The following is a 60941-nucleotide window of genomic DNA, read 5'->3' as shown; positions in this document are numbered from 1 at the left end:
TCTCAAGGATACTTCATTCAACTCCTATACACTAAAGTTTTCTTAAGTCTTATTCAAGTATCTTCTTAAAATATTTCTAAGACCTAGGAATCACAAGCTTAACCTTCAAAAGGACTTTACTCGATTCCGAGATATTGCATGATTTATTTCAAAAAAGAAATCTTTTTCACCGGGGTGTCAAATGATTTTTTTATCCTTGCATATTTCTTGACATTATTATTTTTGTGACCCTGTGTTGATCTAAGTGTCTTGTCTTCATTTTGGCTTGCCCCCACGTGTGTCATGTGGACATCCAACTACAAGCAATGCGATCTTTCTCAAACTAAACTCATACCTACTTGGCAGCGGAGTTGCAGTCATTATATTTATGCGTTGATCCTGGCGACTTACTTTTGTTTTGGCTTACCCCCACGTGTGTCATGCGGACATCCAACTACGGGTAAGTGCCCTTCACAACTTAACTCTTATCAACATGGGTCTCCCCATTGCGTTGACAGTGGAGTTTTTATTCTCAAAATTTTCCTCTCTTCTTTTTTTTTTTTTCAAAATAGCAAGGTCGAAGATAAATACTTCACCCTCAAATTTAAAATGCGGCAATGTCCTTATTGCCAAAAGATTGAAAGAAGTCATGTGATGTTCTTAGAAAGCTTCGTAAAGAGAGTTTGAAAGAAACCTAGCAGACCCCTAACTTCTTGAAATATTTCATGAGGTGACTATCTTAAAATTAAGTTGACTCTAGTATATACGAAAGAAATAGAACTAACTCAAATGCAGTGACAACCGAAGATCCGTTGACCTATAGTTCGGAAAAGCCTGAGAAAATGAATCCCGAAGTTGCATCCACCCTCAAACCTCCAAATCTTGAGACAGAAGAAGTCCAGCCACTAGTAGCTTCGCAAAGATTGAAAGAGGAACAAAATGAGGAAGAAAAGAATGCAACAATGGCCACAACGCAAAATGTTATGATCCCACCGAAAATAGGCGACCCAGGAATCTTTACGATACCATGCTCCATCGGAGGGGTCTATAGTGGCCAAGCGATATGAGATCTTGGGGCAAGCATAAACATAATGCCATTATCAATCTTCCAATGATTGAGTATTGGCACACTCACGCCCACAAAAGAAACTCTCCTGCTCGCAGATAGATCTCGAATACATCCTGAAGGGGAGCTAAAAAATGCCACAATCTCAATTGATCGATTCATCTTGCCGGCAGCCTTCCTCATTTTGGATTATAAAGTAGATGAAGATGCGCCCATCATATTGGGATGACCATTCCTTTCGATCGTTCGTGCTCAAATTTATGTATGCAAGAGGGAGATTGTAATGAACATTCATAGGGAAAAACTCCGAATTAAGGCAGTAAAGATTCCAGAGGACAAAGAAAAGAGGGAAAAGCCACCATGGGCGTGAAAAGCCCAGCTTGGAATAAGTGATCCTTGAGTTATTATATGACTCAACATCATCAGGGACACAACTTTTTTTAATATCCTTTTTCTTGCATTAAGACTTCATGAACTTTCAACATCTTAATTTTGTCTATTATCGTATATCTTTTTTTTTCTTTATTCCATTCTGAAAAAAAAAACACTAAGATTGCGGTGAAAGAATTTTGTTTTGTTTAAAATAATTTGACCCTCTCTCTGTTTTTCTTGCAACGATCGAGGCGCTGGATTGCGAAGATGTTACGCGAAGAAGCCACTTATCTCACTCCATCACCGCAATCCAAAGAAGAGAGATTGTCGCAAAGATAGATGCGTCAATACACAATGCGGGCGACAGTGTAAATTTGGGGGTGTACTTTTCCTTATCTCTATTTCAAATTTTGCATTATCGCATCGCTTTTTAGTTTTAGAAGTTTTTATCATCGCCTCCTCTTTGATTACCATAATCATTTGACATGGATAACTTTAGTAAGTTACCGCATGCTATTTCTTTGCCAATTATGATTTCAATGATGAAAAATATGCTTCTATTCCTTTCATATGTACTAAAGTCAACTTAACTTTAAGATAGTCACCTCATAAAATATTTCTAGAAGTTAGAGGGTTACCAACTTTCTTTCAAACTCTCTTTATGAAGCTTTCTAAGAACATCGCATGACTTATTCCAATCTTTTGGCAATGAGGACATTGCCGCATTTTAAATTTAGGGGTGAGGTATTTATTTTCGACCTTTATTTTGAAAAAAAATTGAGAATAACAACTCCTCTGTTGGGAAACCCATGTTGATAAGAGTTAAATTGTGAAGGGCACTTACCCGTAGTTGGATGTCCGCATGACACACGTGGGGGTAGGCCAAAACGAAGGCAAGACACTTAGATCAGCGCAAGGTCAGAAAAAAAAAACAATGTCAAGAAATATGTAAGGATAAAATCATTTGCACCCCGGTAGATTTATAAGTATCCGAGAGCTAAGTTCCATACTTAAACATTTTCCTTCTTCAAACTTATCCTTTATCTTAAAACGCACAAATCTAATCTAACTTAAATATTTAACCCAATCACTTTGCTTAACTCAAACAATAAACATAATTAAAAAGGGAAATAAGGTGCAGGTGTGACATTTCCAATATGGCAGTTGAAAAAAAGAAGACAATTTGTTCCAACAATCTTTGAACTTCCTTTCGTGGTTTTTTTTTTTTATTGTTGCTCTTTCCTTTAGAAAATTCAAGATCTTTGATTTTTAAATATATAGCCTCCCCAGACAGTGGTTCTGGAATTGTAACAAGTTCCTCTTGACTGTTAAACAACTTTTATAGATGATTTCATGCTAGAAATCTTCGATGTCCAAGGTATGCCATTTTCCCCATATTTCAATTTTATAGAAGACGTATTGTCTCCACAAATAGGACACGCTTTACACCCTTTCACACAACATCCACTTAGATTAACATATGCAAGAAAATCGTTGATTGTCCACAACCAAACTGACAGTAAGTTGAATAGTTCTTCTCGATAAGCATCATAACATTCAACACCACTTTCTCACAAAGGTTTTAAATCTTCAATTAGTGGTGCTAAGTATGTGCCAATGTCGTCCCCTAGTTGTTTTGAACCCAAAATCAGCATTGATAGCATCATGTACTTTCTTTTCATACACAACCATGGTGAAAGATTATAAATAACCATCACACCAGGTCAACAACTATATTTAGAACTCATTTTACCATGTGGATTTACTTCATCGGCTGACAATGCTTAATGAAGATTCCTAGGTTCAGAACCGAAGTCTGGCCATTTAGAGTCTACTAACTTCCTAGTCGGAGAGTCTACTGCATGTTGTAACTTACCATCTACAATTCCTTCATCAACGTGCCAAGTCAAGTTTTTAGCATTTCTTTTAAACTTCCAACATCAATCTCTTTTAAACTTCCAACATCAATCTCTTCATACATATGGTGTCAAACTTAGAAGACTCTCCACAAAATGATGAGTGAGGAAGTTTTTCCCCATGCCAAAACCAAATTTTATAACTTTCATCAATTCTATTGACATATAAATGATCTCTAATATCCTTGCTATTATGTTTTTCAGAATTCCCACATTTCAAACAAGGACAACAAATATAGGAGCTATTTGTATTAGAAAATCCAAGTTTTATGAAATTTTCCACACCCAATTCATAATCTTTGGATAATCTACTCTTGTGCATCCATGATTTATCCATGATTGTAATTTTAGTAAGAAAAGATGATAAACAATGATCAACTTCAAAAAATAAGTTGTGGAAAACAAACAAGTTCCCAATGCATACAACTTGTCATTTCTAGCTCTACAACATTCCAACCTCAAGAAACTAAGGCAAATTAGAGAATCTCAAGGCAAGTTAGAGAACAAAGACAAACACATCTAAAAAAATTGAACTCAAGGTGTAATCGAACCTCAAAAAATTGAACCCAAGGTGTGCACATGCTCTAATGTGATAAACATATATTAATTCCACTAACTAAAAATTGAACCGAAGTTTGGCAAAGCATTACTTAGTTCATAAAACCCTAACAAATTAGACACATTGACATATCTAACTTTGGCAAGCATTTAATTAAAGAAAAGTGGTAAGTTCTTGCAAGTTCTCTAAAATTAAAGCCCTAACTTTGGCAAAGCATTGAATTAAAGTGGCAATCCCAACTTTGGCAAGTTCTCTAAAATTCAATCTTATTCAAGAACAATATGAAACAAGAGTTTATTATGAGATTCAAGAATATATATGAGAGGTTAAACCATAACTTTGAAAGTTCAAGCCTCAAACAAAAAGAATCAAGTCCTAATTTTGAAAGTTCATGCCTCAAGCCCTAATTTTTCCATCAAAACCTGTAGCGTTTCAACGCTATTGAGAGCGTTGCAACGTTGCGTGCGTGAGGTGCGCACGTTTTTCATTTTTCCGTCAAAATACGTAGTGTTGCAATGCTACTTTTTAGCGTTGCAACGCTACCCTGTATATTCTACAATTCTTGACGTTTTTAAAATGTCAAGAATCCATTAATTGAACTTGACATTTTTAAACGTCAAGTACTGTTTTTTCCAGGAAAAATGCATCGCTTTTTAAAATCACTTATTTTTTTTCCCATTTTTGCCAGAATTTATCAACAAATAGAAAATATTTTTTCCAACGAAGTAAATCGAATTAGAAGATCTTATAGAAGAAAAGGTTGTAGATCAAGATATGTTCTACAATAATGCAGACGACAATAAATTGAAAAAATTAACGTAAAGGACATTTTTTTGTTGTTTTATGTTTATGGACAACACGAGACGAAAGGAACCAAACGAACAAGAAAAATTCAAATGAAATATAAGAAATGAACAACAATAGAAACATATATCCAATATAGAACCTAAAGCTCTAATATTAAATGATAAGGAAAAACGAGAGAGATAGACGGTCAAACCAAGAAGCAAGACAACTTGAATGGCCAAGCACTATTCACAAGCTCCTTTACTTCAAGGAATAAACACTCCACAAATTTGATGGCCAATCAACCTTGAATATTTCTAGCATGCAAATCCAAAAAACAAGAATTTACAAAAGATAAGAAAAAAGTCTCAAATATGAAATTTCAAGTTTCATTCATAAAATTATGATTCTGATTACAAACGAAAGGATAGAAGATTTTATTTAGTGTAGTAGAGATTCAAATCTCTTCAATACAAATAAACAAAAAAAAAGTCAAAATAAAGCATTAAAGTTCTCTTCTTAACCTCCATCTTCCAATCACCAAATCCAATTCTATTAATTGTCGTCTCCATCTTTTCAACCACCATCTTTAATATATCTATATAATTTTACCAAGACTTAAATTTAACTCTTTAAAGCTAGAAATTAATTAAAGACAACCAATAATTCTAAAATAAAAATACTTGAAATTAATTAAAAACAACTAAAATTTGCTAATGCAACTCATAACTCCGGATCCATATTAGTTTTAGTTGAAAAAAAAAAATCTTACCAAACATTTCATAAGGTTTTCTTTTTCTTTTTTCTTTTCTTTTTTTAAATTTGCAACCCAAAACTAAGAATGGGTCCCACACCCACAAATCTTCTTCTTTTACAATGTAAAAGAATCACACAATTTTTTTTTTTTTTTTGTCGATTTAGTTGGAGGAGAATCCAACAAGAAGAAAGTGCTTCAATCAAATCAAAGCTTGATTTCACTTATCATTGTGAGAGATGGTGGGAGATCACCAAGAGAATTTGAAATTTGGAACTCTCAACAATAAGCACAATGGGAGGGAATTTTTGACTTTTGACCTTTAGTAGGGTCTCAAGAACAAAATTTTGAAAAATGGGTCTATTTTTCAAAATTCTGTAGTTTTACACTCCACTCATACATCCCAATTTCAAACTTTACAGAGCCATTTCAAACTACAGTTTTTTTTTTCCTGGGCCCAGAGATCACCAACTATTAATTCTTTAACTATAAATACATGTCAACCATTTTGCTCTACAATTTTCGATCCAATTTTCCTCCACTGCTTCACTGGCAAGATCACTGCAACGATAATGCCGAAGAAGGTGGAGTTATTGGAGCATTATCAAGAGGATGCAGATGGCCCCAACGCTAAACCATTATCTCGCGATGATTTTCCCCCGAATTTCTTCTTCGGCGTTGCCACTTCCGCTTATCAGGTTCCCTTTTAACTCGTTCCAGAACTACAATGTCAATACTATCTTCTATTTCCTTCAATGGCTGAATCCCGGTTTTTGTGCTATTGAGATCTTGGATTTTGTTTTGTTTGGGTGATTTTTTATTTGTATCAATTAATTGCATGAATCACGCGTTGTCTTCTTTTCGGTATTCGAATATAATTTAGCTTTGTCGATTCGTTTTTGTTCTTCAATTTCTGAGTTTCTTTGCAACTCTTGAGGCATTCTGATTTTCCTGATATTTGATTGTCTGTTTCTTCGTCTTTTAGTTATCCCTAACTCAAATTTGGGGATATAGCTATCTTCGATCGGGTCTTTCTTGCTACCTTTGATTAGTAAAATGTTTCATTAATTATCTAACATGATTTTTTTTTTTTGTTTTTCTTTTTTGTGATTTTCTTTCATAAAGTTAATCTTCCTTTCGAATCGTATCGTTTCTATGTTGGAATTCCTTTATTTCCTTTTCGCTTTTCAGCTAAAGTTCAGATATCCTTGATAGAGAGAGAAAGTTTGATTTCCTCTTTTATCCCTTTTGGTTTCCTTTTCTGTAATTTTTTAAATATTTATTTTCTAATTTTATTAAAATTAAAAATAATTAGAAATATAAATTTTTTCTTTCAACTTACAAATCATTGGTCTTCTTTTAACATATTAATCATTATCTTTCTATAGTGATTTATTAACACAAATTTATGATCTTTTTAGTACAAATTTATGATTATAGCTAAAAAGTTTTCTTTTTGAGCATAGCTTAAAAAACCATTTTTTTGAGTAAAATAATTGGAAGGTGGGGATTGAATTATTGACGTTTGGACTGGTAATGGATGCCTCTATCTACGTCATACTGGCGTATATTCACTAATTTATATGTTTTAAGGCAATTTGCCTTAAAAAATTTTACTACATACTGGCGTATATTCACTAATTTATATGTTTCAACTTTTTCTATATATGTTATGCTTACAATATTTTATTTAAACTAGGCTAGGTATACTGCCTTTTAGCCATCTAATAATTGTTTTAGCTATTTTATTTTATCCATTTTATTGGATGGCTATTTTAATTTAATTTAATTTATTAATTATTGATAAATACAATCGACTTTTAGTGTGTTAATATTTGAATTCATGAAATTAATTTTAGGAAAAACATAAATTTATATGACTAAGGGGTTGTATTAATTAAAATTATGAACTAATAATTGTATGAATTTAAGTCTTGAACTTTCTTTAGTGTATTTTTAACCTATAAATTTTGTTAAAAATATATCGTGACTTATAATTTTTTTCAATAGAACTTCTAAATTATTATAAGCAAATCAATATAGACTTATTGAGATTACTTTTAAAAATAGTCAAAGCATCAATTATTGCACGTATGTAGACTTCTTCAGATGTTGGATTAACACTATGGACAATTAGAATTTAGAATCGATATATGGATAACTTTCAAAAGGAAAATTGTTTCGATCATGAAAGTGTAAAGGTTCAATTGATAAAATTAGAAAAACTATAATCGGTGACAATTCTTTTTAAGATTTTTCAAATATAGCAACTTAAATATGGTTTTGCAAGTCTAGCAAATGATAACTGTTTATTCCCCTCTTGCCCTTGTTTAAAAAAATGTCTACTAGCGATAGATTTCTATCATTGATAGATGACCACAATTAGAAGTCTATCATTAATATAGACCATAAATTTACAAGAAATCTGTTGGTGATAGTTTCTAATACTAAAAGAAGGCTCATGAATAATTTTCTTCACGAAGGTTGTTATAGTGAGAGCTAACTTCATAAATAGAATTTGGTAAGTGATAGAAGTCTATCAACAGACCCGAATGCATAAATAGTTATATCAATAATAACTATTCTTGATGCCCTAAAGTATCACACCCCTCTTGATTGCTTCAAAGAGTCGTACCAAACCACCCGTCTGATTCCTGATGTTCCTCTCCGGGTGTTTGGCTGTGTTGTCTTTGTTCATGCCCACGGTCCTAACTGCACCAAGTTTACCCCTCGTGCTCAGCAATGTGTGTTTGTTGGGTATCCTCTCCATCAATGTGGGTATAAATGTTACCATCCACCTTCTCGAAAATATTTTATTTCAATGGATGTTACCTTTCTTGAGGATCAACCCTTCTTGCCTATTAGTCATCTTCAGGGGGAGAGTTATAGTGAAGAGACTAATTGGTCCACATCACCAATCTCATTAGATTTACCGCTTGAACTTGAGCCTATCTTGAGTATTAACGACACGGTTCTCCCTACCAAACAAGTCCTGTGGATAACATACTATAGGAAGAATCTCAAGAAGGAAATAGTGCTACCTGTTGCATCTCCGGCTCTGGTCCATGAGTCTGATCCAACATCAGCTCCAGGTACTTGTATCCCTACCTCTAATGATATTGGTGCTTGTTCTGAGAATGATATGTGTAGTGTGGATAAAGATGACGAAATTGTTGACGGTTGTGCCAAGGACATCATATGTAATGCTGATGCAGTTAAAAATGATAGTGTTGAGGAAACGGCTCCAGAAAGTGATACTGTTACGAGGAAGGATGAGTGTGTGAAGGATCCCTCAGGAGATAAAACTCTGGAACAGAATACTGAATGTGATGAAGGGTCAGACAAGATAAAAAGTCATGATGCCTCTCTCGATCTTCCAATAGCTCTGAGGAAAGGTACTTGATCTTGCAGAAGTATCCTATGCACAGTTACATGTCTTACAGTAATTTGTCTCCCGAATTCAAGGCTCTTACTACAAGCCTGGATACAGTAACGATACCAAGCAGTATACATGTAGCAATGGAGATTCTTGAATGGAAAGTTGCAGTTATGGAGGAAATGAGGGCCGTTGAGAAGAACAACACTTTGGATCGAGTCTCGCTCTCTGAAGGACACAAGACAATTGGATGCAAGTGGGTGTTCACCATAAAATACAAGTCTGATGGAACGATTGATAGATACAAGACTAAAGTGGTTGGCAAAGGCTTTACCCAGACCTTTGGAATCGACTACTCAGCGACCTTCTCTCCAGTGGCAAAGTTAAATATCGTTTGGGTTCTTTTGTCGATGGTTGTGAACCAAGATTGGCCTTTTCATCAGCTTGATGTAAAAAATGCATTTCTCAATGGTGAGTTAGAAGAAAAAGTCTACATGAGTCCTCCCCCGGGTTTTGAAAGTCAGTTTAATCACCGAGTCTGTAAACTAAGGAAGTCACTGTATGGGTTGAAGCAATCTCCAAAGGCTTGGTTTGACAGATTCACTACTTTCGTGAAGGCTCAAGGGTACAATGAAGGGCACTCAGATCACACTTTATTCACAAAGAGGTCTGTATCAGGAAAGATTGCGGTTCTCATTGTTTATGTGGATGACATTGTCCTGTCTGGTGATGATGCCACAAAAATTATCAAACTCAGAGAAAATGACAGAGGAGTTCGAGATTAAAGACCTTGGAAAATTGAGGTATTTTCTTGGGATGGAAGTTGCTCGGTCAAAAGAAGGTATTTTAGTTTCTCAATGGAAATAGATGCTTGACTTACTTAAAGAGACAGATATGATTGGATGTAAGCCCGTTGACACTCCTGTGGAATTCAATGTGAAATGTAGTAATGTGGATAACAGGGTTTCAATCAATAAAGAAAGATATCAGCGTCTTGTTGGAAAATTAATTTACTTATCCTATACTAGACCCAACATATCCTACGTAGTCAGTATAGTGAGTCAATTCATACAAGCTCCTTACGAAGAACATATGACAACTGTGGAGTGAGATATTTGACTGTAAGGGCCTGATGTTCAGAAAGTCTGACAAATGATGCATTGAAGCTTACACCGATTCTGACTGGGCAGGTTCTGTTGTTGACAAAAAATCGATGTCTGGATATTGTACTTTTGTCTAGGGTAATCTGGTTAATTGGAGGAGTAAAAAACAAGGGGTGGTTGCTAGAAGCAGCACTGAAGCAGAGTATAGGGCCATGAGTCTAGGGATATGTGAAAAGATCTGGCTGAAGAAAGTTTTGTTGGATATCCATCAAGATAGTGATCTCCCGATGAAACTTTTATGTGACAATAAAGCAGCAATAAACATTACAAATAACCCTGTCCAACATGTCAGGACAAAACACGTGGAGATTAGACACTTCATCAAGGAAAGACTAGACAGTGGCAACATTTGCATTTCTTACATTCCTTCAATTAGCAAGTCGCGGATGTCCTCCCAAAAGGGTTGCTCAGACACAACTTTAGTTATTGTGTTAGCAAGTTGGGTCTCATTGATATCTATGCCCCAACTTGAGGGGAGTGTTGAAAATAAGTGTTTTAGCCTTAGGGGCATTTTTGTAATTTAGTCTTGCTCTAGGGTTTTCTACTTGACTATTTATTTGAGCAGTCTTTCTTGTACTCCATCATCAGAAATAATAAAAAACAGCAGTTTAGTATCGTGGTTTTTTCTGTCTGTTCTAGGGTTTTCCACATAAACCATTGTGTTCTTCTTCTTCCTTCTTTTTCATCAGGAACCACAGATAGGAAAACCCTTACTGTATGCTGCAACTGCTTGGGATATTTGGGATGCTGTACAGAAATTGTACTCCAAGAGGCAGAACGCGTCACGTTTGTATACTTTGCGTAAACAAGTTCATGAGTGCAGACAAGGAACCATGGATGTTACTTCTTATTTCAACAAACTATCTTTACTCTGGCAAGAAATGGATCTATATCGGGAGATTTTCTGGGATTGTCTGTGTGGGGGAGTTTAGTATTCAAAAATTGAGGAAGTTGATCGTGTTTACGACTTTCTTGCTGGTTTGAACTCCAAATTTGATACAGTTCGTAGTTGTATACTGGGACAGAGACCAATACCTTCTCTTATAGAAGTTTGTTCAGAGGTTCGTTTAGAGGAAGATAGATCGCGTGCTATGAATAATCCTATTGTCAATACCATTGACTCTGCTGCGTTTGGTGCAAAATCACATGGGTCTGATGGTGACAAGCAGAATGGTAAACACTCATCCTCTGGTTCCATGAATCGGAACTGGCACCAGCTCAAGCTCAAGGTACTCCTATTTCTGATAATACTGATGTGTGTGATGTTTTTGAGAGTGACAAAACTGATGTGATAATTCTAGAAAATGACAAAGTTGAAGATAGTGATGAGTCATCAGGAGAAATACAGGAGGATGAGTGCTTGCCGTAGGTAACTGAGTGTGACCATTGTCCTTTCGCTGAACACCGATCAGGCAAAACAGGGAGTTATGATGCCTCTCTTGACATACCCATTGCTTTGAGAAAGGGGACCAGATCATGTACTAAGTATTCCATGGATAGTTTTCTATCTTACATTAATTTGTCTTCTGAGTTTAGGGCATTCATTACCAACTTGGATACCGTAATGGTACCAAACAATATACATGGCCATGGAAATTCCTGAATGGAAGGTTGTGGTCATAGAAGAGATGAGAGCTCTTGAAAAGAATAATACGTGGGATCGTGTAGCTTTCCCTTAAGGGCATAAAACAATTGGGTGCAAATGGTTGTCACTGTAAAGTATAAGTCTGATGGAACTCTTGATAGGTACAAGGCCAGAGTGGTTGCTTAAGGGTTTACTCAGACATATGGAATAGACTACGCTGAAACTTTCTTTCTCTCCTGTAGCGAAACTAAATACAGTTCGAGTCCTTCTTTCAGTAGCAGTTAACAAAGACTGACCTCTTCATCAACTTGATGTAAAAAATGCGTTCCTGAATGGTGAGTTAGAGGAAGAGGTCTATATGAGTCCACCCCCTGGTTTTGAAACTCAATTTGATCATCTGGTCTGTAAACTCAGGAAATCCCTATATGGTTTGAAGCAGTCTCCAAAAGCTTGGTTTGACAGGTTCACCACTTTTGTTAAGTCCCTAGGTTTTAATCAGGGGCACTCTGATCACACTTTATTCACAAAAAGATCAGTATCAGGGAAAATAATTGTTCTAGTTGTGTACGTAGATGATATTGTTCTATCAGGAGATGATACTACCGAGAATATTAGACTGAAAAAGAAAATAGCTGATGAATTTGAGATTAAGGATCTTGGAAGTTTAAGGTATTTCCTTGGAATGGAGGTAGCAAGATCAAGAGAAGAGATTTTTGTTTCTCAACGAAAATATGTAAAGAGATATGGTTGAAGAAATTTCTGTCTGATCTTCATCAAGACAGTGAGACTCCTATGAAGCTCTATTGTGATAACAAGGCAGCTATAAGTATAGCCAATAATCCTATGCAACATGATAGAACAAAACATGTGGAGATCGATAGACACTTCATCAAAGAAAAACTGGACAGTGGTAGTATTTGTATTCCTTACATCCCTTCTGGTTAACAAGTTGTTGACATTTTTACTAAAGGATTACTGATGCAAAGCTTTGATACTTGTGTTAGCAAGTTGGGTCTAATTGATATCTACGCCCCCAACTTGAGGGAGAGTGTTGAAAATAGAAGGGCTATTATTTTTTAGCCCCAAGGGTTTTTTAGTCTTTTTACTTTGCCCAAATTTTCGTTCTTTTTCTGTATTAAGGTTTCTATAGCCTTTATATATCTTGATTCTGTCTACAAGACATATAATAATAAAAAAGAGCTCTTCTATCGTGGTTTTTTCTCTCTGTTCGAGGGTTTTCCACGTAAATATCGTATTTTCTTCTTCTTACTTTCAATAAAAGGATTCTAAAGTGAACGTGCAAGAGGATTAAACTGTTTTGTTTTTCTTCGAAGTTATGGACTTGAGATTGTTTCTAAAATAAAACAATGTATTAAGACATATAAAATCATTATTTGTGAAATACATATGTTTAGCATCATTGCACTGTTTCAATAAAATTATTAGGATCAAAATTATTCTGTTACTTATTCGTTTATTGATAGTTAGTTTACTAACATTAGACGTTGCAACAGAACCACACTCACTATGTCATTAATAAATTTGATATTTTGCAGGTTGAAGGAGCTGCCAACGAGGGAGGCAGAGGCCCTTGCATCTGGGATGAATTTACACATATTAAGGGTAATCATTGTTCTTTGATTTTGAAGTTCTGTCATCCCCTATAATTTCTCTAACCAGATAGCTAAGCTAATTCCATCGTGGTTTTAAACTTATTTTGCTTCCACCATGTCTGCAGGCAAGATTCTGGATGGTGGCAATGGTGATGTAGCGGTGGACCAATATCACAGATACAAGGTTGGTCAAGTTCATTCTTAAGAGTGTTCATCATTTATTTAATTTCCTCGTATAAAAGAATTTTGGTCTTGATTAGTGTTCATTGTCACCTAATTTTGCAATTCCGGGTTCTTACTTCTTGCCTTATTACAGAGTGTTTCTGCTAGGCAAGCCAAAGATTTAAGTTTAATGCTTTCATCATGAATTCAAATCCAGTATATGAGTAGTCCTTTCCTTCTAAATGTTTATTCAAAAGGAGGTGACTGTTTCTCTGGCGCTTTGATTAAAATATGAGAAGTGCTTAATAAAATTTGACTGTTTTATTTTATATGTACGTTACCACTCTATATCTGTAACCAACTAAAAAGTATTTTGTAGGCATCCTTCACAGTGGTTTGGGTACTCCATGTCCCCCTTCCTACAGTCTATATCTGTTTTAGGATTGTTCCTGATAAAAATAGAAACACATTAACTTGTTTAAATTATATTTTTCCTTTACAGTTATTTTTTTAATCAACACCACCGGCGCCCCCCCCCCCCCAAAATACAAAAATTACATTATTTATTTTCTATTTTAGGAAGATGTTGAACTTATATCAAATTTGGGATTTGATGCTTATCGCTTTTCAATCTCATGGTCCCGCATATTTCCTGGTATGTGCTTTGTAAAATCTTCCCTGCACTTTTGCTGATATGAAAAGAATACTAGATACATGTGATATTGTTAGGATAACACCTAACAAGAACACTAAAAGAATAACATAGAAAACATAAGAACACCCAAATATAGAAATATATGGAAATATGCTATAATATCAATAATATCATAAGAAAAGCAATAAGATTACCTAACCTTCCGAGATGGCTAGTCTCTCCTAAATTCTCCAAATGAAGTTGCACAAAATCCTTCACACCTTGACTGCCAACTCACTCCCTCCATTTGTAACTAAAAGACCTAACAAACTTACTAGCTATTTACTAATATACACCTCCTAATAATCATAATCTTACAGATACACCCTCTATATTGTGATGCCTATTGAGACACCAGAAAGGAAGAGGAGAAAACATACATCAGTGTACAAATCTCACACACTTGTTTAAATTATATTTTTCCTGGAACAAGAAAAATATAGGTGAAATTTGACAAAGTCACAGTAATGTTTTTATTTTCCTTTTTGAAAAGGAAACAAATTTTTTCTATTGATATTGATATTGAACTCCTTTGGCTTGACTATATTGCCCCTCTTTGGTAAATTTCATACATCAATAAAATTTGTTTCTTATAAAAAAAATAAGATATTGATATTGAACTCACGCTAGTATTGTGGTAGCTAGAGCTGGTTAAATCATCGATTAACCTAAAAGTTTAAGTTGAAGGGTAAAAGTAAATTTAATATTATATCTTTTAACACTCCCCTCACTTGAACTTGAAATATGTAGAAGATCTAACCATTGGAAAGTAATAACAACTGGGAAGGAAATATCATGGTTCGACATAGGACCTTATGAACCACCTCTCTGATACTATGTCAAATTGGTAATTTAACAAAAGCCATGATGCTCAAGAAAGGATTAAAACATCTATCGATATATCTATAAATAGGACAATTCGACATCGATACTAAGGATTAATTGATATCTTCAAAAGTTTTTCAAAAAGCCTTTTTCTTAAATCTTTTTATTATTATTTATTATCAATTATTATTAATGTTATTTAGTTTTTTTTTTTTTGAGTAACCAAACTGTCATTGAGGAAAAAAAGAAGAAATACATGGACATAAAAAAACTAAAGCCCACAAAAAACTAAAACTAACTAAAAGAAAGGTCCCCCGTCCCCGGCCCAGTGGGGGAAATTTCCCCCATCTCCGCCCCCGTCCCCGCCACGGAGGCGGGAATTACCCATCGGGGAAACGGTCCCCGCCGGGCCCCATTCCCCGTTTCCCCGTGGGGATTCCCCTACTAATTCCCCGCGGGGATTCTCCATTTTTATTTTTTATTTTTTAAGTTTGGGCTTAAATTTAGAATTTATATATTCAATATTGAGCTCACAACAAGTCTATATAGTATACATTATAAACATATATATAAATAAGTTATTTTATATATTATAAATATATATTTATAAAATATTAAAAATATTACTATATAAAATCGGGGTCGGGGGCGGGGGTGGGGATACCATCCCCGTCCCTGGACGGGGCCCCGAAAAATTCCCCGGTTTGACCCCATCCCCGGTCAAACTGGATCGGGGCGGGGCCCCGACCCCGTGGAGAATTTTGCCAACCCTTAGGTCTCTATTCAAGCAAGATAAAATTAAGCAGATAATTACAGAAAAACTTTTATAAATACCTATAAAACATATGAAAAATCATCTATCAATCCTAATGTGAGTACACATACTAATAACAAGATTTATAAGATATTTTATTGATTTATTCATAGATACATCCGTAAATTGAAATGCTGACATTGGTATTTTAATCCTTGTCCTCAAGTTGGTGACTCAACGGAGAAATGATATATTAGATATGTAATTTAAAATCAATATATCTAGATAATATTAATTCAAAGGTTTAAGAATATTAGTTATAGACGTGCTTGTCAATACAGCAATAAGGAACTCAGGTTTCTTGTTCTTCTTGTTCTCCTTGTTCTTCTTTTCTTTTTGTTTTTTTTTTTCGGTGTGAAACATAATCAGGTTAGTTGAAGGGACAGCAAAACGTCAATGGATATCGTTAATGCTTGTCTTTCTTGGTTTCTGTGAACTCAGTTCAATTTGAATCAATCTTTGAAGAAAGGATAACTACATTTCTTGTAAAAAAAAATATAAAATATGATGAAATAATACTCGTCAGAGTGAATTTTTATCGTTTCATATTAAGATTTCTTTATTTTTCAAATTTCCATCATTTATTGCATTTTACATCTTTCCACTTGTCAGGAACATCTCGTTCATGGAGAATTTTGTTTTACATCCACAATTGGTAACATGATTATGAATCATATTTGCACTATCGTTATAAAACTGTTGAGACGAAGGAATTGGGACTTCAAAACCTGTTTTCCTTTCCACTTCCAAGATCTGGTCCTAGTGGCGAGAACTTATGATGTTTAGAGGTTCTCTCCAGGGTGTCTTGGGTCAAGCCTCCTTAATAGGAAACTCTATAATCGAAAATCCTTATTATCTCTTTGAGGTAGTCTTGGGATAAGCCAAGTCTCATGGTGGAGTGGGTCACGAGCATAATGAGCAAGGAGTGAAGCCCTCCGATACCCTAGTTATTTAAAAGAAAACCATCTTCACTCCTCTTGTTATTGTGCTGTATTTACTTCTATTTCCTCCATTCCTTTTGAATAACTTTTGTAAAATACTATTTATCTATTCTTGGTTATTCCTTCCTGTTTCTTTTCTGGGCTTTGAACCATCAATATTCTGCTATTTTCAATTCTTAGTATCATAACCATTCTGAAGCACGCAGAAATTATTCCCATTTAAAGTATCTTTGTTGTTTTATTGCACTTCCTACTGACGAGCCGTTTCCTCTTTCAGATGGTTTGGGGACCAAAGTCAATGTTGAAGGGATTAATTACTACAATAACCTAATCAATGCACTTCTTGAAAAGGGTAAAAATCTCTACCTGTGAATTTCATTTTAAGCTCAACTAGTGAAAAAATGGTTGAAGGATTTTATTTAATTATTTTTTTTGCAGGCATTCAGCCTTATGTAACATTGTATCATTGGGACCTTCCTTTGCATCTCCAGGAGGCAATTGGAGGGTGGCTAAACAAAGAAATTGTGTAAGTTCTTTGCTTGAGACCTATGTATGTGGTCTAAAAAGCTATGTTATTTTTTAAGTGCATTATCTTCTGTAGGCATTTTTATGAATAGTATACGAAGTTTGGTGTTTAGTTTACAAGTTTGTGTAAAGCTAGGTTCTTTTAGCTTGGAGTAGCAAAGTTCTGACCTTTCTAGCATGTTTCTGTTGGGCAGAGTTGAAGAAAAGGTTTTAAAGTTTGAGTTTTTATAGACTTTGTTAGGAGTACGACTTGAAGAGAGTTTCAATAGGAAGTGTAATTTTAATGATTCAGCTCGTGGAATTTTTTAAATCACCCATTGATCCAAAAGTTTAAGCTTGTGGATGAAGGTAAATTTAATATAATATCTAACACTCTCCCTCACTTGTGGGCTTGAAAATGAAGAAGACCCAACAGGTAGAAATCAATATTAAATGGGGAGGAAACAACATTGCAGGGGCTTGAACCCAGTACAAGCAACCTGCTCTAATACCATCTTAAATTACCAGTTGATCCAAAAGCTTAAACTTGTGGACGACGATAAATTTAATATAATATCTAACAAGATTAACATTGTTGTATTCTAGAATAAAGAATCCTTCATAAGAATCAAATGTAGGCTAGGCTATAGGTGGTAACTAGACTCACATTCTCTTACTGACACCTTCTTGTGTGTGTGCGCGCGCGTGCATGTACTAAATAAAAGTTGGTATCATTTTGTTGTCAGACTTAGTATCATATTTTGGGTTATGATCTTTTGTGTGTACTGGGTCCTTTGAGCTATCATAATCCATAAACAATAATGTCAATGCACGGAAGTGTTGGCCTAACTCTGGTCCTTCATCATGTGCTTCAGTGTGATATGGGCTTAGGTTAGGTACTAATTTTATCACAAAATTAATAATAATCGATTGAAAATTAGGAACCGAATACCAAGCTAAACGGTAACTTGCTTGATCAATAAAGAAATTGAAGTATTGCTTGAGCAATAGGAAGAATACAAAGTTATCTAATTTAATTGAAGTTAAGGAAGTTGCATACAAAATTTCAATAGGAAGAAATGATTTCATTCAATGAACCTGATTCTTTTTTTTTCCCTTTTTTTTTTTTACAATATGTAGAGTGGAGGATCAAACTCCAGACCTCGAGGTTTATAGTATATATTCATGCCAGTCGAGTTATGCTCATATCACTCCTCAATAATATCACTAGTAACCCTATGATGAGTATGTGAGAATCCAAATGTTTGAAAGAAATAATCCCACATTGCGCTCGCAAACGCACAACACTAGAGAATATGGTTCAAGTCTTCCTCCCACACCGTGAGTTTAAGTTAGTTAGGTAGGATGGGTATGTTTTATTTATTATTATTAGTATTTTAGTCCTCAGTGTAGGGATATCTTTTTGGCTAGTTAATTGAGCAAGGAATGTGGAGAAGCAACTCTCATATTCGCCCCTTGCCCTTAAACTCTCTCTGGTTTTCAAGAATAAAAGTGGTTTCTATTGCGTCTAACTGAGTAATCCTTTGTCTTTGATCACACATAAAAAATATTGCCTATCATAGACACAACTCCACCAGAGTTTACTATTTTTTATGACAACTTAAGACAACATCTCCCAATCATGAATATTTATCAGTCATTTTTGTTTTTTTAGTGTTCTGTATGGTGTATAAACATTTAACTCTCATATATTTGTAAAATATTTTGCAAATTCCATATCAACAACCTGTTTTCTAACTTGCTTGGCAAACAAACAGAAATTACTTCGCAACCTATGCAGAAACTTGTTTTTCAAGTTTTGGTGATAGAGTAAAGAACTGGATTACAATTAATGAGCCTCTTCAAACTTCCGTGAATGGACATGGAATTGGTATCTTTGCTCCTGGAAGATGGGAAAATTCATCAGTTGAACAATATTTGACTGCACACCACCAGATCTTGGCACATTCAGCTGCTGTATCCATTTATCGAAAGAAGTATAAGGTAAAACATCCAAACCTGTCCGCACTAAGCACCGCCTAATTTCTTTTTATTTTTTTATCCTCTGATGAGTATATTATTCAAATATTTGATTTTCTTGTCCTTCTTGTCAATATGAACTTCATCATCAATCTAAAAATAGTAAAAAATTTTGTTATAACAAGATACTCGAGTAAGCAGTTAGAATTGTTCTCTGTAATTTTGGAGAATAATAATCGTATTATTTAATCAGGATTTTTTTTAAAATAATATTATTTTAATATTTATTGACAAAAATAGGGTTGTGAAATTGTGGATGGGGTCCACGAGTTTTGAGTCAGCACATAAATCATGGACCCCGTCCACGATTTAAGGCCAGCCAAGCTAATTTTTTTTTTTTTTCACATTTTCTCCCAACTTCTGTCTTTTTCTTATATTTTTTAGCATTTTTGCATCTTCGGAGAATCTTTTACTATGAAATTTAAATTTTCAAAGGCGTAAAATAAAAATTGAATCAAATTTCTAGCCACGAATTAAAGTTAATTTTTTTTTTCACATTTTTCCCCAACTTTTGTCTTCTTCTTATTTTTTTTTAGTGTTTTTTGTATTTTTGGAAAATCTTTTAATGTGAAATTCAAATTTTTAAAGGTCTATAGTAAAATAAAAATTGAATCGAATTTCTAGCCACGAATTAATTCTAAATCTATGTTTTTTCACATTTTTCTCCAACTTCTGTCTCTTTTATTTTTTATTTTTATTTTTTTTTTTTGCATTTTCGGAGAATCTTTTACTGTGAAATTCAAATTTTTAAAGGCCTACGGTAAAATAAAAATTGAATCGAATTTCTAACAATGAATTAAGACTAAATCTATTTTTTTTTCACATTTTCCCCTAACTTCTGTCTCTTTTATTTTTTAGTTTTTTTTTTAATTTTTTTTTAATTTTTTTTTTAATTTTTGGAGAATCTTTTACTGTGAAATTCAAATTTTTAAAGGCCTACGGTAAAATAAAAATTGAATCGAATCTCTAGCAACGAATTAAGGTTAAATATATATATTTTTTTCACATTTTCCCCAACTTCTGTTTTCTTTTATTTTCTAGTGTTTTTTTTTATTTTTTTATTTTTGAAGAATTTTTACTGTGAAATTCAAATTTTTAAAGACCTACTATAAAATAAAAATTGAATCAAATTTCTAGCCACGAATGAAGGCTAAATCTATTTTTTTCGCATAGATTTGTTTTATCGTAGATTTTTTTTTTCATATAGATTTTTTTTTTTTGTTAAATTCAAATAGATTTGTTCCCCTTTGGATCCACTTAAATTCTCATGGACCTGTCCATAGCTGACATAAAAATCGTGTACCGGTACACGATTTTGCTACCCTATTTTTGTCGATACTTTTTCCCTCCACCTTACTTTTGTAATTTCTTTCCTATATACCCTATTTTTGTTATTACTTTTAAAAAATACACTATTTTTGTTATTACTTTTAAAAAATACATTATTCTTGAACTTACCCCTTTAATCAGAGTAAAGATACATATATATAGGCAAGTCAAAAACCCTAATCTAAGGAATGTAAAATTACAATACAGGACAAATATACATAAAAATATAAATATATATTATAACACTTCCCCTCAAACCGAAGCAAATATGTCAATCATGTCCAGCTTGTTGCATAGATAGCTTATTCTTGCTCAATTTACAACTTTGGTAAGGATATCTCCCAAATAAAACTTGCATACTGTGATGATACCAAGCAGTGTGCATAAGGCCATGGAAGTTCTCGAATGGAGAGCTTCGGTTATGGAAGAAATGAGCTTGAAACACATAAAACTTGGGATCTAGTTGTACTTCCTAAAAGCCATAAAACCGTCGGGTGCAAGTAGGTTCACTGTTAAATACAGATCTGATGGGCTCTTGATAGATACAAGACTAGACTGGTTGCAAAAAAGGGTTTACCCAGACATATGGGGTAGATTACTCAGAAACCTTCTCTCCAGTGGTGAAGCTTAAAACGATACGAGTTCCCCTTTCAGTTGTTGTAAATAGAGACTGACCCTTACATCAACTGGATGTAAAGAATGCATTCCTGAATTGTGAGTTAGAAGAAGAGGTCTATATGAACCCGCCTCTAGGTTTTGAAGCACGGTTTGATAATTGAGTGTGTAAACTAAAGAAATCTCTATATGGCTTAAAGTAGTCTCCGAGAGCTTGGTTCGATAGATTCACTACTTTCATTAAGTCCCAAGGGTTTGTCCAAGGGCATTCTGATCATAACTTGTTTACTAAGAGATCGGCATCAGGGAAGGTAGTTTTTCTGATTGTCTACATTGATATCATTTTGTCATCATTTTGTCAGGTGACAATACATCTAAGGTTGTCAAGTTAAAATAGAGGATGACAGATGAATTTGAGATCAAAGACCTTGGCAGTCTGAGGTATTTTCTTGGGATGGAAGTAGCAAGATCAAAAGAAGGAATATCTGTTTCTCAACGGAAGTATACTTTGGACTAGTTGAAAGAAACAGGAATGACTGGGTGTAAACCTGCAGATATGCCTGTGGAAGTTAATAGCAAGCTGGGAGATTCTGTCATATGCAGTCAGTATGGTTAGTCAGTTTATGCAGGCTCCTTATGAGAGACAAATGGAGGTTGTTACCCGGATTATGAGGTATTTGAAGTCTACTCTTGGAAAAGGCTTGGTGTTCAGGAAGCAAGACAAAAGGTGCATTGAGGCCTGCTGACTTAGATTGGGTAGGTTTTGTCACAGATAGAAAGTTCACTTCGGGATACTGTACATTTGTTTGGGGAATATGTGAAGAAAAACTGGACAGTGGCGGTATCTGTATTCCCTATATTCCTTCAAGTCAACATATTGCTGATGTTCTCACCAAAGGATTGCCAAGACAGAATTTTGACATATGTGTTAGCAAGTTGGGTTTTATTGATATCTACGCCCCAACTTGAGGGGGAGTATTGAAAAATGTTGTTTTTTCCCTAAGGGCATTTTTGTCTTTTTACATGGTGTCTACTATTTTAGGGTTTCAGTCTTGGGGTTATGGTTATTTATATCTGAGTCTGGGTGCTTTGTACTGTGTAACAAAATTAATAAAAATTTCTCTATCGTGGTTTTTCTCCTTGGTCTAGGGTTTTCCGCGTTAAATCTTGTCTTGTTTCTTCTTCCCTATTTTTCAATAGCATCCTAATGTTTTCTTCCCTAGAGGTAGGTCTGTTATTTCCCATGTTTTGTTCTTTTCCGAGGCCTTTATTTCTTCTAATACAACTTGCTTCCAATTGATGTCTCTGAGGGCTTCATAGACATTGTTCGGAATGTGTATTTTGGATATTGCTTCACTTCTTCATTCCATTCAATCTCCTTTTCTCTTCTCCATCCCTATTTCTTTTCTCATCTCTTCTCCCTCTTTTTTTTTTTCTTTTAAGTTGGATCTTCGATGGTGTTACTAAAACCGATGGGCGTCTTTATTGTCTCCATAAGTTGCCAGAGCCGATCGATGAAATTGGAGAGTTGGTGGTTGGTGCTAGTTTTTGTCCAAAATCGACTCCACCCGATTGATGATCACTCCTAATATCGAGTACCTAACATATGATAGAAACTCAAAGTTCATTCAAAATACCGTGACAATCAACAATCAGCATAGCAAAGAATCCCATCCATCATGACATAATGAAATACAGAGATAGATTGACATTCCATATCTGAGGTCAACAAAAACATAGTGGAACTAAACTTTATTCCGTCTCGCCATCAAATTGCCGATATTCTCACCAAAGCCTTACCGAGGAGAAATTTTGATGAATTCAATTTCAAGCTTGGATTGCATTCCATATACAATTCAGCTTGAAGGGAAGTGTAGATTTTTATGTATAGTATAGTTACCTCAATTATTATTTTTAGATGTTCTTTCTTTGTATAATTAGTTCCCGTAGAATTTTTCTTGTATTATATTTATCCACTATTGGTCCTTTTCAGAAATAAGGAAAATACAATATTTCTCTAAAAGTAACACATCCTTCCATCAGAAAATGGAAGATCTACTTTCATTTTAATCTCAGTTTCTCCATGGTCTTGTGCTCTGTAATATCTTCTTCTTGGTGCACGGTATCTCAGTCCTTGAAAATTGCCAAAATCTTCTTCAGAAGAATCAGAATCATCCATCAAAAAACCAGGAAATTGTTACCCAATTCACGTCCTTGATTTTGATTTTCCATAATTCAAACAGGGTTGTTTTCACGTTTATTTCTTGTTGGAGGATCTTGATTTTCTTGTTGATCTTGTTGCCGTCCAGGAGGGTTTCTTGCACCATTCAATCTTTGAGGATTTTCTCCCACAGGATGAAGATTCATTTGGGTTAACACTTAAGTGATTTGATTGACAGATTGTTTGAAGATCTGTAAATCCTTTCTGAAGCTTTTCAATTGAAGTCTCCACCAACTGCAAGCATTGGTTTTGGGAAGCTGCCGCGTCCATGGAGTAAAATTTCGAAGATCCAAATTCGAACCACAGTTCTGAGCGAGAATGGAGCTCTGGTACCACTTATTACAGCCAAGCTAGATAATAATTTTCCAAAGGAATTCAAGTGCCTTTTAAAGAAGCTTGAGAGCTGCACAACTAATCTTGGCAACTAGCTAAAACATTACAACTGAATATAGATAAACTAAAACATAAAGGAAAAAGTCCACTAAGACAGAACTGAAAACAAGACGTTTAAAGAACTCAAGAAAGTTCCCAAGAACTAACAAGAACAGAAAAGAATCTCAACAAGAGATGTCCTACATCAATGTAGAACAGAGGACAAAGAAAGAAATTGTGGTGAGTTTTGTTGTGTTAGAACCATAACAGAAGATTTTGATCTATCTGCTAAAGTAACAGTAGTTAGGTATGTAGATGACAAAAGAGTGGACAATGATTTGGAATTACCTATCATATGAGCAGTGTGCTAGAGACTATGACCCATTTAGTAGAGAATGAAAAAAGACCATGATTTATGGTACTAGATCCAACAATGGTTGTATAGTGAAGGCAAGTCTGGATGATGATGAGATGCTTTCAATAGTTTTTGGTATTATTTAAATTAAACAAACTCCTTTATAGACTTAGCTTTAGTTCAGACGTAATCCAATGAAGATTGGAGAAACACAAAATCTACCCTAAGTAAAAAAAAAAAAAAAATCAGAACCAAATGACCGGACGACCTTTGAAAAATCATATCTTAATAAAGGTTGGAATAAAAATCCTCAAGTCGTTCAAAATAGTTTCAAATCCAAGCCGGAATGTGACAAAAATAATCACACAGGCTTGTTAAGAGTACCAAGAAAAAGCAAACCACGGCGGCCAAGAAGATTCTTGCCACGTGTACTCACACACTACTACACTAGTGTGTGGGAGTGGGGGCAACAACTTCTGGCGATGTGTGGGATCCATATGTGGCTACTCTGCTAGCCAAATTTAGGATTTTGCTGATTGGTGGACACGCTTCCTCTTGAGTTAGGTGGGTACAAATAACGAATACTCTAAGGTTCGAAAACCTAGTTGTTCTAGGAAAAGACCCAGTGCTTTGATACTATGTTGATGGGAGACCAAATATGGGAGAACGATTCTTTTCATTCTATACTTTAGAGTTAAATACATACCGGAGTTGTAACACCCCAGGCCCAGGATTCGGAATCCAGATTCGGCCCCTAATGGCCCCAGCATTCCCCTACATCCCTTGCGACCTGGCTATGTCATCCTCCCTTCCTCCCTTGCCTTGAATGCTTTAGAAGTGAAAGTTGTCCCCATAAACCAATACGGGACTTTGGAGTTCTTATGATTGAGTCACTGAAAAGGAAGGTGCACCTTGTTGGTATAGGTAGTAACTTTCAATTCTTTTAAGCCTTTCTTAACCATACTTTCATGTCCTCAGGATCCCTCTCGTTTGGATGTGATATCGGTTCATTCATGTACCCCTCTTGAACTCGGGTCGTTACATGCCCATCAGCTTCCGCTTGGTTCGTCCCCGGACCACATCTTATTGGGAGAGGTTTCACTCTGATACCATCTGTAACGCCCCAGACCCAGGATTCGGAATCTGGATTCGGCCCCTAATGGCCTCGGCATTCCCCTACATCCCCTGCGACTTGGCTATGTCATCCTCCCATCTTCCCTTGCCTTGAATGTTTTAGAAGTGAAAGTTGTCTCCATAAACCAACACGGGTCCTTTCAGCATGCTTTGTCCTCACTCACATGCATCCTAGGAAAATTCCTAGGAGATCACCCAACATAGGATTGCTCCAAACTAAGCACGCTTAACTTTGGAGTTCTTATGATTGAGCCACCGAAAAGAAAGGTGCACCTTGTTGGTATAGGTAGTAACTTTCAATTCTTTTAAGCCTTTCTTAACCATACTTTCATGTCCTCAGGATCCCTCTCGTTCGGATGTGATACCGGTTCATTTATGTACCCCTCTTGAACTCGGGTCGTTACAGGAGTACTTGGACGCCCTAAACAAGTAGTAAAATTAAAATAAAGGACAAAGGACTAATAAGTTCCTATTCATATATATACACACAATGGAAACCGGTATCTAGATGTATTTGTTAGATAAGCTTTCAAGTCTTTTCACCGCACTTTCATTCATGAAAGTTCATATTTTATACAAGTGAAATAAAAAAAATAAAAAAATAATTCCAATTTGCTAATGTAGCAAGTGAAACTTTGAACCTTCATCTTTCAATCTTTTACAACAATCGAAAAACGTCAAAAGTGAAGTACAAACTCCGGGACCCAGCCCTTATTTGTATACAGCTAGTAGGTGCCAATGAATAGGATGCAATTATTACACACCACTCTTTGCTGCAGCTGTGTATTATACTTAATTCTTGAGGACGCAGTCATTAGAAAATGCAATGAGGGTACGGTCTACTGGGGAAGGTGGCCTTATAGTTCTGAAATGCTGAATAACTTAATTCTTTCCAATATTATATTAGTTTAAAATCTTGAATATCTTCATTTTTGTGTATATTGTGATTAAGGTGGCTGGCCATCCTTGTTTGTTTATGTTAGATGATATGATATTTAATTTACCTTCACTCACCAGGTTAAGTTTTTGGGTCAATTGATGATTTAAAACGGTATCAGAACAGATGATCCAAGGAAGTCTTGTATTCAAACTCCTGCAATGTTATTTTCACTTGTTGGGTCTTCTTCATATTTCAATTTACAAGTGAGGGGAGTGTTAGATGATATGATATTAAATTTGCCTTCACCCAACAACTTAAGCTTTTAGGCCAATTGGTGATTCAGTAGTTTACAATCCATCAATTCAAATTTATTCCTGCTTCCGGACTTAATTAGAAGGCACTTGGGTCTAAAATTGACATGTAATGATGAACATATGTTGCCTTGAAATTCTTATTCTTCTGTTGGAGTAAAATTTTAATTCCTACTGCTTCTGCAATCGTATGAACAGTATTTGGTTTTTTTCCACTCTCATCCTTTTCCAGGAACATCAGGGAGGACAAATAGGCCTGTCTGTAGATTGTGAATGGTCAGAACCTAACACAGATACAGTTGAAGACAGGACTGCTGCATCAAGACGCCTAGATTTTCATTTTGGATGGTAATTTCTGGACTCTGATAGTTTCTTGTTATTATTGGGCGATGAGAAATTATACCATTTCGTAATCTCTCTCTCTCTCTCTCTCACTTCCCACATGTATAGGCGTTAACATACATCTCAGTGTGGGTGGTAATTTCTGGACTCTGATAGTTTCTTGCTATTATTGGGCGATGAGAAATTATACCATTTCGTAATCTCTCTCTCTCTCTCACTTCCCACATGTATAGGCGTTAACATACACTCAGTGTGTTAGTGAGTAGTGATATAAGAAATCAAGTACCATAAACACTTTGTTTGGCTTGCTGTTCTGTTTGGGATCTTCAAGTCTGGACTGATTAAGCTCATGTTTAGAGAATAGGTCAAAGACTAGTTTTTGCATGACTTGTTTTGCGATTGTGCAGAGAAATGAGTTTGTTGAATCTAGGTATAATTCGAAGGTGTCGGATTTGAAGTAAAAGACAAGATATATTAATCATTTATTATATATAAGAAAATTAAATATAGATTATATTTGATGAAAATATCAAAATATTTTTCTTAAGAAATGTAAAAGTATTATAAGAATGAATGAAATATTATTACAAGTTGAGCCAAAAATTTTCAGATAATTAATATGTGAAAAAATATTTAATTTTTCGTACAGTTTACTTTTCGTGTATTTACCAAAGTGTAGAAGAATATTATAAATTCTTCTATATGAATTTACTTAATTATAATTGGTAATTGCTATATAGCAGAAACTGCCAACCCAATATGGGTATAAGCTTGTGTTTTTTTTTTTTTTATTTTTTTTATTTTCTTCTTAGAACATGTGTGTTTACATACATACATACATATATATACATACATACATATATATATATATATATACATACATACATACATACATACATACAGATACATACATATACATACATACATACATACATATATGTGAGGTAGAAGAATCGAATCTCATATCTCAAGGTCGATAGTATAGGCTTTATGCTAGTCGAGCTATGTTTATCTTAGCGATTTAGTTTTCTTCATGTTTTGTCTTGTTACATCAACTTTTCAATTTTTTTTAAATTTATATTTTGGGTAGGAGATTCAAACCCATGACCACTTAAAGAAAGTAATAATGTCTTTAGTGTTTCATATTGGCAGTTGACACTAATAGTTTCTTAATGTTGCATGAAATAAACAGCAGATGGAAGGTCGCAAAGAATAATACTTCTCCCAATCTAGATTTCTTTCCCTAGTTATTCCTGGAACGCAATTAATTCTGGTTGGATTCAATCCTTAATAACATTTCTAGTTTTAGTTGGTATCTTGCTGATATTTTACTTGTCTGGATATCCTATTTGTGGGGGTTGTGTATTACGAACACGTACTTATTTTATCAACTCTCGATAAAAAAAAGGTTGTCCATTCTTAGATAAACAAAGATCGACTTTTAGAGTTGCTCAAAGTTTCTCTCTAGCATAATTATTTAGTAGTTTGAGTTATGATTTTTGGAATAGGTACTTGCACCCAATATATTTTGGAGATTATCCTGAAGTTATGCGTGAACAACTTGGAGATAACCTTCCGAAATTCAGTGATGAAGAAAAGGAGTTGATTATGAATAGTGTGGACTTTGTGGGTCTGAATCACTACACATCGAGGTTTATTGCTGATGCAGCAGAGAGTCCTGATGGTGGGGATTTCTACAAATCACAAAAGATGGCAAGACTTGGTAAATCTCTCTCTACTCTTTCCATGTTTCAGAACACGAATTATGTTTAACATTTCTGTTATTATCAGTTCACTGGGAAGACGGTGAGCTTATCGGTGAGAAGGTCTGGCTCTCTTTTTTCTCTCATGAGCATGGAACACATCCACACTTGTTCTTCTTGCAATTGCAATAAAAGCATTTGCAGTAGGCATTTGTGTATCCTGTGAACTTTGATCTTCATTTCGCTGAACAATTTACATGCAGGCGGCATCGGAATGGCTTTATGTTGTTCCTTGGGGATTCAGAAAGGTCCTAAACTACATAAAACAGAAATACAATAATCCAATTATCATCATAACTGAGAACGGTATGTACATTAAAAGCCTACCAATATTGTAGGACTGTTATGAATTTTCCAAGTGGAAGGAAAATTGCAGTTTATTTTTTGGAACCTTAATATAAATGATTGAATCATGAAGCCTACTAACCATGCAATTTTCTTATTTCTGATTTCAGGCATGGATGATGAAGAAAATGAACTTTGCCCACTTCACGAGATGCTTGATGACAAAATGAGAGTTGGTTATTTCAAGAGTTATTTGGCTGAATTATCCAAGGCAATCAGGTGGGCCACATACTTTCCTTCCTTTCAAATGTTGCCTTCTTAATCAATGAATTTAGCATGCTCTCTTATACTCTGCTTTTTTAACACATTAGCATTTACGTGTTTTTCCAAACCGCTTTTGTTCATTTTGGTTCATCTATTTTTTATAATGTCTCTTTTTGTCCGTTCTCTTAGTTTTTATTTATCTTCTGATATTTTTATTACGTTTGTTTTGGTTCCTACACATTTAAAAAGTGACCGATTTGGTCTATTTATTCTTTTCATCTCATTTTTTCGATCATAATTTTTCAACAATCCCCCAATAAAATTTTGTAATACCATTGCACATTTGTGTTGAAACTTGAAAGATTCTTTTTGTTGTATAAACTTAGAATTTTACAAACAAGACCAAAGTGACAAGTCTATCTAAATGATGATGTGGTTTGATGGTAATATGAAATTTTGTGCACAGGGATGGAGTAGATGTTAGGGGTTACTTTGCATGGACGCTATTGGACAACTTTGAGTGGGCTCAAGGCTACACCAAGCGATTTGGATTGGTATATGTGGACTACAAAAATGGCCTAACTCGCCATCCTAAATCTTCTGCATATTGGTTCCGTCGCTTCTTGAAAGGTTCTGATGAGAAAAATGGCAAACAAGAGTGAAACACTCCTTCCTTTTGTAAGTCTTGTCCTTTTTCATTTGCTTTCAACCTTAGATCTACTTTCTTGGTATTGATTTAAAGGCATAATTTAAACTTAACCAATACATTTTACTTGCTTCTTAGAATGAAGATAAAATAATGGGCAGAAAGGATTCTTGCATGGGATGAAATACAAGCCACCCAAGGAGAATCTATTTGCATGTTCCTGTTGGTCGACGATCAATAATTAGAATAAGTCATTAAGCTTGTTGACTTGATGTATGTTGTGTCGAGGAAGAAAATAGAACTTTGTAATACTACAGTGGAAACAAATATAATTATATGTATCCAAACAATTGTGATTCTCAATCTTCTTAAATTGACAAATTTATAATAAAATAATAGAATAAACATTGAGAAAAATAGATGTTGGAAATGACTTGTAATTATTTAGAGAGGTTTTTTGGAGTATTGAATTGGTTATTATAATTGGTAAATTATAATAGTGTGTTTGAGTTATAATCGTTTGTGTTTACATGTTCTTCCATTTTATTTTCTTTGCTCCAGCCTTAGTACTTTTAGTAAGTTCGTTCTACATGTTTATTTGATCCAATCACATTCAAAAGTTGAGGTTCTTGAGTTTCTTTGGAAAGGAGAAAAGTGAGAAGTGCTTGAAAAACCCTCTATTTGCCATTAAATTAGATTTTTTCTTACATGATATTATAAGATTTGATGTTGTTTGCCAGAGTAGGGATGAGTAGAGTGAGTTGAAAATAGAGTCGAACGGTCGAAATTGGCCGAACCGAAAGGGGGAGGGGGTTTATTAGCTAATTTAGTCAGTAGTCGATTTTCTATTTTTAAAAACCGACCGTTGGACGGTCAGAGAATATCCCCATTTCGACAAAACCCGTCCGATCCTCATAGAATCCAAATACATATATTTTATATTAATTTATTAGGTGAACTGCCAGAAAACCATGGTTGTTTGTAATGATTACCTACATATTTTGAAAAAAATTGTTATTATTTTTGTAATAGTCGAGTTTTTCGAAAACAAACTTTTTCCCTATTCCCTTCTTCTTCATCTTTTCTCTCTCTTGTTTGTTCGCCTTTTTTGTCTTTCTTATTTTTGTTTTTATCTTTTATTTTATTCTCTTCTCCTTCTCCATTTCTCTCCCTCATTTCTTCATTTTTCTATTCGTTTCTCTCCCTCTTTTCTTCATTCTCTTCTTTTTATTTTTTCCCAGTTCTCTACACTTTTTTTCTTCTCTTTTTATATACATATATTTTAATTTTTTTTACTGTTATTTTGGGGTTTGGCCTTTGGGTCTCTTCTAAGTCTTTATCTTTGACCTCATCTTCTTTTTTCCAATCCAATTTGTCGAATTCGTAAAACGACAAAATCACTAGCCCCTGCCCACGTGGTCAGCTAAGTGGTGCCTTCAACATCTGCATTAACTGACGAAATTGATTGATAAAAATCGAGTCATTGGTGGTCGATGATTTTGTCCAAATCCGATTCTCCGATCGATGGTCACCCTTAAGCAAGAAGACGAGATTTTGAGTTCAACCGAGTGAAATGGTTCATTGTTACCCAGTAAATGCCCCTACAGCCAAGTACAGCTGCGCTAGCTATGCGTTGTGTTTGGTGCTCAAAGGTAGAATGCTTCCCGAGTGGGAGCCTCAGCGGCGCTACCCTCGAACGCAGCTGCACTCCGAAATTTGACAGAGACATCATTGTGCACGCGCGCGGCCATTTGGGAGAAGCATATAGTTGAGTGTTGCAACACGCAAGACTAGTGCTGCGCCAAAAAGGCCAGAGCGCAGCTGTGCTCTACCGCAGTGTAGTTGCGTTACCTTGATTTCTATATATCTCTCTCATTCTTTTAGGAGTTTTTGATGTAGAAATTGGATGGAGGCTGAAGTTTGTCCCAAAATTCTTCCTCTTTGTATTTCTTACGTCTTAGCAGAGGTTTTACCTCTCATTTGGGTTGTAAACAAGGGATTTGAGCTCTCTTCTTTTATTTGTCTATGGGCTAATGAATTAATTTCTATCCAATTTTAGGAGCAATAATTCTTTCCGTATGCATTTTCTTCTTTATTATCACCCTTTGTCATTATTGAAATATTCTATATCTTTTATTTTGCGTTATTCATTGCGCTGCCATGATGAGTTATATGCATACACTTAGTAACATTTCCCACACTGTATTTTTCTGACTAATACTTAGTTAATTCGTAGCTACAACACTACTTTATCTTTTATCTTTCAAAATTCTGCTCAAACCTTCTTTTCAAAATTATGTCTAAGTGTTTGTCTATTTGTCCAAACAACACAATGAGGACCTTGCACATCTCTAAATTTGAGGGTGGGGAAGGTCTGAGCAGATGAGATCAAGTGATGCGGTCATTAAGAAAATGTGTTCATTATATAAAAAAAAAATTCATACAAAACTCCAATGTCAGCGCAAGGGAAACTCCAAAAAAATCCCAACCTAATAAGAGTTAAGTCGTGAAAGGAATCTACTCGTAGTTGGATATTCGCATGACACCCTGGGAGCAAGCCAAACGAAGGTGGGTTTCCAAGAACGACGCAGTATGAAAAGAAAGAGAAAAATGAGAAAAAGAAAAAAAAAAGAGTATAAGGGACAACTCCTCTGACCAGCAAAAGTTATACTTAGTTGAAAATCAAGAGTTAAAGTTGAAATTGACACACAACCATAGTTGGATGTTCGTATGACATCCGTGGGAACAAGCCAAAACGAAGGGTGTAACCATGATCAACCGTCTCTAATAAATGACGCAAATTTGACCACTGCATCCGGACGCATCAAGTTGTTTTCACAAGAAGAGGTAAACATTCTTTTTAAAACTAGAAGGGAATTTTTTAGTAGAAATTGGTTGTATAGAAGAATAGAGTACGACTTTGTTAGGAATTATCAAGGATAGAAGGAAATTGCGTTGTTAAGTAATTTTGCCTAGGTGAGCATTCAAAGCAACCAATCGATGCAAAATTTAGGATAGAAATTGAACAATATTGCCTTAGTAGAAGATATGCTTGAGGACAAGTATATATCTAAATTTGGGGGGTATGATAACTTGTAGAAATACAAATTATTTATACTGTTTTATTTAGATATTGTGGCTAAAAGAAAGAAAAGTTGCGTCGAAAGTATAGAAATTGGCTAAGAAATGCGAGAATTATAAATTGTCATCAATACACCCACTAACACCATTGCGATGGTAGAATAGAATGTTTCAGTTATGTTTTGTAGGAAATCAAGTCAGCGCATGCGTTCATGGCTCAAAGATAAAATGAACAACGCATCTACATCGCATTGCGCCTATCAATCGAGAATGAAGATATGATCAACGCAATGACGGCACATGCGACAATCAATCAAGAGATTTGCGATCAACGCACTTTCAACTGCATACAGTAATAAAAAACAACACCGCATGCGGCGATAGATCGAAGATGTAAATAGCAACGCATTTGCGGATGGTTCTGACGAGTGTACAACTGTCAATTGTGCATTTTTTACGGGATTGATTGCGTAACAGAAGGAATATTCACTCCACCATTTCAGGAACTACCTTAACAATAAAGTGGGAACCACAATGCAAAGAGTCAAGCTTCTATAAATAACTTCTGCAATTCCATTGAAATATATACTTGAATACATAGAAACGTGGTCTGAGTGACTTCTAGAGTAGATCCGGGAAGAATCACGAGACAAGGCCGAGAGGTGAGTCTCCGAACAAAGAAACCTTCCAATCCCCGCCGTTGAAGCTTTGTACGAAGGTCACTTCTACCAGAAGAGAAAACCTAAGAGGGAAGCTCTTCTCTTCATCCATTCCACATGCCGGCAAGTATAACTCCGTTCAGATCTGTGTCAAGACGTTGACACTCTTCTGTATTTGTTTCTAAACTCTATTCATCACTTTTATTCATCTTCTTAATCTTTCATTCATACCATATATCGAACGCTTAATCGTAGTATTAAATGTTATGATCATTTCCATTATCATCTCTCTGTCTATTTCCATTCATCCATAATCCCTTTTCTTCATGATGTTTTCCTAATTCCCTGGATAATTAGCAAGAATTAAGTGAGTAGATTAATTTGTGTTAAGGAAATAATTATGTTTAGCTAAAGCATGCTCGATGACATCTTCACCTGTGAGAGCAGAAATGAAGATGTTATTCCGCCTATCAAGAGAGGGTTGGAAGAATGTGTTAACTAAAGCGAGAAGTACTTCTAGAGATGGAAGCAACCTTGCATTCATCACGTTCATCCCTGTTTCACCATAGAGATATGAGAACGCGCCCGATCACCGAGAGGTGTACGCCAAGGGAAAGCGGAACCTTAGTTGCATCTTTAACGCAATTAACAAACTTGCAATGTTTTTACTAGTTATCCTTTCTATTTCTGATTCATCCATAAAGACTTGCCATTACATACCACGATCCTTTGTATAACTTCACAGTCAGTCTCGATCTCAGTATCATTTATCATGTATCTTGTATCTTGTATCATCTTAGTTTAGGATTTTACTTATTAACACATTTTATTTTATCAATGCAATTTATTTTCATCGCACTTTAAATTCATGTATAAACCAAATTCTTTATTAATTGTAAAAAACGGTCGCATATATTACCAAAGTAATACATTAACGAAAACAATCCCTGTGTTCGACCTTGGATTATTCTGAGCAACTTGCGTTGGAAGGAAAAGATACCTAAGTACCTATAACTATGCTTTGGAAAAAGTAGAAGTACTTAAGGAAAATTCTTAGTATTGGAGACAAAGTAGGATTCTAACTAAGTATGTAAACTATGCTATGAACTCATGCATAGTAGGAAATATAGCTAAATGTTCAAACTATGATGAGAACTTGGAGAAACTCCAAGTTGCTTTAGGGAAGAGAAAAATTGACTATATACCAAGGATATGAGGGGTAAGGCTAAGTTGCTTTAGGGAAGAGAAAAATTGACTATATACCAAGGATATGAGGAGTAAGGCTTAACCTAGGATAAGACATTCAAGTGGCACATATTCTGAGAAAGGAAGGAAGACTTGGATGCATGCTAAGGAAGAAATGGACATGATGGACACATACCAAGAGGACTTTGGGCGCATAGGAAGTGTTGTGGTGAGATGTTTGGAACCAAGTGAAAACCTGAGGAAAGAAGTGGTTGTGTTGGAAGGTCATGTATTGAACTATGCACCACCAGTAGAGGAAATTAGGATTGAACGCATAAGGGAAGATTGGTGGGCGCATAGAGGATTCAAGGGGGAAAAGATGGCTAAGTGTTGGACAACATAAGACACTACAAGTGGAGGAAACCTAAAGAGGGAAGGGTTGAATGCATAGGTGAAGCATTGGGTGCATCAATGGCCATGTGGATGCATGTCTTGAAGGAAAAAGTAGGAGAAAAGGACACATGGCTAAGTCTTTGAGATGGCGAAGTGGACTATGCATTGGGGAGGAAAATAGAAACCAAGGGAGAAGGAAGAATAAGAAGAATTGGCGCATGAAGGTGAGATGGGTGCATAGGGCTAGGGTCGGTGCACAGGAGTCTTGTAAATTCCATTTGGACTCTAAGAGGAGCAAGATGGAAGTGTAAGACAAATCCATGGGAGAGAGCTACACCAAGGATAAGACAAATCCATGGGAGAGAGCTACACCAAGGAAGCCAAAAACCCTAGTTGAGCGCATGCTTGAGGGAGGATGAGCTAATACTTTTGCATAAGGACTAAGAGGAAGATATGAGGTGATTAAGAGCCAAGTTGAGGAACCATACGTCCAAACCTCAGTGAGCATGTGTTGGAAGCATCATCATGGACACATAAAGGAGATGTTGGACACATGGAGGATGGTTGAAGAGGCAACCATGTGTCCAACTTAGGTTAGCATACGTTAACTTGAGAACATGGCAAGCAAGACAAGATTGAGAATAATGTGAGGTACGTGGCTCAACCATGTGAAGTCTTGGTCGAGCCAAGGATGAGGAGGACGCATAGTAGGATATGTAAGAGGTCAAAATGACATCTCAAAAGTAGCTATGTGTTGGCCTATGCATGGTGAAGACACTTAAGCTCTACATGCAAGGAGGAGGTGTCAAGAGGGATGCATTGGACCTTACATGAGGTTGACACTTAAACTTCCCATGCAATTAAGGTGTTATGCATTGGGGTATAGGAATGATGACAAGGATCCCTTTTGGGATGCCTATAAATACTTGAGAAGACTCCATTTCATTTCACAACTCAAAATATCTTCAAGAAAACTTAAAAACAAAGGAAGTTAGTGAGAGTTGAAGAGCTCAAGGAGGGGGAATATGAGAAAACGAGACCAAGCCGATAAAGTACAAACTTTTAAGGCTCGACTTGTGGCAAAGGGTTATACCCAGAGAGAGGGAGTGGACTATGAAGAAACATTCTCTCCCGTTGCCATGCTTAAGTCGATTAGAATACTCTTATCCATTGCCACCTTTTATGACTATGAAATTTGTCAGATGGATGTCAAGACAGCCTTTCTAAACGGCGATCTTGAAGGGAGTATCTATATGGCTCAACCAGAGGGGTTTATTGCACAGGGTCAAGAACAAAAGGTTTGTAAGCTTCAAAAATCCATTTATGGGTTGAAACAAGCTTCTAGATTCTGGAATATAAGGTTTGATATTGCGATCAAATCTTATGGCTTTGAACAGAATGTTGACGAGCCTTGGTTTACAAGAAGATCGTCAGTTCTACTATAACGTTCTTAGTTTTATATGTCGATGATATTCTACTCATTGGGAATGATGTAGGATATCTTACTGATGTCAAGCAATGGATAGATACATAATTCCAAATGAAAGATTTAGGAAATGCGCAGTATATTCTTGGGATCCAAATTATTCGGAATCGCAAGTATAGGACACTAGCCATGTCTCAAGCATCTTATATAGACAAAATGTTGTCTAGATATAAAATGCAGAATTCCAAAAAGGGTCTGTTACCTTTCAGACATGGAATTCATCTGTCAAAAGAACAATGTCCTAAGACACCTCAAGAAGTTGAGGATATGAGAAATATTCCCTATGCCTCCGCAGTTGGAAGCCTGATGTATTCAATGTTATGTACTAGACCTGACATATGCTACTCAGTAGGAATCGTCAAAAGATACCAGTCTAATCCTGGACGTGATCATTGGACTGCCGTTAAGAACATCTTAAAGTATCTCATGAGAACTAGGGACTACATGCTCGTGTATAGTGCTAAGGATCTGATCCTTATTGGATACACTAACTCTGATTTCCAAACTGATAAAGATGATAGAAAGTATACATCTGGATCAGTGTTCACTCTTAACGGAGGAGCAGTAGTGTGAAGAAGCGTAAAACAGACCTGTATAGCTGACTCCACAATGGAAGCTGAATACGTAGCTGCTTGCGAAGCAGCAAAAGAAGCAGTATGGCTGAGGAAATTCTTGACAGATTTGGAAGTTGTTCCAAATATGACTCGACCCATCACCTTGTATTGTGACAATAGCGGTGCAGTTGCAAATTCAAAAGAACCTCGAAGCCATAAACAGGGAAAGCACATCGAACGCAAGTACCACCTTATTTGGGAAATCGTACACCGTGGTGACGTTGTAGTGACCCAGATACCTTCTGAGCAAAACATTGCTGATCCTTTTACAAAAACCCTCACGGCTAAAGTTTTTGAGGGTCACCTACAGAGTTTAGGTCTACGATGTTTGTAAACTAGGACAAGTGGGAGATTATGTTGGGCGTGAATGCCCTAGTTTATTGTATTCATATGTTTATTGTACTCATATGTAATATTAATTTCTCACAGTTAAATTCAGCATTGTATGATCCTACTAGGAGTCTTAGTCCAAGTGGGAGTTTGTTGGATTTTATGTCCTAAAACTCGTAGTTTGTAATATCTTATTCTTGTTCAATAAAGCAGTTATTGAAAATATTTAGTAAATTTAAATTCTATATTCATGAATCCAATAAACTAAGGATCTGAGGCTATTAAGTTTAAGTTTGAACTTTATGTAGTGACATAAATATGGATCAAGTTCAAATATATATAGCCAAAATGGTCTATAGTATATGAATAAGGTTGGGCGCCTTATGGAGACACTATGGATGCAGCCTATTTTGTAGTTAGTACAAACGATGTGATCCTAAACCGTTCATGTGGAGTTATGAAAATAGAGCATCCTATGTAAAGAGTTTACATAAGACTGAACCATAAAATAGTCACTTTTACGTTCTAAATGCCGTTTAATGTATAAAACTGACGATTTCGTTAATTGATGACCTAGGTAACTTAATCTTAATCCTGAGCTAACTATGAACTCCTGTTCACTCGGAATTATCCTCAGATCTGCATAGGTGAGGGCAGCTCTTTATCGTTGGCCCAATAAGCCTTCCATTTCAGGGGTAAGTTCAGGTGGATAGCTGAGAACATAGGGTGCAAAACGGAATTCATTCCTACCCGTTATAGGGATAATAGATAGGTTGTTCCCTTTAGTACTGAATCCAGGTCTTGAACAAGGGGCCCCACCCTCTCATTGGCCCGAAAGGGGTTCAGTTTATAGGTTGGATCTTAAACCAATTGTTCATTAGAGGATCAGTGGAACATAAGAAATAAGTGTAGTCTTGGGGGTTAAAAGGTTTTTATGACCCAGCTGAGATTACGAACAACATGTGAAGGATTAACTTACTAGTCATGGTTATATCAAATGGACACATATATATCTATAGTGAGGGGAGTGCAACTACGGGACTATAGTGGAATGACCCGTTAGTTAACGAATGTTCATTAGCTCCGTCTAAAGAGTTTAGCCAGCTAATCTCGGATCGTTGGAGCCTATGATCTATAGGTCCATTAGGTTCCCCTACTAGCTCATATGGAATAAACTTAGAACAAGTATGATAGAATAATTCGAATTGTTCGAATTAGGTGAAGAGAGAGAAACCGACAAGTATATGTGATATAGTGGTCGGGTTTTTCAGTTTAGAGATACAACTTTAATATTTAAATGTGATTTAAATATCAAGAATATGAATATGTTCATATTCGGAAGCTCGGAAATAATGGAAATGGTCAAAGATGTTAAAAGTCAAAGAGTTGACTTTTGGCTTTGAAAAGTCAAACTTTGACCGACCTTATATTCAAATGTGATTTGAATTTCAAGAAAATGAATGCGGATTCATGCTCGGGAGGTCAAAATTAGTCAACACGAAAAAAATCATAAAAAGTCAAAATGTTGACTTTTTGGTCAAAGGTTGACTGTGACCAAATGAATATTTTGCTCTTTGACTAAAGTTAGCGGAAAAATCCAAACTTTTGTTGGATAATTCCACTAACAAAATTAGTGGGCTAGGGGTTGGCTTATAGTGGAGACATTAAGCCCACTAAGATAGTGGATTCTAGGTGTTAGGATTTTGTGAAATTATTTCATGCAATTTCGCATGACTCTTTTCTATAAATATGGGCTTGTATTTTTGGAAGACTTTTGGATTTTTGTCAAAATAGTTTTTCTAAAAATTAGGCTAAAAAAAGAAAAACCCAATCCCAACCAAAAATCCTTTCTACTATTTCCATCTTTTCTCTCTTTTGGGTTCTTTATCTACTTGGTCCCACAACCCAGTTCTGAGTCCAGAGAATAGTAGGTTAGCTCCAGTAGTGGTCCGTTCTTGTTCGGGTGGAGATAGACGGGTTTAGGAAACTTCAAAGGTATTATTTCAAAATAACCCTAATTAATTCTTTTAGGGTTGCATGTTTGTTTTGGGCAATTAGAGTAAAATTGATTCTCATTTTCACTGTGCATGTCGTTTTTTTCTTCAGGGGTGTAAACCTAGTTTGTGCTACTTTAGGATCTGGGGTTGTCCGACACATGTTATTGGGACAAATCCTAAGAAACTATAACCTCGTTCAAGGTTGTGCCAATTTGTTGGTTACCCAAAAGAAACAAGAGGTAGTCTTTTCTATGACTCACAAGAAAATAAGGTATTTGTATTGACAAATGCTACTTTCTTGGATGAAAACCACATGAGAGATCACAAACCACGTAGTAAGTTAGTATTAGGAGAAGCTACCAAAGAGTTGACAAGAGTTATTGATGAAGTTGGTCCTTCAACAAGAGTTAATGAAGGAACTAGTTTTTCAGGTTCATCTCGTCCTTCTCAATTGTTGAGAATGTCTCGACGTAGTGAGAGAGTAGTATTACAACCTGACCACTACTTGGGTTTAACTGAAACTCAGCTCATCATACCTGATGATGGCATTAAGGATCCATTATCCTATCGACAAGCAATGAATGGCGTAGATGATAACTTGCAGAAATGCCAATTATTATAAGCCTTTTATTTAGAATTATGTGGGCTAACAAGTAAAAAATACTGTGATAATACTTAGAATTTGTTGAAAATTGGGTTTTGTGTCGATCAACACCTAAATCCTCACTAACCTCAATATTATGCGTTATTCCATGCCAAAGTGTCTATTTTTGTAGCTATCACAGGAATCAAACGCATGTGCTGGAAATAAGCAATTGCAAAATCAAACTCATGCGCTGAAGCCAGAAGACCGCAAAGACAATCACATTCGGTGAAAGCCGGGCTATTGCATAGACGAACGCATGCGGTGATTGCATGCATCCATCGCATGGAAGTTGCAATGATCGAATGCGTCCATCACATGGAAGTTGCGGTCATCAAGCGAATGCGGTCATCAATGAACAGTTGCGGTTATTGAGCGAATGCGATCATCGCATGGATGTTGCAGCTACAAAGTTATAACCATAATAGAAGGGCGATCGCAAGATGGGTAGAATGCGTTGATACTTCAGTTGAATCAAGCTCGGACGCATACTTGATGACATGCAGAAATGCATGTCATCGTAGGCCTTTTATTTAGAATTATGAGGATTGTTAAGCAGAATATGCGGCAATTATGTTAGGAATTCATGGGAAAATGAGCTTGCAGTGACCAGTATTAAGAATCTTAGCTAACCTTTATTATGCGTTATTATGCGTTCAATTGTCTATTTTTGTAGCTAATGCAGGAAGTGGATGCAAACGCGGAAGCCAGACTACCGCATAGACGACCGCATGTGGAGAAACTCTCCATCGCAAAATACGAACACATTCGATCAACGCATGAGTGTTATGGTAATCAGCGACATGCGTCCATCACATGGGTGTTGCGGTCGTCAAGCGATTACGGTCATCGTGCAGAAGTTGCGGTATTAAGCGAATGTGGTCACCGCACGATTAAGGCTACAAGATAACGTATACTAGAGGGATCAACACAAGGTTGGTGGAATGAACACATCAGCGCATATCTCGGGAAAATAAAAAAGATGATGTTGACATCCCACCTACCACGTCGTTAGCAGCATAGATTCAGAAAAGACTAACGTGCCACGAATGTCAGAATCAGAGCAGTCCATTATTGTTGTCGGTAAGTCAAGCTCTATATAAAGAAGCCGATGAGCAGAATTCCAACTTGCCCGGGGATTATCCCTACAATCCAGGGTTTTCCCTGTGATCAGAACTAATGTGTGAGCAGAAAGCTTGAGAGTTCTTCATCTCCCTCATCCATTCCGAGTGAAGATCGGAGCCTTCAACCGGAGCTAGATCTTGGGAGAGTCAACTCCATCGCCCTTCCATGGCACCACCGGCATCCTTAACGAACATCCGCTGAAGCAAGACATTGCTTCCAGCTGGTCATTTCATTTTCTCTTCTTCTCTTATATTGCATTGTAGTACATTTTGTGATTAAGGAATTAATAGAGTGTGTGTTCAATGAATTTCTATGTTTCCTTCGATTCCATCTCCATCTTCTTTACTTAGCATCTATTTTCATTGCATTACTTAGTGAGATTGCTAGAGTATCACATACTTAATCATATGGATTAGGGATATGAAGCATGTAGCAAACCAAAAGAGGTGTGTGTTGTGTGAGTGTGAGTAAACCTTATTTGCATAGTGTTAAGCTATAGCTACACCTGTCTATAGGCGGATGCAACGCTTGTCTACGAGTAAAGTCAGCAACAACTAACTGCCCGGGAGGGTAAGTGGTTGGTAGCATTAAGCAATGTAAGCTATTGTTTACTAGAGATAGGAAGAATCTTATGTCAACCAAGTTTATACGGTTACCTTGTCTTATGAGCGCATCATTCATCATGTAGGCATACTTGAGAGAGTAGTCTAAAACCTAAATCTAGGACTTGAAAGAGCGGATTGGAACGCATAAGCAAGAATGGGGAACTTAGAGATTAGCTCTGTTTGCTATCACACAGCGTATGTACCGTACGGAAAGGATATTGCATGCATCCAGGAAGTAGGATATGGTGGTATGCGGCCATCACACTCATGTGGCAAGAGCACGTGAGCAGGTTATGGAGGTTTAGGCAGGCATAGGCTTTCCGACACTATCGCATATACATCGCATACTTTCTAGAATTAGGCTTAAGTGTGTGTAGCATGACAGCATAGCATGCGTTGCCCTTGCGGTCACTCTTAAGTGTTGCAATGAAGACAACTCCACATTTTATCTATTTATCCATCCATTTACTTCCTGTCAATAGTTGTCGTGTCTCTACCTTTCATTCATATTTTCATTGTATTGTCTGTTAGTTAGGAGTAGGAGTAGTGTTAGCTTAGCAAACCCTCCATCATTCTTTTATTCAATCGTTGCATGCACATTACCACATTCATCTAGCTACAAGTCCCTGAGTTCGACCTCTAATCACCCGAGAAACTTGTATTCGCATTATACTTGGTATGAGTGTAAGAAAACTTGTGACAGGAACGCATGGTCAACGCATACATTTGTTAACACAAAGTCATTCCAACGCATGACCACGATGCATGATAATCAACGCATACATTAAGGACATGCATCACATATTGCGTCCACGAAATTTTAGTTGTCGAGTAATTGACATCTAATTTTTCGTCATCAAGTTTTTGGCACCGTTGCCAGAGACTTGGTAGCTAATTATTTTTCGAGTTTTGTGTCTCTGCAGGCAACCTTTTTATCTTAGGAGTATTGCAGCTTGTGCGACCAGGTTTCAACCAATATTTAAGTATAGGCGATGCACCGAAAGCCAGTATTAACCCCAAGGTAGAAGAGCAATCAGTCGCATGAGCTGAAGGTAATTCTAAGCACATTGTGGCCAACATGCACAAAACAATTGCCGGAAGTTCCAGTGGTCAGAGTAAGTTCCTTGACCCAAGCAGTTGAGAGTAATCTCCTGTATGGAAGACTCTTTGTGGTGACAACATTCCTATTTTTCTAGGGACATCTTATACTTTATCTTTACCATGCTTTCCTAGTTTAGGTTATTTTTATTTTTATTTTTATTTTTGATATGCACCTGCTTCCTTGGTTGTGGTGTGTTTTCTCTTTGTGGGTGCAACAAATAAACCTCCCCGGTGCGCAGTACAATGGAAGAATTCCTTTCATCCTTCAACGCATGGCTTCGATCACGTGGATTCCAAAGCATGATTGCATGCGTTATTTCGCCTAAGGTTCTTTTCTTGTTATCCTTTATGCATTATCCTTTTGAAATTCTTTCTTTCCCGTTTGCGTTGCATTGCGGTGTAATTATGATGGTACATATAATTCACTACATCTTCTAACTGAACATTGCAAGCCGCTCCTTACTTTTATTAGCTTTTTCAAAATTTGAAAGTCTTAAGTTTATTTTGTGTAAACCTTTGCTCAAACATTTATTACCATATTCCTGTGAGTTTGTCTTTAGCTTTACGGTGAGAACGCTGCCAACCTCTAAGTTTGTGATGACATGCAGAAATGCATGTCATCTTAGGCCTTTTATTTAGAACTATGAGAATTGTTAAGCAGAATATGCGGCAATAATGTTAAAAATTCATGAGAAAATGAGCTTGCGTTGACCAGTATTAAGAATCTCAGCTAACCCTTCTTATGCGTTATTTATGCGTTCAATTGTCTATTTTTGTAGCTAACGTAGGAAGTGGATGCAAACGCGGAAGCCGGACTACCACATAGACGGCCGTATGCGGAGAAACTCTCCATCGCAAAGACAAACGCATTAAATCAGTGCATGGGTGTTGCAGTAATCAGCCGCATGCATCCATCGCATGGGTGTTGCGGTCGTCAAGCGGTTGCGGTCATCGTGTAGAAGTTGCGGTATTAAGCGAATGCGGTCACTGCACGATTGCGGCTACACGATAACGCATACTAGAGGGATCAATGCAAGGTTGGTGGAATGAACACATCAGTGCATATCTTGAGAAAATAAAAAAGATGGTGTTGACATCCCACTTACCACGCAGTTAGTAGCAGAGATTCAGAAAGGATTAACGCGCCGCAAATTCCAGAATCACAGCAGTATATTAATGCTGTCGGCGATTCAAGCTCTATATAAAGAAGCCGATGAGTAGAATTCCATCTTGTCCGGGGATTATCTTTGCAATCCAGGGTTTTCCCTGTGATCCAGACTAATGCGTGAGAAGAAAGCTTGAGAGTTATTCATCTCCCTCATCCATTCCGAGTGACGATCGGAGCCTTCGACCGGAGCTAGATCTCGGGAGAGTCAGCTCCACCGCCCTTCCATGGCCCCACCGGTAGCCTTGACGCACATCCGCTTGAAGCAAGACATTGCTTCCAGATGGTCATTTCATTTTCTCTTCTTCTCTTATATTGTATTATAGTACATTTTGTGATTAAGGAATTAATATAGTATGTGTTTAATGCATTTCTATGTTTCCTTCGATTCCATCTCCATCTTCTTTACTTAGCATCTTTAACTTTCATTGCATCACTTAGTGAGATTGCTAGACTATCATATACTTAATCATGTGGATTAGGGATATGAAGCATGTAGCAAACCACCGAGAGGTGTGCGTTGCGTGAGTGTATGAGAAAACCTTTTTTGCTTAGTGTGAAGTTGTAGCTACGTCTGTCTATAGGCAGATGCAAGGCTTGTCTATGAGTAAAGTCAGCAACAACTAACTGCTCGGGAGGGTAAGTGGTTGGTCGCATTAAGCAATGTAAGCTATTGTTCACTAGAGATAGGAAGAATCTTATGACAGCCAAGTTTATGCGGTTACCTTGTCTTATGAGCGCATCATTCATCATTTAGGCATACTTGAAAGAGTAGTCTAAAACCCAAATCTAAGACTTGAGAGAGTGGATTGGAACGTATAAGCAAGAATGGGAACTTAAAGATAAGCTCCATTTGCTATCACACAATATATGTACCCTACGGAAAGGATATTCTATGCATCCAAGAAGTAGGATATGGTGGTATGCGGCCATCACGCTCATGCGGCGAGAGCACATGAGCGGGTTATGAAGGTTTAGGCAGGCATAGGCTTCCTGGCACTATTGCATATACATCACATACGTCCTAGAATTAGGCTCAAGTGTGTATAGCATGACAGCATAGCTTGCATTGGCTGAGGTTGCCCTTACGGTCACTCTTAAGTGTTGTAATGAAGACAACTCCACATTTTATCTATTTTTCCATCCATTTACTTCTTGTCAATAGTTGTCGTGTCTCTACCTCTCATTCATATTCTCATTTCGTTGTCTGTTAGTTAGGAGTAGGAGTAGTGTTAGCTTAGCAAACCCTTCATCATTTTTTTATTGAACTATCGCATGCACATTACCACATTCATCTAGCTACAAGTCCTTGAGTTCGACCTCGGATCACCCAAGAAACTTGCATTCGTGTTATACTTGGCGTGAGCGTAAGAAAACTTGTGATAGGAACGCATGGTCAGCGCATACATTTGTTAACGCAAAGTCATTCCAACGCATGACCACGACGCATAATAATTAACGCATACATTAAGGATATACATCGCATATTGTGTCCACGGAATTTTAGTTTTCGAGTAATTGACCTATAATTTTTCGTCATCAATACTTTGGGAGTATCAACAAGATAAGATGATGTGACATTGCCCATACCGCGACAAAGGCAGTAGTGAGACATAATGCAATCATGATTGTTGTCAGCGTTTAAACTCTATAAATAGCCCTTGGACCTTCACTTCAAAGTTTCCGAACTTCTGCCTTAAGCAAAGGTTTGCGATCACAGATGAGAGCATGAGTGAGATTTTTTATGAGGATTATTCATCTCCATAAACCAGTTCGAGTGGCGATCGGAGCTTTTGCCAGAGATAGAGCTTGAGAGAGATATCTCCACCATCCATCCATGGCACCACTAGTAGCCTTGACGCAAAGTCCTTCATTTCTTCTCTGATCTCTATATTGTATTATATTTTAACTTAAGATATTAAGACATTTTGTAATCAATGGATATTTTGATTCCTTCAATGCCATCTACTTTATTGTCTTTATCTTTATCATCGTTTATTTATCAAAGGCGATCGCTTGCTCAATCGTGTAGCCTAAAGATAGGACACATGTAGCAACTCACCGAGAGGTGTGTGTTGTGCAAGTATAGTGAGTTAATCCTCTTTGATTGGTGAAAGGCTGTAGCAACGCTTGTCGATGGGTTGTTGCAATGCTTGTCTATAAGTTAATTAGCCGCATCTAACTGCTTGAGAAGGTAAGAGATGGAACGCACTAAAAGCAAAGTATATAGTCATGCAGCTGACCACCGAGAGGTGTGCGATGCGTTAATGTGACGATCTGAGATTACTCAAGTGATTTAAGATAATAAACATTAATATGCCTTAACAATTGTTGTGTATCTACCAATTCTCATCGTAAGTCTTGTATTGCTCAATCTGTTTAGTTAGGAGTAGGAGTAGTGTGTAATCCATTAAACTTCTTCTTTTTACTTTTATTCATCGCCTCAAATGCATTGCTTCATAAGCATTATTGAGTGACAAATTCCTGTGTTCGACCTAGGATTACCCGAGAATCTTGCGTTTTCGTTATACTTGGCGAGAAGGCAAGAAAACTTGTGATAGGAACGCATGGTCATTGCATACTAGATTAACGCGTACTTTCCATTTCAATGCATGACCTCCGACACATGGGCATAAATGCATAGCTTAAGCCATGTAACACATATTGCGTTCACTAATTTTCGTTAACAGTAGATAAGGACCAATGGGTCAAAACAATGGACCTTGAAATGGAATTAAAGTACTCCAATTTAGCATTGGATCTTGTGGGTCTACTTGAAGGGGTAAAACCCATAGGGTGCAAATGGATCTATAAGAGAAAGAGAGATGCAGCTGGGAAGGTAAAGACCTTCAAAGCTAGACTCATAGCAAAGGGTTATACCCAGAGAGAAATGGTTGATAATAACTTGTAGAAATACAAGTTATTCTTGCTCTTAAGTTAGAACAATTAAGGTTTTTAATGATAAACTCTCCTCATTTTTAGTACAAACGTATGTATTTATTTAAACATCAACAACTTCATGCAAAAGAAGTTTTATTACTAAATATCGCGACACTAACGCATTATTCTGCAGGATTTCAACATAAGAATTGATATTAACACATTAGACAAGTGTCAAGGAAACACGCTAACGCATGAGCCATGCGTCGGAGGGAGTTTAATGCAGAGAAGATTCATTGCTCCAGGCTGATTGTGTCACATCACCACTTGCAAGTATGGGGCATGGACTTTAATGCTGCCCATTCACCAAGTAGACATGACCAACGCCTATAAATAGATGAAGTCCCTCCAGAGTTAAAAAGTTCAGACATTATTAAGACACTTACTCTCTATAAATTGTAGTTATAGCCTTAGTCTGTAGAAGCTGTGCCATGGTGTGAGACGATCAAAAGGGTTGAGAACCACCACCACCGCCGGTGAGGGAATGGAGGAAGTTACACTTGAGAAAGATACTCTGTCCACTGCTTATACAAGTGATTGTAAACAACGAGATTGAGCCAAAGAACTACAAGAGATTATATTCTTTGGCTTGACTCAGTTTCCCTCTTATTTATTGTTTTCATTCCATTTGATTGAACATTGTGTTTGTAAAGACTCCTTGTTTCTTTATAAAATTCATATATTTGATCCTTCATACTTGCTATTGTTTATCTCTTGTTTATGTTGAACACATTAATACTTTATGCACAATTCTATTCTAATGCCCAAACCAGCTTGACAACTTGGTAAAAGCATCTTTAACTTAGATTGTTCGAAAGAATAACTAAGCTGCATCAAGTAGAACGCCTAGTATAGCAAGAGATAGACTTATCGGTGTTTCTTGCATTCTATGTTAGAATCATGCACCCTAGAGATAGGCTTTGTATGTTATTCACATTGAGACGTGTTGAATAAGGTCTAATGCATAAACAAAAAGATAAGCAAATTATCCCATCTCATCCACATTTCATCTTGGTTCGACGCGTCCACCTACCTTGAATTCCATTTTCACATAACCCATCATTCACCACTCAACTCTTTTGTATCTTCTTGCACAGGCACAACATGTTAGTGTAAATAATACATTTCTTACATTCATTTAGGAAACCCCTACAATAGATACAACGCAAGGTCTGCTTTGGTTAAACTGAATCCTTGAGATCCATCTTGCACTTGCTAAGAACCTAAATTAGATTTATACGTCATTAAGAGGAGTTGTGTGCGTTCTGTGCATATTATCAACGGCCCAATGCATTACATTTCATAAACGCATCAAAGCATAAATGCATCACTTATACTTAGAATTTATTTCTCTAATTTATTTTACATAATACACTCCTAAAGCATCTCACGATAGCAACGAACAAGTTTTTGGCGCCGTTGCCGGGGATTCAGTAATAAGAACTAATTAGAAATTTCGTTTGTATCTACTGTAAGAACACTTCAGTCAAGGGAGTATTACAAGCTACGCCCAGGCTTGTGAACGTTTATGAATAGGGAGAGCCCTCTAAATTGAGCTACGACCACAAGATTGAAAGGCCCTTCCGACGTAGGAAGAGATCTAACTGTTGTTGAAGGTTAAGGCAGCAATTACTTAGACAACAAAACAGACAATGAGCAATGGCGGAAGAGCAACCAAATCAGCAATTAGCTTAGCAACTGGCTCATGCTGCATAGAATTCGATCCTGATGGCAAATATTAACACACGTCCTATGAGGGAATATGCGTCCTCTGTACTATATGATTTCTCTTCAGGAATCATATACCCAACACCGAATGGAACCAGGTTTGAAATGAAATATGTTATGCTCCAAATGCTCCAGACTGTTGGGTAATTTGGGGGTGGTCGTGGTGAAGATCCTCATGCCCATATGAAACGTTTCCTGGAAACGTGTAATTCCTTTGTGATTCCTGGAATCACCCTAGAGGCGATCAGGCTGTCCTTGTTTCCCTATTCATTGCAAGATGACGCAAAGCAATGGGTGAGTTCTCTAGAGCCGTGGGAAATCACCACCTGGGAAAAGTTGGTGGAAAAATTTATGCAAAAATACTTCCCACCAACGCGAGGAGGCATCCGAAAATTATGAACTTTGAACAGGAAGATACTGAGACCTTAGATGCTGCATGGGAGCGTTTTAAGGGCTTGGTCAAGAATTGCTCGAACCATGGACTACCATTGACTATTCAGATGGAGACGTTTTATGGAGGGTTGAATAGAGCGTCACAGATGGCAGTAGACGCAACAGTGGCTGGTGGACTCATGGACAAATCCTATACTGAGGCTAAAGAAATACTAGACCGCATTGCTAAACATAATATGGAATGGGTGGATGATACATATGATGGAAGAAATGACAGATGAATGAGATCTCAGAACGTTAATTCTGTTGATGCTAACGCAATAGCCACACTTTCTGCTCAAGTGGCTAAGATGACCAGCCTTCTGTAGAACATAATGCTGGGTAACACATCAAACCAGCAGATGGTGAATTAGGTGGAGGCGTTTGGGCAACCCATGGTTACCTGTGTGGGATGCGGAGATCTTCACTCATATGCTGAGTGGCCTCAAAACCCTTAGTCAGATGTTTCATAAAAAACAACCCATTCTCTAATTCTTATAACCCTGGATGGAGAAACCATCCAAATTTTTCTTGGACAGGAGGAAATCAATAGGAGCTCCACCCATGGGCGAACCATTAGCAATGGAATGGACCACCGCCTACCTTTCAACAAATGCATCAACAACATCAATAGCCCTTTAATAGAGGTGGACAGGGGTCGAGCTCAAGATCTCCTCTTGAGAACCTATTGAAGGAATACATAGCCCAGAATGATGCGTTGCTGAGAAGCCAGGCGTCATCAATCAGAAACATGGAAATTCAGATAGAGCAGATAGCAAGCGAGTTGAAAAAAGGCAGCCTGGAGTTTTACTTAGCAATACCGAAACACCTGAGAATAATAATGGGAAAGAGCAATGTCACGCGGTGACATTACGGAGTGGATGAGCTCTCTAAGACAGAAAGATGAATCCAAAAAGTAATAGTCCTTTGAAAGAACGCATTACACATTCAACGGATCAGGAAGAAAGAACGCCCGAGAATACAAGCCATTTGGAAACCAGTACGTCTAACACAAGAAAGCAAGAGGTGCCACTGAACGCACCATTCCCCAGGCATCTAATGAAGAAGAATGATGAACATCAATTCAAGTGCTTTCTTGAGCTCCTAAAGTAGCTGCACATCAACATTCCACTTATAGAAGCTTTGGAGCAGATAGCAACATATGTAAAGTTTTTGAAGGACATTTTGACGAAGAAGAGAAGAGCCAGTGAGAAAGAAGTGATAGCGCTAACGCAGGAATGTAACGCGTTAGTAAGCAACAATCTGCCAAAGACGCAGAAGGACCCAGGGAGCTTCACAGTTCCTTGTTCGATAGGAGGATTAGATGTGGGTCAGGCGTTGTTCAAGCGAGCATTAATCTCATGCCACTTTCAATTTTTAAGAAATTGGGGATTGGCGAAGCACAACCTACGTCTGTCACACTTCAGCTCGCTGACAGGACAATTAAGTACCCAGAAGGGAAGATTGAAGATGTTTTGGTGAAGGTCGACAATCTTATATTCCCAACAGACTTTATTATCTGGATTATGAAGCGGATAGGGAAGTTCCAATTATCCTTGGATGCCTTTTCTTAGCTACTGGGAAAGTTTTGATTGACGTGCATAAAGGTGAGCTAACTATGCACGTGGACAATGAAGAGGTGAAGTTTAATGTGCTCAACGCATTAAAATTCTCAGACAGTGATGATTGTCAACTAAACAATATTGAGTTGCCTGAAGAAGAGACTCATGTATGTGAGGTCCTTGCGTTGGAGGAGACCCTGAAGGAAGCAGAGCCGTCAAGTCTAAATGAGCAGCAGACAAAACCAATGCATCCATCACTTGAACAACCACCATAACTCGAGTTGAAACAGTTGCTTGGACACTTGAAATACGCATTCCTTGGAACCAACAACACATTACCTGTAATAATTTTCGCTAATTTCATAGAGTCTAATGAGGAATCCCTCTTGCAGATGCTGAAAAAGCATAAGCGTGCAATAGGGTGGACGCTTGCAGATATCCATGGGATAAGTCCATTCTATTATATGAACAAGATTAGGCTAGAAGAAGGGAAGTCGGGGTCAATCAAGCCTCAAAGATGGTTGAACCCCATAATGAAAGAAGTGGTCAAGTAGAAGATTTTAAAATGGTTGGACGCGAGAGTTATTTATCCGATACCCGACAGTAGTTGGGTAAGTCCAGTTCAATGCGTTCCCAAAAAAGGGGGAATGATCGTGATAGTCAACAGTAATAATGAACTCATACCCTCAAGAACTGTCACGGGATGGCGAATCTGTATGGATTACTGGAAACTCAACGCATCAACTAAAAAGAACCACTTCCTTCTTTCTTTCATCGATCAGATGCTTGATAGACTTGCAGGTAAAGAAATTTATTGCTTTCTCGATTGTTATTCTGGTTACAACCAGATTTTGATAGATCTAGAAGATCAGGAGAAGACCACGTTCACTTGTCCCTTTGGCACTTTCGCATTCAGACGCATGCCCTTTGGGCTGTGCAACGCACTGGGGACATTTCAACGATGTATGGTGGCCATCTTCTCTGACTTCCTGGAAAAGATTGTTGAAGTCTTCATGGACGATTTTTCAGTCTTTGGAGACTCATTCCAGTCATGCCTAGATAATTTAGAGGCCGTCCTCGCTCGATGCGAGGAGACAAACTTTGTACTGAATTGGGAGAAATGTCATTTCATGGTGATTGAAGGAATTGTCTTGGGGCATAAAGTATCTAAGGCTGGCTTGGAAATAGATGAAGCCAAAATTGATGTCATAGCAAAACTTCCACCACCAGTAAATGTTAAAACGCTACGAAGTTTTCTAGGGTATGTCGGCTTCTATAGACTGTTCGTAGAGGGTTCTCTCAGATTGCGCGACCTTTGAGCGCAATACTAAAGGTGAATCGACCCTATGACTTTAACGAAGACTGCATTGATGCATTTGAAACTTTGAACTATGCATTGACGATAGCCTCAGTACTGATAGCACCGGACTGGACACAACGCTTTATTCTTATGTGCGACGCGAGTGATGTAGTAGTGGGAACTATGTTAGGACAAAAGAGAGGTAACTTGATACATCCCATCTTCTACGCATCCAAAACATTAAATGACCCTCAGGAACATTATACCACTACTGAAAAAGAGATGTTGGCTATGGTGTTTTATATTGAAAATTTTCGATCTTACTTAGTTGGTGCATCAGCCACCATATACACTGACCACTCAGCCATCAAGTTCTTGATGAGCAAAAAGGACGTAAATCCAAGATTGATAAGATAGGTGCTACTACTACAGGAGTTTGACATTGATATCCAAGACAGAAAGGGAATAGAAAATCAGCTGGCTGACCACCTGTCCAAGCTAGAAAATCAAGAAATGCAAGCCCAAGAAAGTGAAATCAAGGATGCATTTCCTGATGAAAGCCTGTTTAGAGTTGAAGGCAGGGAACCTTGTATGTGGATATAGTCAATTACTTAACCACAAAGAAATTCCTTGGGAACTTTAACTCTTAGCAGAAGAAACGATTAATTCATGACAGCAAGTTTTATTTCTGGGATGAATCGTTTCTATATAAACAAGGCCCAGACTCCATAATGCGTCGATGCCTTCCAGAGGAGGAGACACAACGCATCCTAGCCGAGTGTCATAACTCTCCTTACGGAGGGCATTTTGGTGGGCAAAGGATCGCAGCAAAAGTTCTTCAAAGCGGATACTTTTAGCCGACTCTCTTTAAAGACGCAAGGGAGTTTGTTAAAAAATGTGACCCCTGCCAACGCACCAGGAATATTTCCTCAAGGGACGCAATGCCCTTGTATAATATTCTCGAAGTGAAGTTGTTTGATGTTTGAGGCATAGATTTTATTGGTCCTTTTCCCCTATCTTATGGTCAACAGTACATCCTGTTAGTAGTAGATTATGTATCTAAGTGGGTAGAAGTAGTGGCCTGTGCCAGAAATGATACGTCTACTGTATCTAAGTTTCTTACCAGGAATATCTTTACACGCTACCGAACTCCAAGAGCCCTAATAAGCGACGAAGGTACGCACTTGCAAAATATAATGTTAGGCACTAGATTGCTACTGCCTACCACCCTCAGACAAACGGTCAAGCGGAAGTGTCAAATCAATAAATCAAGTCCATTTTGGAAAAGGTCATCAATGCAACGCGGAAAGATTGAGCGCAGAGGCTGGATGAGGCACTCTGGGCCTACAGGACTGCATACAAAACTCTTATAGGTATGTCTCCTTACTCTCTAGTATTTGGAAAAGCCTGTCATTTACCTGTAGAGTTGAAGCACAAGGAATTTTGGGCAGTGAAGAAGTTGAACATGAACTTGGATGTTGCGGCGTTCAACACAAACTTCAGCTCAACGAGCTCGAGGAATGGCGATTGAACGCATATGAAAACAACAAGCTGTACAAGGAAAAGACAAAGCGTTGGCATGATCAACACATCAGTAAGAAAGAACTTGTTGTTGGTCAAAAAGTTTTATTGTTCAACTTACGTCTGTGTTTGTTTCCAGGAAAGCTGAAATCCAAGTGGTCCAGACCTTTTATTATTAAAGCAATCTTCCCATATGGAACTGTGGAAATAACGTGAGAAGATGGCACCAATGCATTCAAGGTAAACGACCAAAGAGTTAAGCCTTACTTTGAAGACGGATTGGAATGCCAGAAGTCATCTCTCGCGTTACGCAAAGCCAGTTGAAGCTCACGTCGAGGCTTCCCTGCGTTTGCAACGCCATATATTCCAGGGATGCCTCTCTCACCCTTGTCTTTTTGCATTTTGTATTTGATGATGTGTTTGAATTTTTTGATTTAAGTTGTTTGAATGGTTTTAGATTGATTGTTTTGCTGCTACAAAAGTCGAAAACTTGTTTGTTTTTCTTTTAAAAGTTGTGTACAATCAAATTTGAAAAACGGACATGTTAGATGCAAGTCCAATGCATGGGCCAGTTGAAGGGACGCGTCTCGAGAACACAACACTCGAGTATTTAGATAAACGAGGCGACCCTTCAACTCCACATTTATTATAGACGTCAGCACGATTGCGTCTCAGCCTATAAAAGACCCCCACAATTCAAATCATCTTCTTCTTCTTCTTCTTCATCTTGCCTTCGAACTTTCTGAAACAAAAAAAAAAAGAAAAGAAAAGAAAAACCAGCCGAACCTCTCCGTCTCTCTCAATGCTCGAGCTTTTTTGGCCACCATGTTGTCCGCTTCAAATAGCCAGAATCAGAGTATCAGCTTTGGCAATGACTCTCCGGTAAGCTCCTTCTCCTATGCTTCTGTATCGATTTCACTCCCATCAAACCTTAGGAAAACATCCACAACCCTCACCCAAATGAAACCCTCACACGGAAGCGCTACTTTTTCCCAGCGACCTACCATTTCGAAACCATCCTTAGCCCCCACGAAAACCCTTGCCAAAACCTCCAAAACCACCGTTAACCCTCCGGCCAAAACCTCTCAACCTAAAGCCAAAACCCCTCAAAAACCTAAATCTGTCCCCAAGCCAAGGGCTAAGACACCAGCAAAACGTAGGACGCGTCTGTCATCTACGGTCGCATCCAAGCCCTATACCAAGCCTGCCCCACCACCAATTATCCCTAACATCACTTTGGTGGGTGCAACACACGACCCTCTCCCATCCTACGCCCACAACACACCATCACCAACGATGCGTCCACCACCTCCACTCTCCATTGAACCCTTGGCCACCATCTATCCCGTCGAATCAGACGCATCGAGACAACCATCTCCTTCACCCATCCTCATATCTTCTCCTGGGATGCCTCACACCCCAGTGGGCACCCCTCCATTCACTCCACCCATACCACCCTTTGACAGTCCTGTGTTAGAGCGAAATCTTGAAGAGTTGATAGAGCTGGCGCGACTCGATGAGCAAGAGGTCTTTGGTGCAATTTTGGCATCCCTAAATCAAGGGCAAGAGAAAGGACAAGTGATGCGTTCAGATCCACCTAAGGAATCACTTGAGTTGGATGAAGTAGAGCGATATGCGATGATGCTTGAAGAGGAACTGAAAAATGAAGAAAGCGAAGAAGAAAGCAAAGAAGGCAGAGTTGGCCCCGACGCGTCTCAGCCACGCCCGCCTGACGCGAATGAAGGGCCTTTAAAATCAAAAAGAGTATCGAGAAATAGAAGATTGATATTGGAGGAAGAAGAAGAAGAGCAAGCTGCATCCGGGCCTGAGGGTGTGACGCATGAAAATAGCTCAAGTCACAACGTATTGGAGCAAGAGTTAGAAAGTTACGAGCCTGCAAGACAAGGGCGAAAGAAGACTGATCTCCAAAAGGAATTGGAGAATGAACTAAGAGAACTGGTGAGGGAAGCAAAAAAAATATGCAGTGGGGAAACGTAAGGTAATAGAGGTGTTACCTAAGAAGACTTCGGGAAGAAAGCACCAGTTTAGTGATATACTTGTGGAAAAGGGCTTCTTCCCTGAACGCCACCCACTGTCGATCTACATAACAGAGACAATTAACGCGTTGCGGTGGAACCAATTATGCATTGGGCACACTCGAATCTGGCCTAACCTCGTTTGCACATTCTACAATAGTAAGTTCGACATGGAAAAGAACACTGCCTTTGTTGAAGGGGATTTAGTACGCTTCTCAGCCGATAAAATAAACGAAGTGTTCAACATCTACAGTACCCCAGACGCGAAAAGGAATCGCATATTAGAGAAGCCTACACCAAGACAGTTGGAAGATGTGTTAAGGACAGTAGCCAAGCGTGGAAGCAAATGGAAAACATCAAGAAATGGGTAAAAAATGTTGGCTTCCCGGAATCTAACTCCAAACGTGAATATGTGGTATTACTTGATCAAACGCAGCATCATGCCTACAACGCATGATGAGACGTTATCAAAAGAGCGCATCCTGGCTACATATTGCATAATGCAGTTCATCCCTCTGGACAATGGAAGAATCATAAGGGATCGGATCAAAGCTATTAAGACTAAGCCACGAGGGCAACTCTATTTTCCTTGGCTGATCTGTGCATTATGCGAACGCGGGGGCATCCCTCTGGGGGATGATTATGAAGATGTCGATGGCTTAATAGACATAAAGTTAGTAAGGTGCCTACTTCATGGCTTACTACATCAACCTACCTTACCTGCTAAAGAAGTGGCACCCAGGCCTCGACCATCAAAACACGCCCCCAAAAGAAGACGTGTCCTGATAGTTGAACATAGCAATGAAGCTTTAGAGCATGAAGTACATGAAGCTGAGCCTAAAGTTTTGGCTGAAGAAGCTCAACCAGCCCTTGATTTTACCCATAACTCACCTTTAGCCCCACCAGAAGGGTGTCCTGATCAGATGCACCAAGAAACAACATTTATGGATCAGGACATCCCTTACTCTCTTCCTTCGCCCCAAACAAGTCCAATTCCCAACTTCGTGTCGCCTCTAGTAATTTTTGAGCCAACTGGGTTAGAGTCTAGCAACGAAGCAACTTTTGAAGACCCAGTTGGAAGAGATGAACCAGCACCTCAACATAGCATAGATTTGGAACAGTTGAAAACGTTTATTAGTGATCAACTCAGACCATTGGCCGCATCTATAGAAGATCTCCAACAACAGAATCAGGTACTAAGGGATTATTTAAGGCAACAAACAAGACGCATGTAAGACCAGTTTGTTTACACAATGCAATACATCAATCAGGTCTTGGTTAGAATGTTTGCTTTGCCTCCACTACCTGCTCATCTTAGGAATCCCTTACACTTCATGGATGAAAACCATGAGGAAGAACGCAGAGACGATGCGCCAACGTAGTAGAATTTTGGGTGTTGGGTTAATTTCACAAGAAGAAATTTGGCCTTCAATGTCGGTTGAAAATAACATTATTGGATGTATTATGTCAGTTGAAAACAATGGATCTTCAATGTCGGTTTAAAACCGACATTGAAGGCCTCTCATTATTTTATTCATTGTATACTCTTTGTTTGTTATCCATTTTGTTTCAAGTATGCGTTCTATAAAAAAATTCACTGTATAATTGGTCTTGGATGTTTTCTGCTACTACTCTTATCAGTATCAGAATTTTATCAGAACATGTATGTTCAAAGTTTAAAGTTTGAACTTTGAACTTACATGTTTCAAGAGCGAGATTGTGAGAGAGAGCGACATTAGCGAGATCCATTCTAGCGAGAGCGGTGTGTTATGTGGTTGAAGACGAGTAAAAAGAGAGAATGTGAGGGAGATAAGGGAGAGCAACACCAGAGAGAGCGAGATTGTGAGAGAGAGCGACATCGAGGAGAGGGAGATTGTGGGAGAGAGCGACACCGGGGGAGCGAGATTATGAGAGAGAGCAACACCAGCGAGAGCCATTCTAGCGAGAGCGATGCCAGCGATAGCCATTCTAGCGAGATTTAATCAGAATGTTTTTTTTACATTTTTTTTCTTCTGAAGGAGTTTACTGATTGAATTTTTTAATAAATGCAAAAGTCTCGCTCATCTTGCTAACAAAATATACTATAAAAGTGTCGCTCATCTCACTCATCTCGCACATCTCGCTCATCTCGCGTATCTCGCTCATCTTGCTCATCTCGCTCTCGCTCTCGCTCATCTATACCCGTGATGACGTAAGCAGAAGGCCAATTGACATTATTTTTTAAAAAGGGTCATTTGACATTTTGGACCCTAAATTTTTTTTATGCGCGCTCGAAGCTCCCTCGTGCCCTAAAATTTCCTCTCTTAGTAGCTGCTGGTCGGCCGTTTGCCTTCAGCTGAGGTGTCTTCATCGGGCGATCATCGGAGGGTTTAGCTTTTCGTTGGGTTTTATTCACAAAATTTCCTCTCACTTTTCGTTTTCCTTTTGTTGGGTTTAGCTTCTCCATCGCAGGTATGTTTGAGTTTAGCTGAAATTTTCTGTTGTTTAACTTATGTTTATCTTCTTCAGAAATCTTGGGAAAAAAATTGTAGTTCCCTTCCAACTCTGTATTTGTTACATTTCTCCATGTTTAGCTTATGTTGCAATGTGGTTTAGCTTCTCCATGTTTTCACAGGCTTCTCCATAGCAACTGATGTTTAGCTTCTCCCATTATTTTCATTTGTTACATTTCATCTCTATATTTGTATAACTTTTATTTATTGTTATTTAAGTTTATCACGTAGATGTGAAAATTTAAATCTCATGGTCAAGGGAGATGTGAAAATTTATCACGTATAACTTTTATTTATTGTTATTTAAGTTTACATTTCGTCTCTGGATTACAAGTTTAATTGTCTAAAAACATGGATTATTTTATCCACCTACTTGTAACTTTTCCTAAAGGTGGATTACAAGTTTAATTTTGATTCTTGGGGATTTGGAAGGAAGATAGGAAGATTGCATTGGACGTATTTTAAGAAGGTTGACAAGTGGAGAAGGTGCACCCAACACATAAATGACTTCATAACAACATTAATAATAAGGACAAGGTAATATTTATAAGATGCTTATCTTAAAGGTCTAGTTGTTCTAAATTTGTTGAAGTTTCATATTTTTCAATCATAATTTTATGGTTTTAAATTTTCCCTTGTTATTGTTTTTTTTTTTTTTTTTTTTTTGTAGTTTAAGTTGCATATTTTACAATCATGGATAAGTCATAGATGAAAATGAATAGAATGTCAGCTGAGTATGGTTTAGGGGTTAAGGTGTTTATTAAAAATGGTTTACAACATTCAAATATATCGAATGTCATGAGTTGTCCATGTTTGAAGTGTGCTAATGCAAAGACTCTAGATCTAAACAAAATAAGAGAACACTTATTTTTTAATGGTATAGATCAAAGTTATCAGCATGGATTTTTCATGGTGAATCATTACCGATTAAGAGGAACAATGAAAATGTGTCTACTAGTGAAAGAGACGAAGCTGATGAGGATGATGTTGATGTTGATGACACAATTGGAATGTTTGAGGCTGCATACAATAACTATTTTAGTGGAAAATCGATAATTTTGAAGAATTATTAGATGATGCGAAGAAACCATTGTACCCAAATTGTAAAACTTTTTCCAAAATATCTACATTGGTAAAAGTTATATAATTTAAAAGCTAAATTTGAATGGAGCGATAAGAGTTTCACTGAGTTATTGGAATTAATTCATGACATATTACCTAGTCCTAATGAAATTCCAACTTCTACTTATGAAGCAAAAAAGATGTTGGGTACTCTTGGAATGAAGTACGAGAATATTCATGCATGTAGAAATGATTGTTGCTTGTTTAGAAAAGTACTCTCTAATGCAAATGTATGCCCCATTTGTGGTACGTCAAGATGGAAGCTTAAAAAAAATTTAAACGGAAAGGCTAAGAATATCCCAGAAAAAGCCATGTGGTATTTCCCCCCAATTCCAAGATTTGAAAGAATGTTTCGAAGTAAAGAGACAGCAAGTTTATTCACGTGGCATTCGTAAAAGAAAGAAACAGATGGTTTATTAAAACATCCCAAAGATGCCTTATCGTGGAAAAAAATAGACAATTTGTGGCCAGAGCTTGGGTCAGAACCTAGAAATCTTCGTTTTGCTCTTTTAACAGATGGGGTAAATCCACATGGAGATTTGAGTAGTAGATATAGTTGTTGGGCAGTGATGTTAGTGACGTATAATCTACCTCTATGGTTCTGCATGAAGTGAAAATTTTTTATGTTGACTACACTGATATCTGGTCCTAAACAACCGGGAAATTACATAGATGTTTATTTAGCTCCGTTAGTAGATGACTTGAAAAAACTTTGAAAAGATGGGGTAGAATGTTACGATGCATATGAAGAACAACGTTTCATGCTTAAAGCCATTTTATTATGGACCATTAATGATTTTCCTATGTATGGTAACTTGTGTGGTTGTACGGTTAAAGGATATCATGCATGTCCAATTTGTGGAGAGAATACTTCATCCATTTATTTACCAAAAGGGAAGAGGATGGCATATCTCGGGCATCGCAAGTTTCTACCCCACCATCATCCATATAGGAACAAAAGAAAGCTTAGGTGCACAAGAATTAGAATTTGGTCCAGAACCATTGAGTGGGGAAGAAATTCTTGTAGAAACAAGTAAGTATCAATATTCATTTGGTAAGAAAAGTATCAAAGAAAAGAACAGTGGAGATAACACTTCAACTTATTGGAAGAAAAAATCTATTCTTTTCGAGTTAGAATATTGGAAGTATCTTGACGTGCGACATTGTTTAGACGTGATGCACATTGACAAGAATGTATGTGCAAATCTTATTGGCACATTGCTTGATATTCCTGGTACAAAAAATGGAATAAATACTCGATTAGATTTGGTGGAGTTGAACATTAGATCAGAGTTAGCCCCTCAAGTAGGAGAGAAAAAAGTTTTTTTACCTCCCGCATGTTATACATTAACACGAGCTGAGAAATTGAGCTTTTGTAAGGTACTATTAGAAATTAAAGTACCTGAAGGCTATTCATCAAACATTCAAAGTTTAGTGTCGCTCACAGATTTGAAACTTTACAGACTTAAGTCGCATGACCATCACGTTCTTATGCAACAATTATTATCGATAGCCATTCGTGATATTTTACCCAAACATGTAAGACTTGCAATTACTTGCCTATGCTTTTTCTTTAATGCTATATGTTGCAAGGCGATCGATTCATCTTAGTTAAAGGGTATGCAAGAGGATATTGTTGTCACTCTATGCCTCTTAGAGAAGTATTTTCCTCCATCATTCTTCATAATAATGGTACACCTTGTAGTGCATCTCGTAAGAGAAGTTGAGTTTTGTGGACCTGTTTATTTGAGGTGGATG

General features: G+C 37.2%; 1 protein-coding gene, 1 non-coding gene and 1 pseudogene across 2 annotated transcripts; 2 read left to right on the top strand and 1 right to left on the bottom strand.

Moving 5' to 3' along the window:
* Positions 1-5907: 5907 nt before the first annotated feature.
* On the top strand, positions 5908-30083 carry BGLU42 (beta glucosidase 42). The gene is made up of 14 exons (XM_039035097.2): positions 5908-6130; positions 13113-13179; positions 13295-13353; positions 13911-13986; positions 16883-16957; positions 17044-17131; positions 18888-19113; positions 26599-26714; positions 28217-28431; positions 28500-28534; positions 28675-28777; positions 28927-29035; positions 29487-29698; positions 29805-30083. The coding sequence occupies exons 1-13, from the start codon at positions 6005-6007 to the stop codon at positions 29680-29682; spliced, it is 1491 nt and encodes a 496-aa protein (XP_038891025.1). The 5' UTR covers positions 5908-6004; the 3' UTR covers positions 29683-29698; positions 29805-30083.
* Positions 30084-36737: 6654 nt separating this feature from the next.
* LOC150035552 (secreted RxLR effector protein 161 pseudogene) lies at positions 36738-37418 on the top strand (annotated as a pseudogene).
* An 11681-nt stretch (positions 37419-49099) lies between these two features.
* On the bottom strand, positions 49100-49202 carry LOC150035551 (small nucleolar RNA R71). The gene has a single exon (XR_016530384.1). It is a non-coding gene; the product is annotated as a small nucleolar RNA R71 (small nucleolar RNA).
* Between the last annotated feature and the right edge of the window lie 11739 nt (positions 49203-60941).

The sequence above is a fragment of the Benincasa hispida genome, chromosome 6, assembly GCF_027475165.1.
Source record: "Benincasa hispida cultivar pf3 chromosome 6, pf3_genome.v1.1, whole genome shotgun sequence".
NCBI classification, from domain to species: Eukaryota; Viridiplantae; Streptophyta; class Magnoliopsida; order Cucurbitales; family Cucurbitaceae; genus Benincasa; species Benincasa hispida.
This window is presented reverse-complemented; position numbering and strand designations above follow the sequence as displayed.

What these genes read in the sequence shown, in the direction of transcription:
- BGLU42 (XM_039035097.2), top strand. Translation starts at nt 6,005, where the DNA reads ATGCCGAAGAAGGTGGAGTTATTGGAGCATTATCAAGAGGATGCAGAT. An exon ending in TGGCTAAACAAAGAAATTGT is followed by an intron (nt 17,132 to 18,887) that starts GTAAGTTCTTTG and finishes GCAAACAAACAG; the next exon opens with AAATTACTTCGCAACCTATG. An exon ending in TATCATCATAACTGAGAACG is followed by an intron (nt 28,778 to 28,926) that starts GTATGTACATTA and finishes TTCTGATTTCAG; the next exon opens with GCATGGATGATGAAGAAAAT.